Below are 64,958 nucleotides of genomic sequence, written 5' to 3'. Positions count from 1 at the left end.
CTTTCTGGAAGTCCAGGTACACTACATACACTGACTCTCCCTTGTCCATTTTCATAGATACATCTTCAAAAAACTCCAGAAGATTAGTCAAGCATGATTTTCCCTTCATAAATCCATGCTGACTCAGACTGATCCTTCTACTGCTATCCAAATGTGTCGTAATTTCCTCTTTTATAATTGACTCCAGCATCTTTCCCACCACTGACGTCAGGCTAACCAGTCTATAATTCCTTGTTTTCTCTCTCCCTCCTTTCTTAAAAAGTGGGACAACATTAGTCACCCTCCAATCAGCAGGAACTGTTCCTGAATCTATAGAACATTAGAAAATGATTACCAATGCATCCACGATTTCTAGAGCCACCTCTTTAAGTACCCTGGGATGCAGACCATCAGGTCCTGGGGACTTATCAGCCTTCAGACTCAACAGTCTATCTATCACCGTTTCATGCCTAATATAAATTTCCTTCAGTTCATCCTTAACCCTAGTTCCTTTGGCCACTATTACATCTGGGTGATTCTTTGTGTCTTCCCTAGTGAAGACAGATCCAAAGTACCTGTTCAACTCATCTGCCATTTCCTTGTTCCCCTTAATAAATTCACCCATTTCTGTCTTCAATGGCCCAATTTTGGTCTTAACTAATTTTTTTGCTATTCACATACCTAAAGAAGCTTTTACTATCCTCCTTTATTTTCTTGGCTAGTTTACCTTCGTACCTCATTTTTTCTTGGCGTATTGCCTTTTTTGTTATCTTCGGTTGCTCTTTAAAAGCTTCCCAGTCCTCCGGTTTCCCACTCATCTTTGCTATGTTATACTTCTTCTGTTTTATTTTTGTACTGCCCTTAACTTCCCTCGTCAGCCACGGCCACCCCTTACTCCCCTTAGGATCTTTCTTCCTCTTTGGAATGAACCGATCCTGCACCTTCTGCATTATTCCCAGAAATACCTGCCATTTTTGTTCCACTGTCTTCCCTGCTAGGGTATTGTTCCATTGAACTTTGGCCAGCTCCTCCCTCATAGCTCCATAGTTCCCTTTGTTCAACTGTAATACTGACACATCCGATTTTCCCTTCTCCTTCTCAAATTGTAGGTTAAAACATATCATATTATGGTCACTACCTCCTAATGGTTCCTTTACCTCGAGGTCCCTGATCAAAACACTAAATCTAGAATTGCCTTCTTCCTGGTGGGCTCCAGTACAAGCTGTTCTAAGAATCCATCTCTGAGGCACTCCACAAACTCCCTTCCTTGGGGTCCAGTACCATTCTGATTCTCCCAGTCTACCTGCATGTTGAAATCCCCCATGACAACTGTATCATTACCTTTGTGACATGCCAATTTTAACTCTTCATTCAACTTACACCCTACATCCAGACTGCTGTTTGGGGGCCTGTAGATAACTCCCATTAGGGTCTTTCTACCCTTAGAATTTCTCAGTTCTATCCATACTGACTCTACATCCCCAGATTCTATATCCCCCCTCGCAAGGGTTTGAATATCATTCCTCACCAACAGAGCCACCCCATCCCCTCTTCCAGTCAGTCTGTCCTTTCGATAAGATGTATATCCTTGAATATTCATTTCCCCAGGCCCTGACCACTTGAAGCCATGTCTCTGTTATTCCCACAACAACGTACTTGCCAATTTCCAACTGAGTCTCAAGCTCATCTACTTTATTCCTTATACTTCGTGCATTCATATATAATACTTCTAATTCGGTACTCCCCTCTCCTTTCATATAAATTCCCATTTCACTTGGCCATACTGTATGATGTCTTCTTGAGCTTTCTACTCCATTGATTCTGTTGTCCTTTTTAACTTTTCTTATTTTCACTTTCCCTTAACTCCATCCTTATATTTCCAGTTCATCCCCTCCCCCCCCCCCCCCCCACTACTTAGTTTAAACACGTGTGTTGCAGTGGCAAACCTGTCTGCCAGAATGCTGGTCCCCCGCCTATTAAGATGCAACCCGTCCCTTTTGTACAATTCATCCCTACCCCAAAACAGATCCCAGTGGTCCAAGAATATAAATCCTTGCTTCCTGCACCAGTTCCTCAGCCACACACTCAGATCCATTATCTCCCTGTTCCCGCCCTCTCCAGCACGAGGAACTGGAAGCAAACCAGAGATAACCACCCTGGAAGTCCTGCTTTTCAGCCTTCTTCCGAGTTCTCTGAAGTCCCGCTGCAGAATGTCCTTCCTCTTCTTCCCAATGTCATTTGCGCCAACATGCACTATCACTTCTGGCTGTTCACTTTCACCCTTGAGGATTCCCTGCAATCGGTCTGTGATGTCCTGGATCCTAGCACCAGGGAGGCAACACACCATCCTTAAATCTCGCCTGTTGCCGCAGAAACCCCTTTTCGTACCTCTCACTATGGAGATGGGCTGTCTGGCAGTGACAAAAAGATGGGCTGTCTGGCAGTGCGGGTCATTGGGCTGGGGGGGTCCATTCCATGTTCTAGCTCAATAAATTAAAGTCCATTTACTATACTTGGGCCTGCTTCGCAGGTTCCTCTCAATCCCTTTGTAAACTTTAGATAACTACAGTGGCAACATCACCATCCAAATCATTGATGTACTTGACAAATGACATTGGACCCAGCAACAATCCCTAGGACACACCATTGGTTATAGGCTCCCAATTTAAAAATCCACCCTCCGTCTCCTACCACCAAAGCCATTGTGGATGCGCCCTGGACCCCATGTAACCTCATCTTCAGGACCTTGTCAAAAGCCTTGCTGAATTCCACTGCCCTGCCCTCATTAATCCTCTTTGTTACCTCTTCAAAAAACTCAAATTTGTGAGATACGATTTCCCATACACAAAGCCATTTGGGCTATCCCCTAATCACTTCTTGGAACCCCCTCCAGTAACTTTCACACCACAGCCTGTTGTTACAGCCCTTCATAAATAAAGGCATATTAGCAATCCTCCTGTTACTTCGCCAGTGGCTAATGATGACAGCTACCTTTGCCAGGACCTCTGCGATTTAAGGGTTTAGGCCAGGGGAAAAGGCAGGCAGGTGGAAATGAGCCCATGGTCAGATCACTCATGATCTAACTGAATGGTGGAGCACTTTGATGGGCCAGATGGACGACTCCTGCTCTCATTTCTTACGTTCTCTACCTTCCCTCCAATTTCTGAGGATACACTTACTCAAGTTCTATGAACTTGTCCACATTAACGTCCTTTAGGATGCCAACATCTCCTCTTTTGTAATGAGGATATGTTCCAAGATATCACTGTTCCCTTCCTTGAATTCCCAAACTTTCGTGACCCTCTCTACAGTAAATATAGTTAACAAATAGTTATTTACGATTTCACCCATCTTGTGTGGCTCTACACATAGACAACATTTAATAAGGCCAGCAGTGTACACAGTACTCCAGTTGAAGGTCTGACCAATGTCCTATATAACTGAAACCTAACCTTCCTACCTCTGATTAAATTTCCCTGATAGTAAACAACACCACTTTCTACAAGCTGCACCTGCATTGTCAGCCTTCTGTGAATCTTACACTGGGAGTCACAGATCACTCAACCCCCTACAATTTCTCATCTGTTAGATAAATCCACGGCCCTACATCCCAGATCATCAGTTCATCCAGAGTCAATCCCTTGCCCTACCTCACCTATCAAACTCCCCAAAACACCCGCTGCCCCTCTCTGGACCCTGTCCTATTCCCAGGTCACTCCCCGCCCCCAATTTATCCACTGATTGTCTGCTGTAGTGGGGAACTCCACCCCTACCCTCCAACCTCTGTACATGGGGGAAATGGGTTTCAATTCACAGAGCACTATGGAAAGAGGGAACAGGTTTCACTTAATCCAGCGGGGACCAGTGTTCTCAGGAACCAGGTATTGAGGGTTCTAGATATGGCTTTTCAGTTCAGTGGTGGGGAGGAAAGGAGGCTTCTGAAGTTTATAAAGTTTAAAAGAGAAAGTGATGGTTTGGTGTAGTAAAATGGGTAACTGTAGTCATAGTGGGGAGACATGGTACAGAGCAAAGTTGTAGGATTTTACCTGAATAAAAGGAAACAGGTATGATTTTATTACAGTGACAGAGATCCAATTGCAATGAGTCTAAAGCTGAGAATCAAATGTCCAGGAAACTTTAACTCTCACCTTACTGCCCTATTGTCCTGTTTATTATTTATTGTAATGCCTGCACTGTTCTGTGCACTTTATGCAGTCCTGGGTAGGTCTGTAGTCTAGTGTAGTTGTTTTTTTTCTCTGTGTTGTTTTTTTTTACGTAGTTCAGTCTAGTTTTTGTACTGTGTCATGTAACACCATGGTCCTGAAAAGTGTTGTCTCATGACTTGACTTGACTAGACAGAGCCAGGGGAGCAGGAAGTTGCAGCAGAGCCCAGATACCAACGAAAGGCTAAATGCAGGAGAAAGGAGCTGCAGAGCTCAGCAAATCAAATTGAACCCGCTGAGCTGAAGCAACAGGAAGGGGAAGGAAACATTTTTGAAAACTGGTTCCGCTTCTGGGACTAGAGTGTGTTAACTTGGTTTATTGTAGTCAGGTATCAAGGTACAATGTTTTGCATGGAATTCAGACAGACAATCTTTTCACATCAGTACACTGAGACAGTGTAATGGAAAACTGTAACAGAGTGCAGAATAAAGTGTGACATTTACAGAGGAAGTGCAGTGCAGGCAGACAACAAGGTTTAAGGGCCATGAGGAGATATAATGTGTCCATCTTGTCAAACTGGGGAACTATTCAATCATCTTATAACTGTCCTTGAGCCTGGTGGTGTGTGCTTTCTAATCTTTGCATCTTCTGCCCAGTGGGAAGGGGGTAAGAAGAGATAATGTCCAGGGTAGTGAGAGTGTAGACTGAGTTTATGGAGGGAGGCTAGTTTCTGTGAAGTGTTCAGCCGTGTGCACAACCCTCTGCAGTTTCTCACAGCAGTGCAGTAACCAGGAAGTGAGAAGGGTGTGTAGTAAGGACAATACAGCAACCAGAAGGATTTAATTGATACAAGGTCTATACAAAGCTAATGGACTAGCAATAGTGGAGCCTGAAGTTGTGGAGAGTATGTCAGTGTGTTGAGAAACCAATAAACTACTGTACAGTATATTAGGGTTAGTACTGTTTACCAACAAAGCACTTATTAGTGATCTGGTAGTTAAGGACCTTTACGAAACAGTGATGTTCAAAGTCCGAGAATTCATGATGCGTGGAAACAGGGTTTATGGCCCAACGCATCCATGAACACCAAGCTATTTACCTGAGTTAGTCCCACCTGCCTGTGTTTGGCCCACATCCTTCTAAACCTGTTCAAGTGTCTTTTAAATGCCGAAGTTGGACCCAGCTCTACCACTTCCACTGGTAGTTCATTCTATTTACCCACCACTGGGCACCGGTCCCAAGAGGAATGCCCCAATGTTAAGATGATTTAAATGCTGGGCCATATAGATCAGAAAAGCTGGGACCAGGGGCAAGGGTTGGGCCATTTCTACTTGCTGCTCCACAACGTTTCTTCTGCTCTGCACTGAACTGAGGCTGAGGCCGTGGGCCTACTCCGGCAGTGACGTTTACTCCACTATTTGATGAACTGAGGCTGAGGCCGTGGGCCTACTCCAGCAGTTCCAGGCTCGGTGACGTTTACTCCACTATTTGATGAACTGAGGTTGAGGCCGTGGGCCTACTCCGGCAGTTCCCAGCTCAGTGACGTTTACTCCACTATTTGATGACCAAGGCTGAGGCCGTGGGCCTACTCTGGCAGTTCCAGGCTCAGTGACGTTTACTCCACTATTTGATTACCGAGGCTGAGGCCGTGGGCCTACTCCGGCAGTTCCAGGCTCGTTGACGTTTACTCCACTATTTGATGAACTGAGGCTGAGGTTGTGGGCCTGCTCTGGCAGTTCCAGGCTCAGTGACGTTTACTCCACTATTTGATTACCGAGGCTGAGGCCGTGGGCCTGCTCCGGCAGTTCCAGTCTCAGTGATGTTTACTCCACTATTTGATGACCAAGGCTGAGGCTGAGGCTGAGGCCGTGGGCCTACCCCGGCAGTTCCAGTCTCAGTGTTGTTTACTCCACTATTTGATTACCGAGGCTGAGGCTGTGGGCCTGCCCCGGCAATTCCAGTCTCAGTGATGTTTACTCCACTATTTGATGACCAAGGCTGAGGCTGAGGCCGTGGGCCTGCTCCAGCAGTTCCAGTCTCAGTGATGTTTACTCCACTATTTGATGACCAAGGCTGAGGCCGTGGGCCTGCTCCGGCAGTTCCAGTCTCAGTTATGTTTACTCCACTATTTGATGACCAAGGATGAGGCCGTGGGCCTGCTCCAGCAGTTCCAGGCTTAGTGATGTTTACTCCACTATTTGATGACCAAGGCCAAAGCCATGGGCCTGCTCCGGCAGTTCCAGTCTCAGTTATGTTTACTCCACTATTTGATGACCAAGGCTGAGGCCGTGGGCCTGCTCCGGCAGTTCCAGGCTCAGTGACGTTTACTCCACTATTTGATGACCAAGGCTGAAGCCGTGGGCCTACTCCAGCAGTTCCAGTATCAGTGATGTTTACTCCACTATTTGATGACCAAGGCTGAGGCTGTGGGCCTGCTCCAGCTGTTCTCAGGCTTTCATTCCAAATGCTATTTGCTTACTTTTATTGTTTGTACAATTTGTTTTTTTTTTCTCTCTCTGAACATTGGGTGTTTGTTGGACCTTTTTTAAAAATGGGGTCTTTAAGGTTTGTCTATAAGGAAACAAGGTTGTATAATGTATATGTACTTTGAACCATTGTGTGATAAAACTTGCCTCTCAGATCTCTTTTAAATCTTTCCCCTCTCACCCTTAAACCTGTGGACTTCCCTTCCTTGTGGAAAAGACTATGGCCATTCCCCTCATCTACACAGTACCTCTCATTGTTTTATATGATAACTCTTCAGCCTCCTATATTCCAGGGATAAAAGTCCCTCCAGATCTCCTTATAATTCAAACCCTCCAGTCCTGGTAACATCCCTTTTCACACTCTCTTCAGTTTAAGGTCACCTTTCTATAACAGGGTGACCAGACCTTGCCAACATCATGCTAACATGACAACTCCTGACCAGAAGACCAGCATGTCGATGCATTCTTCATCTACAAGTCCCTCTGTTCTACAACACTCCCCACAGCCTTACCATTGTCCTGTCCTGGTTGGTCTCTCAAAAATGCAATACCTCACATTTTTCTAAATTCATTCCATCAGCCCACAGACCCAGCTGATTAAGATCCCATCATAATCTTAGATAACCTTCTTCACTGTCCACACCACCAGCAACTTCAGTGCCATCCACAAACTGACTAACCACTCACCTACATTCTCATCCAAATCTTTAAAATACATGACAAACAAAAGTGAATCCAGCATCAATCCCTGTGACTCTCCAGCCTCCAGTCTGAAAAAGCCTCTTCCACCACCAAATCCATTTTGTATCCAATTGGCTACTTTGCCCTGGATCCAATGTGACCTAACCTTATGGACCAACTAACCAAACTAGCTTGCTAAAGTTCACATACACTATGTCTACCACCTTGCCCTCAACAACCTTCTTAGCAACCTCTTAAAAAAAACTCAACCAAATTTGTAAGATGTCATTTCAGACAAAGTCGTGCTGACACCTTAGCAGTACATGGATATCAGATCACTGGAAAAATGAAACTCGAGAGTTAGCAATGGCAGACAAAGAAATGGCAGAAGAACTTAAGCATTTTGCATCAGTCTTCACCGTGGAAGACACAAAGAGTATGCCAGAAATTTGAGCGTGTCAAGGGACAGCAGTGAATGCATTTGCTTTTTTACTAAGGAAAAGGTGCTTGGGAAGCTGGAAGGTGTGAAGACAGAAAAGTCACCTGGATCAGGTGGACTACACCCAGGTTCTGAAAGAGATTGTGGACTCATTAGTAATGATCTTTCAAGAATCACTAAATTATGGAATGGTTCCAGATGGCTGGAAAGTTGCAAATGTACCTCCACTCTTTAAGAAAGGAGAAAGGCAGAAGAAATTAAATTATAGGCTGGTTAGCTTGAATTCAGTGGTTTGGAAGACGTTGGAGTCCGTTATTAAGGATGGCATTTCAGGGCACTTAGAAGCACATGATAAAATAGGCCAAAGTCAAAATAGCTTCCTTAAGGGGAAATCTTGCCTGTTAAATCTGTTGGTATTCTTTGAGGAAATAACAAGCAAAAGAGATAAAGGAGAATCAGTGGATGTGGCGTGCTTGGATTTTCAGAAAGCCTTTGACAAGATGCCTCACAAGAGGATGCTTAACAAGAGCCCTTGGCATTACAGGAAAGATACTAGTGTGGATAGAAGATTGACTGACTAACAGGAGGCAAAGACTGGGAATAAAGAGGGGCTGGCAGTGACTAGTGGTGTACCACAGGGGGTAGTATTGGGACCACTTTTTTCACGTTATCTGTTAACAATTTGATGGAACAGATGGCCCTGTGTCAAGTTTGTAGATGAGGCGAAGACAGATGGAAGGGTAGGTAGTGTTGAGGAAACAGGGAGTCTGCAGAAGGACTTGGGCAGATTGGGAGAATGGGCAAAGAAATGACAGATGTAATATAGTGTAGTATATAGTACTGTCATGGACTTTGGTATAAGGAATAAAGGAATAGACTATTTTCTATATGAGGGCAAAATTCAAAAATCAGAGGTGCAAAGGGACTTGGGAGTCCTCGTGCAAGATTCCCTAAAGGGTAACTTACGGGTTAAGACAGTAGTAAGGAAGGCAACTACATTGTTAGCATTCATTTCAAGAAGACTAGAATATAAAAGCAAGGATGTAACGCTGAGGCTTTATAAGGCATTGGTCAGTCCACACTAGTATTGTGTGCAATTTTGGGCCTCTTATCCAAGAAAAGATGTACTGGCATTGAAGAAGGTCCAGAGGAGGTTCATGAGAATGATTCTGGGAATGAAAGGACTCAAGTATGAGGAGCATTTGATGCCTCTGGGCCTGTACTTACTGAAATTTAGAAGAATGAGAGGGAATCTGAAACATCAAATATTGATAGATCCTAGGTACACTGGATGTGGAGAGGATGTTTCGTATAGGGAGTGAGTCTAGGACCAGAGAGCACAGCCTCAGAATTGGGGACATCTATTTAAAGAATTAGGAATTTCTTTAGCCAGAGGGTAGTGAATCGATGGAATTCATTGCCACAGACATTGAGTAAATTTAAAGCAGAGATTGATAGGTTCTTGATTTAGGCATCATAGGTTAAGGGGAGATGGCAGGAGAATGGGGTTGAGAGTGATAATGTATCAGCCATGACAGATTGGTGGAGCAGACTCAATGGGTTGAATGTTCTTATGTTTTATGGTCTTATGAAAAAATATCACAGTAAACCAGCAATTGCTAACTTTTGATGATTAAAACTTAGCTTGCAAATAACATACTTCTCTTCAAGGTTCGAGGCAGCAACAGGAAAAACTGGGTCAGCCTTGTCTCTTAAGATGGCAGAAAATCAAAGGAACAGGCTGACACAAAAGGCACTGAAGCTGATCAATGGTTAAGCTAAGAATTCAGCAGAGGACCATGGTACAGATAAGGAAAAGGAAAGTGCAATACAGCTCACTAGAAACATTTAAAAATGTTTCCCAGGGTTACCCTTTCTCCAAAAGTAGAAAAGATAAATAAAAGTAAATGTGAGACAGAGAAGTTCTATCGGGGACTGGGTAGTGAGGAAGACTTTTGGCATGCTTTCCTTCATCGGTCAAGGCACTGATGACAGGGAATTGGGAAATCAGGTTACAGTTGTACAAGTCATCAGTGAGACTGCATTCTGAATGCTGTGTGCTGCTCTAGTTGATCAGCTGTTGTAAGGATTATAAGGTTTAACTTTCAAAAATGCATCACTGCATAACATGGTGGAGTCAAATTCAGTCACTTCATTTAAGAGACAGTCAAACAGACAACAAATATAGAAGGATACAGATGTAATACAGGCAAGTGATTCTCTGCTTTTGGTCACACAACCTGTTCTCTCTAAACCATGCCCCCAACCACCATTTCCATTTCTTTACTCTCACTACCCTTTTCTCCAAGTGCACATTATCCACATTCTCCACTTACTGGGAACCTAAAGTTCCCATCTGCCTACCCTCACCTATCTATGACCATCTGTACCCTTCCCTCCCTACCTGATCCATTTGCCAATAAGCCCCTCCTCTGCTGGATCCACTGATCCCCTACCAGCTTTTGATCACTTCTTTGTACTGGCTATCTCGACTCCATCTTTCAATCCAGATGAAGGGTCTTGACGCCAACCGCCAACTGTCAGTTTTCTTCCATAGATGCTGCCTGAACTGCAGTACTCCTCCAGCATTTTGTGTTGCTCCAGGTTCCACCTTCTGCAGTCTTGTATCTCCAAATCAAAAAGTTCCATTCTTTCTCTACATTGTATGGCATTGATAATCACATCTCACCTTCTCTAATCATTAACTCTCTCTCTCCAAACCAGTGACCCATCAACACTGTTTCACACCACATTCTTCGACCTTGTTGGACGTTGGAACCAGCTCAAGACTGAACCCTGCTTCCATCTTTCTGTTTTGGTCTGTGCCTCATTTATCCAATCCGACCCTATCTCCACCACGTGCACTACATAGCCCAGCTTTTGACCCACTAATCCAACTTATACTGTCACCCACAGACCCTGGTTCAGTCCACATCCTTATCCTCCTCCATTGCCCCTTCCCACCTCTCCATCCCCTTACCTCCCTATGCTCCTCCTGAATACACCCAATCTTCCTTTTCCCTCTCGCTAATGGCCCACCCCCCTTCCAAACACATCCCTCCTAGCCTCAATCCCTCCACATCCAAAGCCTCTCTCCTCCATCACCTTTCCCCTTCCTTATCTCCTTCAGCCACCCCAAACCAAATGTATCCTCTTCCTTCCTTTCACCCTTGCTCTCTGCACCCTCTTGCCCTTGCTATGTCAGGTATCTGTCCCATACTCTCTTCCCTTCTTCTCTCTGCATCCATCCACCCACCTCCTTCACTCCCTCCAAATGTTCCCTTGTACTGTCCTCTCCACTCCTGGCAATCTATTAGTCTTATTATTCCAGCCTCTCAATAACTGACTCATCCTTCATGTGCCCCCACTCCTTGCTGTTGCCCCTCCCTTTGCACCCACTGTCAGGAGAGAGAGGAGGGGGAAAGAGAGAGGGAGGAGGGGGAAAGAGAGAGGGAGGAAGGGGGAAGAGAGGGGGGGGAGAGAGAGAGGAGGGAGAGAGAGAGAGGAGGAGAGGGAGAGAGGAAGAGGGAGAGAGGAGGAGAGGGAGAGAGAGGAGGAGGGAGAGGGAGAGGGAGAGAGAGGAGGAGGGAGGGAGAAGGGAGGAGGAAGAGGGAAAGACAGAGTGAGGAGGGAGGAGGAGAGAGAGGAGGAGGGTGAGAAAGAGAAGAGAGAGGAGAGAGGAGCAGAAGAAGGGAGAGGGGAGGAGGGAGAGGGAGGAGAGAGATGTGAAACTGAGGGGGTTCGGTAGGGTTTATATATAGAAAGTTAAATCCCCTGATATGTTACAGGCTGGGATTTGACCTAGTGACATTTATATATAGAATATCAGATCTTTGAAAATGGGTTGCAGGCTGGGATCTAATCCAAGGGTTCGGGGGTTTATATATAGACCAACAAACACCCTGGGATCTTGTTAAAGGCTGGAATCAAATCAAGGGGTTGGGGAAGGGAAATAAAGGGAAATGGAGATCTTTGTGAGTGGGTTACAAGCTGGTATCTAATGCAAGGGTTTGGGAGTTGAATTATATGTAGAATTATAGATTCCTGAGAGTGAGTTAAATGCTGGTGTCATAGCCAGGAGATACTCACCAATTAATCACGAGGTTTTCAGCAGAAACCTCAAAGAAGGCATTTGAGAGGCTTGTCTTCATCTGGGAGACAGAATAGAAAAGCTGGAACATCATGTTATCCTGATCAGACTACAGCTGGAGCACTGCATACAGTTCTGGTCACCGCTCTATAGTAAGGATGTGTGATTGCACTGGAAAGGGTACAAAGTTGGTTTGATAGAGTATCTGGATAAGTTATGTTTATTCTCCCTGGAGCAGAGGAATCTGTTATCAGGGTAAATTGTTAAAATCCTTTTCCAATGGTGGGGGTGCCCAAGACAAGAGGGCCAGGTTTAAGGTGGATATTCAAGAGGCTTTCTGCAAACCTCAGTTTTCTAGCACAGTAGCATGACTGTTCCAGAGTCAGAGTTGTTTGTGACAATGTTAAACATCTAACAAATATTCCTTTCTTGACATCTTGTTGTAAACAAGCAAGCAGTGAGATCTTGTTGGCCCATGTTTAATCAACAGAAAACAATGGAGTTATGTTAATTGGCCTGCATCAAGTCAGGCATCTACAGATAAATTGTTTGCATCTTTGTGACAGAGATCAAGGAAAGGTGTGGATTGCAGCCTTCCCTCCATAAACCAGACAGGGTTTACAAAGACACACCAGTGTCATACCTACTGTAGCCAAGAATGACTTTTAATCTCAATGTCCTATTTTATACCTTGAATTTTAATTCTGCAGATGCTGAGATAGGATTCAAATGGTTACTTTGGGATCAATATTCCAGAACTCTGGATCCACCATGTTGTTCCATACCTTTAGTAAATGGAGAAATTACCTGAGGTAGTTCCAATCTTAACCAAATACAAGGTGACCTGCAATTTCCAGCCAGGAAGAAAGATTGCGTGGCCAGAGGTGTGTGAGAACAGTCCAATATCTGGAACACACTCAGGGTGTAAGCTCTGCCATTGCAGACTCCAGGATAGAGCCAGGGAAAGCCTTGAAGATGGGGAGTGGGCAAATAGGCCAGACCTTTCACTTTGCCCTGTCCCATGACTCCTATCGAGAACAATGACATGATCCCAAGTCCTGAAGTGGGGGGGGGGGGGGGGGTTAAGTAGATGATCCCCTTGCTATAGTGAGACATTGATGGAACGGGCAGGAAGAGCTGAAGGTATTTATTGGCATTAGTGTTTGTCATAAAAAGTAGACAATCCGCAAGAGGAGCCAGCAGATGGCTCCCAAAATATCCATTGCTCACTCAAACATTAGCAGAGCTCTGGAGAGATGCAACACAATGAGCAAACTGAGAGATTCTCTCTTCCAACACTACGCCAAAGTCAGCAAACCACCCCCTCACACAAAGAACAAAACCAGCTGGCACAGGGGAACCCGGTTATCCATAACGTTAAATGTGCACACAGATTACAGACAACCCATGCTTTACTCAGACCTGATAGGAGGAGGGAAAAGGACCGAGAGGGTCAACAGAGCAGTGAGCAGTCTCAAGTGCACAGTCTGATGCCAGTGTGCAAGATTGTGCACTGTAGAACCACGGAAACAAACCTGTCTACCTCAGTACAGATCCACACACACGCACACCAATCCTTACTGGGTGATGGGTCCCACACAGCACACACTGACCCTTATTGGTGGGGGGAAGAATACACACATGCATGCTAACCCCTATTTGAGGATGGGTTCCCCCCCCCCCCACACATGGACCTTCACCAAAGGGGAAACCCCTCCCTCCCACACGCACGCTCACAGGTCATCCACACACACAGAACTGGCCCTCACAGGGGGACGGGTCCTCCATACACACACACCAACCCTCACTAGAAGACATGTCCCAGACACAGTCTGACCCTCAGTAGGGGTGGACCCAATGCATACACTGACCTTTACTGGGGTATGAGTCCGAAACACATTAACCCTGAGCTGCCAGCGGCTGTACCAGCCTGATGCTTTCATTGGCGCTCAGCCTCCGAGCGTTTATTCCGATTCCAGGCTGGAGTAAGAACCATTGGACAAAGAGTGGAGCCTTGGTCACAGTGAAGCAGCACTTCCCTCCCTACTCTGTCACACTGAGAGATACCCACCTCTTCTCTGCTCCCAGATCAGAGAGCAGAACCACTCAGCCAGTCAGGCAACATCTGTGCAATGACAGACTTCTGCAGAACGTGCTCTACACTCGTCGCTCCACAGGCGCTGCCTGACCTGCTGGGTGTTCTATTGTGACCTGGCCTCCCCTCAGATTTCCAGCATCTGTAGTCTGAGGTTCAGTCTCCCTTTGGACAGACCTATGCATGGTGTCTCATGATTAGCAGAATGATGTGATTTCTGGTGGTGTTGGCCAGATTGAGAGAAATAATTCTGGAACTGGGCTGGATGGATTGAATTACTGGGATCAGCAATATGAATGGGAGAAGCCCGAGACTGGATAGATTGTTAGAAGACCCCGGATTTGATGAATCCATAATTTGATGCCCCAAGATTGGCCGGACTGGAGGGAGGCATCCCAGTTTTGGCTGCACCTGTGGGAACAGTCTTAGGACAGCCTAAATTGATGGGAAAATCCCAGGTTTGGCTGGTCTGGTGGGGGAGTGGAGGGCACCAGAATTGGCCAGACCAGTAGGAGTCCAGGGCCGGCCGGACCGGTTGGTGAAGCACCAGTATTGGATGAATTGTTGGGAGCAGCACCAGGATTAGCCAATCCAGTGGGAGATGCCCTGGGATTGGTTGGACCATTAGGGAAAGCCCCAGGATTTGCCAGACCTTTGGGAGAAGTTCCAGGACTGTCCAGACCAGAGCAAGGAGATCTGGGATTGGACAGATGGATGAGGGAGACAGCCGCAGGGTTAGTGTGTCTTGGAGTGGCGCTGAGCTCTCCTCTGGGCAGCCATTTCCATTATCTCGATGCCCCCAAATAGCCGCTCCTGCAGAATGAAAAAGATGACTACACTGGAGAAGTACCAGCGTGCTAATGTGTAGGACCAGAGCAGCATCATGGCGCCAAGCACAAATGCCGTCCAGTACACCACCGAGAATAGCTTGATGAGGAAGACCCTTCCCTGGGATTTGCAGGGGGGGATGTGGACATGTGGTTGCACAGGCCTCCAGCTCTGGCTCAGGCTTAGATCCTGGCCCTGGTACTGCCCCGAGACCCGCCTCCGGCCCTCAAACCACACCCGCCCCCGAGCCAGCAGTCTATTCCAGCCCTGGACCCATCTGCGCCTAAGACTCTGGCCTTCCTCCTGGGCTGTAATTGGCCCCAGTTCCCTCGAAAGGCTCAGATCCTGTCCTTGACTCAGACTCAAGTCGCGGCCTTGTTCTGGGCTCCAGTCCTGCTCCTGATCCAGTCCCGGGTTCTGGTCCTCCCCCTCATCAGGACTCAAGTCCTGCCCTGGGTCCAGGCTGTGGAAAGAGCGGTCTCCCTGATAGAAGGTGCGTAGAAGCCGTTCCTTGTCGAGCCAGCGGAGTCGGCACCATTCCTGTAGCCCCTCCAGGGTGATGGGCAGCTGTGCTGCTGGGTAGCGCTTGATGTGGAAATGGATTTCCTTGGGAAAGTTGCCGTTGAACAGGTCCCGCTCAGACTGTGGGATGTTGTAGGGATATGCCACTGTCACGTCATGGATCGCATCCACATTGGAGCCTAGGGTAGAGTACGGACAGGGTCACTGGGACAGTACTGAGGGAGTGTCACACCGAGGGAGGGACGGTACTGAGGGAGTGTCACACCGTGGGAGGGACGGTACTGAGGGAGTGTCACACCGTGGGAGGGACGGTACTGAGGGAGCATCACGCCGAGGGAGGGACAGTACTGAGGGAGCATCACACCGAGGGAGGGACGGTACTGAGGGAGCATCACACCGAGGGAGGGATGGTACTGAGGGAGCATCACACCGAGGGAGGGACAGTACTGAGGGAGCATCACACCGAGGGAGGGACAGTACTGAGGGAGCATCACACCGAGGGAGGGACGGTACTGAGGGAGCATCACACCGAGGGAGGGATGGTACTGAGGGAGCATCACACCGTGGAAGGGATGGTACTGAGGGAGCGTCACACCGTGGGAGGGACAATACTGGAAGGGCCACAATTTTGGAAGGGTGGTACTCAAGGAAGGACTACACTGTTGGGAGTGGCAGTTCTGAAGGAAGGGCCACACTTTGGGGCAGACGGTGGAGTGTGAGCTCTCAGAAAAAGCTTGATTTATTTTGGGATTAAACCGAGGAATTTTGGAGCAGCTCGGTTGCACCCCGGGAGGGTCAGCGCTGGAGTTTCATTGCACAGACTTTCCAGTCTCTCTGGAGCAGTCTATATTTCTCTTTTTTCAGAACTGCTCTTGGAAAGACTGATAAGTGGTGTGACTGAGTTAATATCATCAGTGGGGTGTTTGGTTTCTGACTGCTTGGGGCTTTAACATGATGGGATGCAGTTCAAAAATGGTGGGATCTAGTAGCTAGGTAGCTTCTGCCGAAAGAACTCCTGGAGAGCCAGCATCTTTCAGACTGATAGTTCTACAGAACTTAGTGCAATCCAATATCACACACACCCGAGAACGATGAGCAATTAGCTATCTTTGGGTGAGGTAAGAACATCGTTGGGATTGGCAAGAGGCACCTAAAGTACGTTTTCTACCTACAGTCTGCTACAGAGGTGTCCTTGACCCTGAGTGTGGGGGGGGGGGGGGGGAGGGGGGTGGTGGGTGGTAAAAGTGAAAGGAGTCTTCCTGCCACCAGAGTCAGTGACAGGTCCCGCACAAAAGGTGATGGTCTATAATGTGCACCTTCACCTCTGTGAAGCAGGTCTGTTCCCTCGCCTCAGTCTCTGGGTGAAATGAGGTCGTTGGTCATCTGTATACCACCCAAACCTGAGGGAGGTTGTTTTAGGCATGCATTTACCCTCCACTGTGAGGTATTCCTGGAGATAAAAGGTTGGGGCAATATTGAGGTGTACTTTCATGTGTAGCACAGGCGGGATGGGTTGGACGATAGGTCAGCTGCGGTGTCATACCTGTAATGACTTATGGCACGACTATAACAATTGTCCTAAACGCCAGGCCGCTAACTCCAGTGGTGGCACAGGAAGGCACCACAGGGCCTCCCCCCACCATACCCTGTTGCTCCTGCCCCCATTACCCCTCCTGACTTTGTGGCAGTGGGTGGTGGGTACAACTGCAGCACGATCGGTGAGGAGGGGTGGGTTCAGGAAGGCAAAGAGGAAGGAGGAACAGGCCTCCCTGCTGCAGAAGGAGCCAGGGGCTTCCCTTAGACCCAGTTTGCAGCGCATGGATATCTCTGTGGCTCAGCCAGGGCCTGAAGAAGCCACAAGGGAGAATGTGGTGCTGAAGAGTGTTCTTCCGAAAAGTGAGTAAACAGACTTCCCCACGTGCGAGCAGGAGGCGCATGTCCTCTAAATCCACAGATAGGGAACTGACTCAGGGAAGATTTATCTGCACGCTCAGGACACGCCTCCCTGGAGCAGAAGGATGATCCCATCGCTCAGGGACTCGCTCTCTGCCGGGGCGGTGGTCCCTGAGCTTGCAGCGTCTGGTATGAGGGGTTGTCTAAGGAGGCCTATCCATCCTCAGGTGGAGTAGAGTGGTTGGAGTGTGTGTCTGCCATGAAGGGGATTAACGTGGTGAACTTGTGGCAGGGGGTGTCACCTGTGGGGGGTAGTCTCTCGGACTGTAGCCTCCATAGAAGCAAAGGTCCTTTCTGAATGTTGTCGGGCCCCAGGACTTCTGGGTCAGTGTCCACCCCGAAGCAGCAGAGTGCCAGGGTTTCGATAAGTGGTGAGCCAGAGGCCAGGCCTGACTCGCCCCAGGGGGAGCAGTGTCTCCCCCCCCACCCCCCAGCACTGGTCCTGAGGCTGCTGCTATGTCTGCAGTGGGGCCACTCAACAAGGTTGTTTCCAGTAATGGGGTGAGCATGTGGGAACGGGACAGAGAGGATAAAGATGACCTGGGATGCAGTGACAGGGCAAGGAGAACTGAAGCCAAGATGGTGCAGGAACTCGTCCCCGGAACTGAGTCTCAGACTGTTACTGTGGAGGATATTCGGGTGTTCTTAGCTGACGCTCGGCACAGAGAGCATAAAGCACGATGAGCTGCTAACCAATAGACGGACCGGCTATCTGTCCACACCGCTGTTAAAAAGAAAGGGAAGCAGCTCCTGAAACCCACTAGGGTCCATGGGCACAGGGCAAGGAGACCTGCTCCCTCCCACTAGCCAGGTCATTGGCAAGAAGATGCAGCACAATCACTAAGGTCTCAATAGTGAGTATTAATATCAATGATTATCGCAGGTTCCATTGTCTCTTGGCACTGAGGGAACGGAGATATGCGGTGAGCTTGCTGCAGGAAACCCACACCATTCAGGGAGAAATACGAGTCCAACTGGCTCCTGGATTAGCGTGGAAGGGCCTACATCAGACACCTCGGCAGGGTGGCCGTACTGTTGGCCCCAAATCTCAAGGTGAAAGTAAACAAGCTCTAGCCAGGCCGCCTGCTCCATCTCACTGTGTGCTTAGATGTTGCGACACAACTTCCTCACCGGGGGCACAGCGCTCAGAAGTGTACGTAGCTCCTGGAGTCAAGTGACAGCATAAACGCTATGCAAGTACTGCCGAGCTTTTACCAGCACCTTCCACGAGTCTGGGGTGGAAGGGATAATGCTGTGACAGTGTCACTACAGGAAGGGTAATGCTGAGGGAGTGTCACTACAGGAAGGATAATGCTGAGGGAGTGTCACTACAGGAAGGATAATGCTGTGACAGTGTCACTACAGGAAGGATAATGCTGAGGGAGTGTCACTACAGGAAGGGTAATGCTGAGGGAGTGTCACTACAGGAAGGGTAATGCTGTGACAGTGTCACTACAGGAAGGGTAATGCTGAGGGAGTGTCACTACAGGAAGGGTAATGCTGAGGGAGTGTCACTACAGGAAGGATAATGCTGAGGGAGTGTCACAACAGGAGTAGTAATGCTGTGACAGTGTCACTACAGGAAGGGTAATGCTGGGGGAGTGTCACTACAGGAAGGATAATGCTGAGGGAGTGTCACTACAGGAAGGATAATGCTGAGGGAGTGTCACTACAGGAAGGATAATGCTGAGGGAGTGTCACTACAGGAAGGATAATGCTGTGGGAGTGTCACTACAGGAAGGATAATGCTGAGGGAGTGTCACTACAGGAAGGATAATGCTGTGACAGTGTCACTACAGGAAGGATAATGCTGAGGGAGTGTCACTACAGGAAGGATAATGCTGAGGGAGTGTCACTACAGGAAGGGTAATGCTGAGGGAGTGTCACTACAGGAAGGGTAATGCTGAGGGAGTGTCACTACAGGAAGGGTAATGCTGAGGGAATGTCACTACAGGAAGGATAATGCTGAGGGAGTGTCACTACAGGAAGGGTAATGCTGAGGGAGTGTCACTACAGGAAGGGTAATGCTGAGGGAGTGTCACTACAGGAAGGGTAATGCTGAGGGAATGTCACTACAGGAAGGATAATGCTGAGGGAGTGTCACTACAGGAAGGATAATGCTGAGGGAGTGTCACTACAGGAAGGGTAATGCTGAGGGAGTGTCACTACAGGAAGGGTAATGCTGAGGGAGTGTCACTACAGGAAGGATAATGCTGAGGGAGTGTCACTACAGGAAGGGTAATGCTGAGGGAATGTCACTACAGGAAGGGTAATGCTGAGGGAGTGTCACTACAGGAAGGATAATGCTGAGGGAGTGTCACTACAGGAAGGGTAATGCTGAGGGAATGTCACTACAGGAAGGGTAATGCTGAGGGAATGTCACTACAGGAAGGATAATGCTGAGGGAATGTCACTACAGGAAGGGTAATGCTGAGGGAGTGTCACTACAGGAAGGGTAATGCTGAGGGAGTGTCACTACAGGAAGGGTAATGCTGAGGGAATGTCACTACAGGAAGGATAATGCTGAGGGAGTGTCACTACAGGAAGGGTAATGCTGAGGGAGTGTCACTACAGGAAGGGTAATGCTGTGACAGTGTCACTACAGGAAGGATAATGCTGAGGGAGTGTCACTACAGGAAGGATAATGCTGTGACAGTGTCACTATAGGAAGGATAATGCTGAGGGAGTGTCACTACAGGAAGGATAATGCTGAGGGAGTGTCACTACAGGAAGGATAATGCTGAGGGAGTGTCACTACAGGAAGGGTAATGCTGAGGGAGTGTCACTACAGGAAGGGTAATGCTGAGGGAGTGTCACTACAGGAAGGGTAATGCTGAGGGAGTGTCACTACAGGAAGGGTAATGCTGAGGGAGTGTCACTACAGGAAGGATAATGCTGAGGGAGTGTCACTACAGGAAGGGTAATGCTGAGGGAATGTCACTACAGGAAGGGTAATGCTGAGGGAGTGTCACTACAGGAAGGATAATGCTGAGGGAGTGTCACTACAGGAAGGGTAATGCTGAGGGAATGTCACTACAGGAAGGGTAATGCTGAGGGAGTGTCACTACAGGAAGGATAATGCTGAGGGAGTGTCACTACAGGAAGGGTAATGCTGAGGGAATGTCACTACAGGAAGGGTAATGCTGAGGGAATGTCACTACAGGAAGGATAATGCTGAGGGAATGTCACTACAGGAAGGGTAATGCTGAGGGAGTGTCACTACAGGAAGGGTAATGCTGAGGGAGTGTCACTACAGGAAGGGTAATGCTGAGGGAATGTCACTACAGGAAGGATAATGCTGAGGGAGTGTCACTACAGGAAGGGTAATGCTGAGGGAGTGTCACTACAGGAAGGGTAATGCTGTGACAGTGTCACTACAGGAAGGATAATGCTGAGGGAGTGTCACTACAGGAAGGATAATGCTGTGACAGTGTCACTATAGGAAGGATAATGCTGAGGGAGTGTCACTACAGGAAGGATAATGCTGAGGGAGTGTCACTACAGGAAGGATAATGCTGAGGGAGTGTCACTACAGGAAGGGTAATGCTGAGGGAGTGTCACTACAGGAAGGGTAATGCTGAGGGAGTGTCACTACAGGAAGGGTAATGCTGAGGGAGTGTCACTACAGGAAGGGTAATGCTGAGGGAGTGTCACTACAGGAAGGATAATGCTGAGGGAGTGTCACTACAGGAAGGGTAATGCTGAGGGAATGTCACTACAGGAAGGGTAATGCTGAGGGAGTGTCACTACAGGAAGGATAATGCTGAGGGAGTGTCACTACAGGAAGGGTAATGCTGAGGGAATGTCACTACAGGAAGGGTAATGCTGAGGGAATGTCACTACAGGAAGGATAATGCTGAGGGAATGTCACTACAGGAAGGGTAATGCTGAGGGAGTGTCACTACAGGAAGGGTAATGCTGAGGGAGTGTCACTACAGGAAGGATAATGCTGTGACAGTGTCACTATAGGAAGGATAATGCTGAGGGAGTGTCACTACAGGAAGGATAATGCTGAGGGAGTGTCACTACAGGAAGGGTAATGCTGAGGGAGTATCACTACAGGAAGGGTAATGCTGAGGGAGTGTCACTACAGGAAGGATAATGCTGAGGGAGTGTCACTACAGGAAGGGTAATGCTGAGGGAATGTCACTACAGGAAGGGTAATGCTGAGGGAGTGTCACTACAGGAAGGGTAATGCTGAGGGAGTGTCACTACAGGAAGGGTAATGCTGAGGGAGTGTCACTACAGGAAGGGTAATGCTGGGGGAGTGTCACTACAGGAAGGGTAATGCTGAGGGAGTGTCACTACAGGAAGGGTAATGCTGAGGGAGTGTCACTACAGGAAGGATAATGCTGTGACAGTGTCACTACAGGAAGGGTAATGCTGAGGGAGTGTCACTACAGGAAGGATAATGCTGAGGGAGTGTCACTACAGGAAGGGTAATGCTGAGGGAGTGTCACTACAGGAAGGGTAATGCTGAGGGAGTGTCACTACAGGAAGGATAATGCTGAGGGAGTGTCACTACAGGAAGGATAATGCTGAGGGAGTGTCACTACAGGAAGGATAATGCTGAGGTAGTGTCACTACAGGAGTAGTAATGCTGTGACAGTGTCACTACAGGAAGGGTAATGCTGGTGGAGTGTCACTACAGGAAGGGTAATGCTGGGGGAGTGTCACTACAGGAAGGGTAATGCTGGGGGAGTGTCACTACAGGAAGGGTAATGCTGTGACAGTGTCACTACAGGAAGGGTAATGCTGGGGGAGTGTCACTACAGGAAGGATAATGCTGTGACAGTGTCACTACAGGAAGGGTAATGCTGGGGGAATGTCACTACAGGAAGGGTAATGCTGTGACAGTGTCACTACAGGAAGGGTAATGCTGGGGGAGTGTCACTACAGGAAGGGTAATGCTGGGGGAGTGTCACTACAGGAAGGATAATGCTGAGGGAGTGTCACTACAGGAGTAGTAATGCTGTGACAGTGTCACTACAGGAAGGGTAATGCTGGGGGAGTGTCACTACAGGAACGGTAATGCTGGGGGAGTGTCACTACAGGAAGGATAATGCTGAGGGAGTGTCACTACAGGAAGGATAATGCTGAGGGAGTGTCACTACAGGAGTAGTAATGCTGTGACAGTGTCACTACAGGAAGGGTAATGCTGGGGGAGTGTCACTACAGGAAGGGTAATGCTGGGGGAGTGTCACTATAGGAAGGGTAATGCTGAGGGAGTGTCACTACAGGAAGGGTAATGCTGGGGGAGTGTCACTACAGGAAGGATAATGCTGATGGAGTGTCACTACAGGAAGGATAATGCTGAGGGAGTGTCACTACAGGAAGGGTAATGCTGAGGGAGTGACACTACAGGAAGGGTAATGCTGAGGGAGTGTCACTACAGGAAGGATAATGCTGAGGGAATGTCACTACAGGAAGGGTAATGCTGAGGGAGTGTCACTACAGGAAGGGTAATGCTGAGGGAGTGTCACTACAGGAAGGATAATGCTGAGGGAGTGTCACTACAGGAAGGATAATGCTGAGGGAGTGTCACTACAGGAAGGATAATGCTGAGGGAGTGTCACTACAGGAAGGGTAATGCTGAGGGAGTGTCACTACAGGAAGGATAATGCTGAGGGAGTGTCACTACAGGAAAGATAATGCTGAGGGAGTGTCACTACAGGAAGGGTAATGCTGAGGGAGTGTCACTACAGGAAGGGTAATGCTGAGGGAGTGTCACTACAGGAAGGGTAATGCTGAGGGAGTGTCACTACAGGAAGGATAATGCTGAGGGAGTGTCACTACAGGAAGGATAATGCTGAGGGAGTGTCACTACAGGAAGGATAATGCTGAGGGAGTGTCACTACAGGAAGGGTAATGCTGAGGGAGTGTCACTACAGGAAGGGTAATGCTGAGGGAGTGTCACTACAGGAAGGGTAATGCTGAGGGAGTGTCACTACAGGAAGGGTAATGCTGAGGGAGTGTCACTACAGGAAGGATAATGCTGAGGGAGTGTCACAACAGGAGTAGTAATGCTGTGACAGTGTCACTACAGGAAGGGTAATGCTGGGGGAGTGTCACTACAGGAAGGATAATGCTGAGGGAGTGTCACTACAGGAAGGATAATGCTGAGGGAGTGTCACTACAGGAAGGATAATGCTGAGGGAGTGTCACTACAGGAAGGGTAATGCTGAGGGAGTGTCACTACAGGAAGGGTAATGCTGAGGGAGTGTCACTACAGGAAGGGTAATGCTGAGGGAATGTCACTACAGGAAGGATAATGCTGAGGGAGTTTCACTACAGGAAGGGTAATGCTGAGGGAGTGTCACTACAGGAAGGGTAATGCTGAGGGAGTGTCACTACAGGAAGGGTAATGCTGAGGGAGTGTCACTACAGGAAGGATAATGCTGAGGGAGTGTCACTACAGGAAGGGTAATGCTGAGGGAATGTCACTACAGGAAGGGTAATGCTGAGGGAGTGTCACTACAGGAAGGATAATGCTGAGGGAGTGTCACTACAGGAAGGGTAATGCTGAGGGAATGTCACTACAGGAAGGGTAATGCTGAGGGAATGTCACTACAGGAAGGGTAATGCTGAGGGAATGTCACTACAGGAAGGGTAATGCTGAGGGAGTGTCACTACAGGAAGGGTAATGCTGAGGGAGTGTCACTACAGGAAGGATAATGCTGAGGGAGTGTCACTACAGGAAGGATAATGCTGTGACAGTGTCACTACAGGAAGGATAATGCTGAGGGAGTGTCACTACAGGAAGGATAATGCTGAGGGAGTGTCACTACAGGAAGGGTAATGCTGAGGGAGTGTCACTACAGGAAGGGTAATGCTGAGGGAGTGTCACTACAGGAAGGGTAATGCTGAGGGAGTGCCACTACAGGAAGGGTAATGCTGAGGGAGTGTCACTACAGGAAGGGTAATGCTGTGACAGTGTCACTACAGGAAGGGTAATGCTGAGGGAGTGTCACTACAGGAAGGGTAATGCTGAGGGAGTGTCACTACAGGAAGGATAATGCTGAGGGAGTGTCACTACAGGAAGGGTAATGCTGAGGGAATGTCACTACAGGAAGGGTAATGCTGAGGGAGTGTCACTACAGGAAGGGTAATGCTGAGGGAGTGTCACTACAGGAAGGGTAATGCTGAGGGAGTGTCACTACAGGAAGGGTAATGCTGGGGGAGTGTCACTACAGGAAGGATAATGCTGGGGGAGTGTCACTACAGGAAGGGTAATGCTGTGACAGTGTCACTACAGGAAGGGTAATGCTGGGGGAGTGTCACTACAGGAAGGATAATGCTGTGACAGTGTCACTACAGGAAGGGTAATGCTGGGGGAATGTCACTACAGGAAGGATAATGCTGTGACAGTGTCACTACAGGAAGGGTAATGCTGGGGGAGTGTCACTACAGGAAGGGTAATGCTGGGGGAGTGTCACTACAGGAAGGATAATGATGAGGGAGTGTCACTACAGGAAGGATAATGCTGAGGGAGTGTCACTACAGGAGTAGTAATGCTGTGACAGTGTCACTACAGGAAGGGTAATGCTGGGGGAGTGTCACTACAGGAAGGGTAATGCTGGGGGAGTGTCACTACAGGAAGGGTAATGCTGAGGGAGTGTCACTACAGGAAGGGTAATGCTGGGGGAGTGTCACTACAGGAAGGATAATGCTGAGGGAATGTCACTACAGGAAGGGTAATGCTGAGGGAGTGTCACTACAGGAAGGGTAATGCTGAGGGAGTGTCACTACAGGAAGGATAATGCTGAGGGAGTGTCACTACAGGAAGGATAATGCTGAGGGATTGTCACTACAGGAAGGATAATGCTGAGGGAGTGTCACTACAGGAAGGGTAATGCTGAGGGAGTGTCACTACAGGAAGGATAATGCTGAGGGAGTGTCACTACAGGAAAGATAATGCTGAGGGAGTGTCACTACAGGAAGGGTAATGCTGAGGGAGTGTCACTACAGGAAGGGTAATGCTGAGGGAATGTCACTACAGGAAGGGTAATGCTGAGGGAGTGTCACTACAGGAAGGGTAATGCTGAGGGAGTGTCACTACAGGAAGGATAATGCTGAGGGAGTGTCACTACAGGAAGGATAATGCTGAGGGAGTGTCACTACAGGAAGGATAATGCTGAGGGAGTGTCACTACAGGAAGGGTAATGCTGAGGGAGTGTCACTACAGGAAGGGTAATGCTGAGGGAGTGTCACTACAGGAAGGGTAATGCTGAGGGAGTGTCACTACAGGAAGGGTAATGCTGAGGGAGTGTCACTACAGGAAGGATAATGCTGAGGGAGTGTCACTACAGGAAGGATAATGCTGAGGGAATGTCACTACAGGAAGGGTAATGCTGAGGGAGTGTCACTACAGGAAGGGTAATGCTGAGGGAATGTCACTACAGGAAGGGTAATGCTGAGGGAGTGTCACTACAGGAAGGGTAATGCTGAGGGAATGTCACTACAGGAAGGGTAATGCTGAGGGAGTGTCACTACAGGAAGGATAATGCTGAGGGAATGTCACTACAGGAAGGGTAATGCTGAGGGAGTGTCACTACAGGAAGGATAATGCTGAGGGAATGTCACTACAGGAAGGGTAATGCTGAGGGAGTGTCACTACAGGAAGGGTAATGCTGAGGGAATGTCACTACAGGAAGGGTAATGCTGAGGGAGTGTCACTACAGGAAGGGTAATGCTGAGGGAATGTCACTACAGGAAGGGTAATGCTGAGGGAGTGTCACTACAGGAAGGATAATGCTGAGGGAGTGTCACTACAGGAAGGGTAATGCTGAGGGAATGTCACTACAGGAAGGATAATGCTGAGGGAGTGTCACTACAGGAAGGATAATGCTGAGGGAGTGTCACTACAGGAAGGGTAATGCTGAGGGAATGTCACTACAGGAAGGATAATGCTGAGGGAGTGTCACTACAGGAAGGGTAATGCTGAGGGTGTGTCACTACAGGAAGGGTAATGCTGAGGGAGTGTCACTACAGGAAGGATAATGCTGAGGGAGTGTCACTACAGGAAGGATAATGCTGAGGGAGTGTCACTACAGGAAGGATAATGCTGAGGGAGTGTCACTACAGGAAGGGTAATGCTGAGGGAATGTCACTACAGGAAGGGTAATGCTGAGGGAATGTCACTACAGGAAGGGTAATGCTGAGGGAGTGTCACGACAGGAAGGGTAATGCTGAGGGAATGTCACTACAGGAAGGATAATGCTGAGGGAGTGTCACTACAGGAAGGGTAATGCTGAGGGAGTGTCACTACAGGAAGGGTAATGCTGAGGGAGTGTCACTACAGGAAGGGTAATGCTGAGGGAATGTCACTACAGGAAGGGTAATGCTGAGGGAGTGTCACTACAGGAAGGATAATGCTGAGGGAGTGTCACTACAGGAAGGATAATGCTGAGGGAGTGTCACTACAGGAAGGGTAATGCTGTGACAGTGTCACTACAGGAGTAGTAATGCTGTGACAGTGTCACTACAGGAAGGGTAATGCTGAGGGAATTTCACTACAGGAAGGATAATGCTGAGGGAGTGTCACTACAGGAAGGGTAATGCTGAGGGAGGGTCACTACAGGAAAGATAATGCTGAGGGAGTGTCACTACAGGAAGGGTAATGCTGGGGGAGTGTCACTACAGGAAGGGTAATGCTGGGGGAGTGTCACTACAGGAAGGGTAATGCTGGGGGAGTGTCACTACAGGAAGGGTAATGCTGGGGGAGTGTCACTACAGGAAGGGTAATGCTGGGGGAGTGTCACTACAGGAAGGATAATGCTGAGGGAGTGTCACTACAGGAAGGATAATGCTGAGGGAGTGTCACTACAGGAAGGGTAATGCTGAGGGAGTGTCACTACAGGAAGGGTAATGCTGATGGAGTGTCACTACAGGAAGGGTAATGCTGAGGGAATGTCACTACAGGAAGGATAATGCTGAGGGAGTGTCACTACAGGATAGATAATGCTGAGGGAGTGTCACTACAGGAAGGGTAATGCTGAGGGAGTGTCACTACAGGAAGGGTAATGCTGTGACAGTGTCACTACAGGAAGGGTAATGCTGAGGGAGTGTCACTACAGGAAGGGTAATGCTGAGGGAGTGTCACTACAGGAAGGGTAATGCTGAGGGAGTGTCACTACAGGAAGGATAATGCTGTGACAGTGTCACTACAGGAAGGATAATGCTGAGGGAGTGTCACTACAGGAAGGGTAATGCTGAGGGAGTGTCACTACAGGAAGGGTAATGCTGAGGGAGTGTCACTACAGGAAGGATAATGCTGAGGGAGTGTCACTACAGGAAGGATAATGCTGAGGGAGTGTCACTACAGGAAGGGTAATGCTGAGGGAGTGTCACTACAGGAAGGGTAATGCTGAGGGAGTGTCACTACAGGAAGGGTAATGCTGAGGGAGTGTCACTACAGGAAGGATAATGCTGAGGGAGTGTCACTACAGGAAGGATAATGCTGAGGGAGTGTCACTACAGGAAGGGTAATGCTGAGGGAGTGTCACTACAGGAAGGGTAATGCTGAGGGAATGTCACTACAGGAAGGGTAATGCTGAGGGAGTGTCACTACAGGAAGGGTAATGCTGAGGGAATGTCACTACAGGAAGGGTAATGCTGAGGGTGTGTCACTACAGGAAGGATAATGCTGAGGGAGTGTCACTACAGGAAGGGTAATGCTGAGGGAATGTCACTACAGGAAGGATAATGCTGAGGGAGTGTCACTACAGGAAGGATAATGCTGAGGGAGTGTCACTACAGGAAGGGTAATGCTGTGACAGTGTCACTACAGGAGTAGTAATGCTGTGACAGTGTCACTACAGGAAGGGTAATGCTGAGGGAATTTCACTACAGGAAGGATAATGCTGAGGGAGTGTCACTACAGGAAGGGTAATGCTGAGGGAGGGTCACTACAGGAAAGATAATGCTGAGGGAGTGTCACTACAGGAAGGGTAATGCTGGGGGAGTGTCACTACAGGAAGGGTAATGCTGGGGGAGTGTCACTACAGGAAGGGTAATGCTGGGGGAGTGTCACTACAGGAAGGGTAATGCTGGGGGAGTGTCACTACAGGAAGGGTAATGCTGGGGGAGTGTCACTACAGGAAGGATAATGCTGAGGGAGTGTCACTACAGGAAGGATAATGCTGAGGGAGTGTCACTACAGGAAGGGTAATGCTGAGGGAGTGTCACTACAGGAAGGGTAATGCTGATGGAGTGTCACTACAGGAAGGGTAATGCTGAGGGAATGTCACTACAGGAAGGATAATGCTGAGGGAGTGTCACTACAGGATAGATAATGCTGAGGGAGTGTCACTACAGGAAGGGTAATGCTGAGGGAGTGTCACTACAGGAAGGGTAATGCTGTGACAGTGTCACTACAGGAAGGGTAATGCTGAGGGAGTGTCACTACAGGAAGGGTAATGCTGAGGGAGTGTCACTACAGGAAGGGTAATGCTGAGGGAGTGTCACTACAGGAAGGATAATGCTGTGACAGTGTCACTACAGGAAGGATAATGCTGAGGGAGTGTCACTACAGGAAGGGTAATGCTGAGGGAGTGTCACTACAGGAAGGGTAATGCTGAGGGAGTGTCACTACAAGAAGGATAATGCTGAGGGAGTGTCACTACAGGAAGGATAATGCTGAGGGAGTGTCACTACAGGAAGGGTAATGCTGAGGGAGTGTCACTACAGGAAGGGTAATGCTGAGGGAGTGTCACTACAGGAAGGGTAATGCTGAGGGAGTGTCACTACAGGAAGGATAATGCTGAGGGAGTGTCACTACAGGAAGGATAATGCTGAGGGAGTGTCACTACAGGAAGGGTAATGCTGAGGGAGTGTCACTACAGGAAGGGTAATGCTGAGGGAATGTCACTACAGGAAGGGTAATGCTGAGGGAGTGTCACTACAGGAAGGGTAATGCTGAGGGAATGTCACTACAGGAAGGGTAATGCTGAGGGAGTGTCACTACAGGAAGGATAATGCTGAGGGAGTGTCACTACAGGAAGGGTAATGCTGAGGGAATGTCACTACAGGAAGGATAATGCTGAGGGAGTGTCACTACAGGAAGGATAATGCTGAGGGAGTGTCACTACAGGAAGGGTAATGCTGAGGGAATGTCACTACAGGAAGGATAATGCTGAGGGAGTGTCACTACAGGAAGGGTAATGCTGAGGGAGTGTCACTACAGGAAGGATAATGCTGAGGGAGTGTCACTACAGGAAGGATAATGCTGAGGGAGTGTCACTACAGGAAGGATAATGCTGAGGGAGTGTCACTACAGGAAGGATAATGCTGAGGGAGTGTCACTACAGGAAGGGTAATGCTGAGGGAATGTCACTACAGGAAGGGTAATGCTGAGGGAATGTCACTACAGGAAGGGTAATGCTGAGGGAGTGTCACTACAGGAAGGGTAATGCTGAGGGAATGTCACTACAGGAAGGGTAATGCTGAGGGAGTGTCACTACAGGAAGGGTAATGCTGAGGGAGTGTCACTACAGGAAGGGTAATGCTGAGGGAGTGTCACTACAGGAAGGGTAATGCTGAGGGAATGTCACTACAGGAAGGGTAATGCTGAGGGAGTGTCACTACAGGAAGGATAATGCTGAGGGAGTGTCACTACAGGAAGGATAATGCTGAGGGAGTGTCACTACAGGAAGGGTAATGCTGTGACAGTGTCACTACAGGAGTAGTAATGCTGTGACAGTGTCACTACAGGAAGGGTAATGCTGAGGGAATTTCACTACAGGAAGGATAATGCTGAGGGAGTGTCACTACAGGAAGGGTAATGCTGAGGGAGGGTCACTACAGGAAGGATAATGCTGAGGGAGTGTCACTACAGGAAGGGTAATGCTGAGGGAGTGTCTCTACAGGAAGGGTAATGCTGAGGGAGTGTCACTACAGGAAGGATAATGCTGTGACAGTGTCACTACAGGAAGGATAATGCTGAGGGAGAGTCACTACAGGAAGGATAATGCTGTGACAGTGTCACTACAGGAAGGGTAATGCTGAGGGAGTGTCACTACAGGAAGGGTAATGCTGAGGGAGTGTCACTACAGGAAGGGTAATGCTGAGGGAATGTCACTACAGGAAGGGTAATGCTGAGGGAGTGTCACTACAGGAAGGGTAATGCTGAGGGAGTGTCACTACAGGAAGGATAATGCTGTGACAGTGTCACTACAGGAAGGGTAATGCTGAGGGAATGTCACTACAGGAAGGATAATGCTGAGGGAGTGTCACTACAGGAAGGGTAATGCTGAGGGAGTGTCACTACAGGAAGGATAATGCTGTGACAGTGTCACTACATGAAGGGTAATGCTGAGGGAATGTCACTACAGGAAGGGTAATGCTGAGGGAGTGTCACTACAGGAAGGATAATGCTGTGACAGTGTCACTACAGGAAGGGTATTGCTGAGGGAGTGTCACTACAGGAAGGGTAATGCTGAGGGAGTGTCACTACAGGAAGGATAATGCTGTGACAGTGTCACTACAGGAAGGGTAATGCTGAGGGAGTGTCACTACAGGAAGGATAATGCTGAGGGAGTGTCACTACAGGAAGGATAATGCTGAGGGAGTGTCACTACAGGAAGGATAATGCTGGGGGAGTGTCACTACAGGAAGGATAATGCTGAGGGAGTGTCACTACAGGAAGGGTAATGCTGAGGGAGTGTCACTACAGGAAGGATAATGCTGTGACAGTGTCACTACAGGAAGGGTAATGCTGAGGGAATGTCACTACAGGAAGGATAATGCTGGGGGAGTGTCACTACAGGAAGGGTAATGCTGTGACAGTGTCACTACAGGAAGGATAATGCTGAGGGAGTGTCACTACAGGAAGGGTAATGCTGAGGGAGTGTCACTACAGGAAGGGTAATGCTGAGGGAGTGTCACTACAGGAAGGATAATGCTGAGGGAGTGTCACTACAGGAAGGATAATGCTGAGGGAGTGTCACTACAGGAAGGGTAATGCTGTGACAGTGTCACTACAGGAAGGATAATGCTGAGGGAGTGTCACTACAGGAAGGATAATGCTGTGACAGTGTCACTACAGGAAGGATAATGCTGGGGGAGTGTCACTACAGGAAGGGTAATGCTGGGGGAGTGTCACTACAGGAAGGGTAATGCTGTGACAGTGTCACTACAGGAAGGATAATGCTGAGGGAGTGTCACTACAGGAAGGATAATGCTGTGACAGTGTCGCTACAGGAAGGATAATGCTGAGGGAGTGTCACTACAGGAAGGGTAATGCTGGGGGAGTGTCACTACAGGAAGGGTAATGCTGTGACAGTGTCACTACAGGAAGGATAATGCTGAGGGAGTGTCACTACAGGAAGGATAATGCTGTGACAGTGTCACTACAGGAAGGATAATGCTGAGGGAGTGTCACTACAGGAAGGATAATGCTGAGGGAGTGTCACTACAGGAAGGGTAATGCTGTGACAGTGTCACTACAGGAAGGGTAATGCTGAGGGAGTGTCACTACAGGAAGGATAATGCTGTGACAGTGTCACTACAGGAAGGATAATGCTGGGGGAGTGTCACTACAGGAAGGATAATGCTGAGGGAGTGTCACTACAGGAAGGATAATGCTGAGGGAGTGTCACTACAGGAAGGATAATGCTGTGACAGTGTCACTACAGGAAGGATAATGCTGAGGGAGTGTCACTACAGGAAGGATAATGCTGAGGGAGTGTCACTACAGGAAGGGTAATGCTGAGGGAGTGTCACTACAGGAAGGGTAATGCTGAGGGAGTGTCACTACAGGAAGGATAATGCTGAGGGAGTGTCACTACAGGAAGGATAATGCTGAGGGAGTGTCACTACAGGAAGGATAATGCTGAGGGAATGTCACTACAGGAAGGATAATGCTGAGGGAGTGTCACTACAGGAAGGATAATGCTGAGGGAGTGTCACTACAGGAAGGGTAATGCTGAGGGAGTGTCACTACAGGAAGGGTAATGCTGTGACAGTGTCACTACAGGAAGGGTAATGCTGAGGGAGTGTCACTACAGGAAGGATAATGCTGAGGGAGTGTCACTACAGGAAGGGTAATGCTGAGGGAGTGTCACTACAGGAAGGATAATGCTGAGGGAATGTCACTACAGGAAGGATAATGCTGTGACAGTGTCACTACAGGAAGGATAATGCTGAGGGAGTGTCACTACAGGATAGATAATGCTGAGGGAGTGTCACTACAGGAAGGGTAATGCTGAGGGAGTGTCACTACAGGAAGGGTAATGCTGAGGGAGTGTCACTACAGGAAGGGTAATGCTGAGGGAGTGTCACTACAGGAAGGGTAATGCTGTGACAGTGTCACTACAGGAAGGGTAATGCTGAGGTTGTGTCACTACAGGAAGGATAATGCTGAGGGAGTGTCACTACAGGAAGGGTAATGCTGAGGGAGTGTCACTACAGGAAGGATAATGCTGAGGGAATGTCACTACAGGAAGGATAATGCTGTGACAGTGTCACTACAGGAAGGATAATGCTGAGGGAGTGTCACTACAGGATAGATAATGCTGAGGGAGTGTCACTACAGGAAGGGTAATGCTGAGGGAGTGTCACTACAGGAAGGGTAATGCTGTGACAGTGTCACTACAGGAAGGGTAATGCTGAGGGAGTGTCACTACAGGAAGGGTAATGCTGAGGGAGTGTCACTACAGGAAGGGTAATGCTGAGGGAGTGTCACTACAGGAAGGATAATGCTGTGACAGTGTCACTACAGGAAGGATAATGCTGAGGGAGTGTCACTACAGGAAGGGTAATGCTGAGGGAGTGTCACTACAGGAAGGGTAATGCTGAGGGAGTGTCACTACAGGAAGGATAATGCTGAGGGAGTGTCACTACAGGAAGGATAATGCTGAGGGAGTGTCACTACAGGAAGGGTAATGCTGAGGGAGTGTCACTACAGGAAGGGTAATGCTGAGGGAGTGTCACTACAGGAAGGGTAATGCTGAGGGAGTGTCACTACAGGAAGGGTAATGCTGAGGGAGTGTCACTACAGGAAGGGTAATGCTGAGGGAGTGTCACTACAGGAAGGGTAATGCTGAGGGAGTGTCACTACAGGAAGGGTAATGCTGAGGGAATGTCACTACAGGAAGGGTAATGCTGAGGGAGTGTCACTACAGGAAGGGTAATGCTGAGGGAATGTCACTACAGGAAGGGTAATGCTGAGGGAGTGTCACTACAGGAAGGATAATGCTGAGGGAGTGTCACTACAGGAAGGGTAATGCTGAGGGAATGTCACTACAGGAAGGATAATGCTGAGGGAGTGTCACTACAGGAAGGGTAATGCTGAGGGAGTGTCACTACAGGAAGGGTAATGCTGAGGGAATGTCACTACAGGAAGGATAATGCTGAGGGAGTGTCACTACAGGAAGGGTAATGCTGAGGGAATGTCACTACAGGAAGGGTAATGCTGAGGGAGTGTCACTACAGGAAGGGTAATGCTGAGGGAGTGTCACTACAGGAAGGGTAATGCTGAGGGAGTGTCACTACAGGAAGGGTAATGCTGAGGGAATGTCACTACAGGAAGGGTAATGCTGAGGGAGTGTCACTACAGGAAGGATAATGCTGAGGGAGTGTTACTACAGGAAGGATAATGCTGAGGGAGTGTCACTACAGGAAGGGTAATGCTGTGACAGTGTCACTACAGGAGTAGTAATGCTGTGACAGTGTCACTACAGGAAGGGTAATGCTGAGGGAATTTCACTACAGGAAGGATAATGCTGAGGGAGTGTCACTACAGGAAGGGTAATGCTGAGGGAGGGTCACTACAGGAAGGATAATGCTGAGGGAGTGTCACTACAGGAAGGGTAATGCTGAGGGAGTGTCTCTACAGGAAGGGTAATGCTGAGGGAGTGTCACTACAGGAAGGATAATGCTGTGACAGTGTCACTACAGGAAGGATAATGCTGAGGGAGAGTCACTACAGGAAGGATAATGCTGTGACAGTGTCACTACAGGAAGGGTAATGCTGAGGGAGTGTCACTACAGGAAGGGTAATGCTGAGGGAGTGTCACTACAGGAAGGGTAATGCTGAGGGAATGTCACTACAGGAAGGGTAATGCTGAGGGAGTGTCACTACAGGAAGGGTAATGCTGAGGGAGTGTCACTACAGGAAGGATAATGCTGTGACAGTGTCACTACAGGAAGGGTAATGCTGAGGGAATGTCACTACAGGAAGGATAATGCTGAGGGAGTGTCACTACAGGAAGGGTAATGCTGAGGGAATGTCACTACAGGAAGGGTAATGCTGAGGGAGTGTCACTACAGGAAGGATAATGCTGTGACAGTGTCACTACATGAAGGGTAATGCTGAGGGAATGTCACTACAGGAAGGGTAATGCTGAGCGAGTGTCACTACAGGAAGGATAATGCTGTGACAGTGTCACTACAGGAAGGGTATTGCTGAGGGAGTGTCACTACAGGAAGGGTAATGCTGAGGGAGTGTCACTACAGGAAGGATAATGCTGTGACAGTGTCACTACAGGAAGGGTAATGCTGAGGGAGTGTCACTACAGGAAGGATAATGCTGAGGGAGTGTCACTACAGGAAGGATAATGCTGAGGGAGTGTCACTACAGGAAGGATAATGCTGGGGGAGTGTCACTACAGGAAGGATAATGCTGAGGGAGTGTCACTACAGGAAGGGTAATGCTGAGGGAGTGTCACTACAGGAAGGGTAATGCTGAGGGAATGTCACTACAGGAAGGGTAATGCTGAGGGAGTGTCACTACAGGAAGGGTAATGCTGAGGGAGTGTCACTACAGGAAGGGTAATGCTGAGGGAGTGTCACTACAGGAAGGGTAATGCTGAGGGAATGTCACTACAGGAAGGGTAATGCTGAGGGAGTGTCACTACAGGAAGGATAATGCTGAGGGAGTGTCACTACAGGAAGGATAATGCTGAGGGAGTGTCACTACAGGAAGGGTAATGCTGTGACAGTGTCACTACAGGAGTAGTAATGCTGTGACAGTGTCACTACAGGAAGGGTAATGCTGAGGGAATTTCACTACAGGAAGGATAATGCTGAGGGAGTGTCACTACAGGAAGGGTAATGCTGAGGGAGGGTCACTACAGGAAGGATAATGCTGAGGGAGTGTCACTACAGGAAGGGTAATGCTGAGCGAGTGTCTCTACAGGAAGGGTAATGCTGAGGGAGTGTCACTACAGGAAGGATAATGCTGTGACAGTGTCACTACAGGAAGGATAATGCTGAGGGAGAGTCTCTACAGGAAGGATAATGCTGTGACAGTGTCACTACAGGAAGGGTAATGCTGAGGGAGTGTCACTACAGGAAGGGTAATGCTGAGGGAGTGTCACTACAGGAAGGGTAATGCTGAGGGAATGTCACTACAGGAAGGGTAATGCTGAGGGAGTGTCACTACAGGAAGGGTAATGCTGAGGGAGTGTCACTACAGGAAGGATAATGCTGTGACAGTGTCACTACAGGAAGGGTAATGCTGAGGGAATGTCACTACAGGAAGGATAATGCTGAGGGAGTGTCACTACAGGAAGGGTAATGCTGAGGGAATGTCACTACAGGAAAGGTAATGCTGAGGGAGTGTCACTACAGGAAGGATAATGCTGTGACAGTGTCACTACATGAAGGGTAATGCTGAGGGAATGTCACTACAGGAAGGGTAATGCTGAGGGAGTGTCACTACAGGAAGGATAATGCTGTGACAGTGTCACTACAGGAAGGGTATTGCTGAGGGAGTGTCACTACAGGAAGGGTAATGCTGAGGGAGTGTCACTACAGGAAGGATAATGCTGTGACAGTGTCACTACAGGAAGGGTAATGCTGAGGGAGTGTCACTACAGGAAGGATAATGCTGAGGGAGTGTCACTACAGGAAGGATAATGCTGAGGGAGTGTCACTACAGGAAGGATAATGCTGGGGGAGTGTCACTACAGGAAGGATAATGCTGAGGGAGTGTCACTACAGGAAGGGTAATGCTGAGGGAGTGTCACTACAGGAAGGATAATGCTGTGACAGTGTCACTACAGGAAGGGTAATGCTGAGGGAATGTCACTACAGGAAGGATAATGCTGGGGGAGTGTCACTACAGGAAGGGTAATGCTGTGACAGTGTCACTACAGGAAGGATGATGCTGAGGGAGTGTCACTACAGGAAGGGTAATGCTGAGGGAGTGTCACTACAGGAAGGATAATGCTGAGGGAGTGTCACTACAGGAAGGATAATGCTGAGGGAGTGTCACTACAGGAAGGGTAATGCTGTGACAGTGTCACTACAGGAAGGATAATGCTGAGGGAGTGTCACTACAGGAAGGATAATGCTGTGACAGTGTCACTACAGGAAGGATAATGCTGGGGGAGTGTCACTACAGGAAGGGTAATGCTGGGGGAGTGTCACTACAGGAAGGGTAATGCTGTGACAGTGTCACTACAGGAAGGATAATGCTGAGGGAGTGTCACTACAGGAAGGATAATGCTGTGACAGTGTCGCTACAGGAAGGATAATGCTGAGGGAGTGTCACTACAGGAAGGGTAATGCTGGGGGAGTGTCACTACAGGAAGGGTAATGCTGTGACAGTGTCACTACAGGAAGGATAATGCTGAGGGAGTGTCACTACAGGAAGGATAATGCTGTGACAGTGTCACTACAGGAAGGATAATGCTGAGGGAGTGTCACTACAGGAAGGATAATGCTGAGGGAGTGTCACTACAGGAAGGGTAATGCTGTGACAGTGTCACTACAGGAAGGGTAATGCTGAGGGAGTGTCACTACAGGAAGGGTAATGCTGAGGGAATGTCACTACAGGAAGGGTAATGCTGAGGGAGTGTCACTACAGGAAGGATAATGCTGTGACAGTGTCACTACATGAAGGGTAATGCTGAGGGAATGTCACTACAGGAAGGGTAATGCTGAGGGAGTGTCACTACAGGAAGGATAATGCTGTGACAGTGTCACTACAGGAAGGGTATTGCTGAGGGAGTGTCACTACAGGAAGGGTAATGCTGAGGGAGTGTCACTACAGGAAGGATAATGCTGTGACAGTGTCACTACAGGAAGGGTAATGCTGAGGGAATGTCACTACAGGAAGGGTAATGCTGAGGGAGTGTCACTACAGGAAGGGTAATGCTGAGGGAATGTCACTACAGGAAGGGTAATGCTGAGGGAGTGTCACTACAGGAAGGATAATGCTGAGGGAGTGTCACTACAGGAAGGGTAATGCTGAGGGAATGTCACTACAGGAAGGATAATGCTGAGGGAGTGTCACTACAGGAAGGGTAATGCTGAGGGAGTGTCACTACAGGAAGGGTAATGCTGAGGGAATGTCACTACAGGAAGGATAATGCTGAGGGAGTGTCACTACAGGAAGGGTAATGCTGAGGGAATGTCACTACAGGAAGGGTAATGCTGAGGGAGTGTCACTACAGGAAGGGTAATGCTGAGGGAGTGTCACTACAGGAAGGGTAATGCTGAGGGAGTGTCACTACAGGAAGGGTAATGCTGAGGGAATGTCACTACAGGAAGGGTAATGCTGAGGGAGTGTCACTACAGGAAGGATAATGCTGAGGGAGTGTTACTACAGGAAGGATAATGCTGAGGGAGTGTCACTACAGGAAGGGTAATGCTGTGACAGTGTCACTACAGGAGTAGTAATGCTGTGACAGTGTCACTACAGGAAGGGTAATGCTGAGGGAATTTCACTACAGGAAGGATAATGCTGAGGGAGTGTCACTACAGGAAGGGTAATGCTGAGGGAGGGTCACTACAGGAAGGATAATGCTGAGGGAGTGTCACTACAGGAAGGGTAATGCTGAGGGAGTGTCTCTACAGGAAGGGTAATGCTGAGGGAGTGTCACTACAGGAAGGATAATGCTGTGACAGTGTCACTACAGGAAGGATAATGCTGAGGGAGAGTCACTACAGGAAGGATAATGCTGTGACAGTGTCACTACAGGAAGGGTAATGCTGAGGGAGTGTCACTACAGGAAGGGTAATGCTGAGGGAGTGTCACTACAGGAAGGGTAATGCTGAGGGAATGTCACTACAGGAAGGGTAATGCTGAGGGAGTGTCACTACAGGAAGGGTAATGCTGAGGGAGTGTCACTACAGGAAGGATAATGCTGTGACAGTGTCACTACAGGAAGGGTAATGCTGAGGGAATGTCACTACAGGAAGGATAATGCTGAGCGAGTGTCACTACAGGAAGGATAATGCTGTGACAGTGTCACTACAGGAAGGGTATTGCTGAGGGAGTGTCACTACAGGAAGGGTAATGCTGAGGGAGTGTCACTACAGGAAGGATAATGCTGTGACAGTGTCACTACAGGAAGGGTAATGCTGAGGGAGTGTCACTACAGGAAGGATAATGCTGAGGGAGTGTCACTACAGGAAGGATAATGCTGAGGGAGTGTCACTACAGGAAGGATAATGCTGGGGGAGTGTCACTACAGGAAGGATAATGCTGAGGGAGTGTCACTACAGGAAGGGTAATGCTGAGGGAGTGTCACTACAGGAAGGGTAATGCTGAGGGAATGTCACTACAGGAAGGGTAATGCTGAGGGAGTGTCACTACAGGAAGGGTAATGCTGAGGGAGTGTCACTACAGGAAGGGTAATGCTGAGGGAGTGTCACTACAGGAAGGGTAATGCTGAGGGAATGTCACTACAGGAAGGGTAATGCTGAGGGAGTGTCACTACAGGAAGGATAATGCTGAGGGAGTGTCACTACAGGAAGGATAATGCTGAGGGAGTGTCACTACAGGAAGGGTAATGCTGTGACAGTGTCACTACAGGAGTAGTAATGCTGTGACAGTGTCACTACAGGAAGGGTAATGCTGAGGGAATTTCACTACAGGAAGGATAATGCTGAGGGAGTGTCACTACAGGAAGGGTAATGCTGAGGGAGGGTCACTACAGGAAGGATAATGCTGAGGGAGTGTCACTACAGGAAGGGTAATGCTGAGCGAGTGTCTCTACAGGAAGGGTAATGCTGAGGGAGTGTCACTACAGGAAGGATAATGCTGTGACAGTGTCACTACAGGAAGGATAATGCTGAGGGAGAGTCACTACAGGAAGGATAATGCTGTGACAGTGTCACTACAGGAAGGGTAATGCTGAGGGAGTGTCACTACAGGAAGGGTAATGCTGAGGGAGTGTCACTACAGGAAGGGTAATGCTGAGGGAATGTCACTACAGGAAGGGTAATGCTGAGGGAGTGTCACTACAGGAAGGGTAATGCTGAGGGAGTGTCACTACAGGAAGGATAATGCTGTGACAGTGTCACTACAGGAAGGGTAATGCTGAGGGAATGTCACTACAGGAAGGATAATGCTGAGGGAGTGTCACTACAGGAAGGGTAATGCTGAGGGAATGTCACTACAGGAAAGGTAATGCTGAGGGAGTGTCACTACAGGAAGGATAATGCTGTGACAGTGTCACTACATGAAGGGTAATGCTGAGGGAATGTCACTACAGGAAGGGTAATGCTGAGGGAGTGTCACTACAGGAAGGATAATGCTGTGACAGTGTCACTACAGGAAGGGTATTGCTGAGGGAGTGTCACTACAGGAAGGGTAATGCTGAGGGAGTGTCACTACAGGAAGGATAATGCTGTGACAGTGTCACTACAGGAAGGGTAATGCTGAGGGAGTGTCACTACAGGAAGGATAATGCTGAGGGAGTGTCACTACAGGAAGGATAATGCTGAGGGAGTGTCACTACAGGAAGGATAATGCTGGGGGAGTGTCACTACAGGAAGGATAATGCTGAGGGAGTGTCACTACAGGAAGGGTAATGCTGAGGGAGTGTCACTACAGGAAGGATAATGCTGTGACAGTGTCACTACAGGAAGGGTAATGCTGAGGGAATGTCACTACAGGAAGGATAATGCTGGGGGAGTGTCACTACAGGAAGGGTAATGCTGTGACAGTGTCACTACAGGAAGGATGATGCTGAGGGAGTGTCACTACAGGAAGGGTAATGCTGAGGGAGTGTCACTACAGGAAGGATAATGCTGAGGGAGTGTCACTACAGGAAGGATAATGCTGAGGGAGTGTCACTACAGGAAGGGTAATGCTGTGACAGTGTCACTACAGGAAGGATAATGCTGAGGGAGTGTCACTACAGGAAGGATAATGCTGTGACAGTGTCACTACAGGAAGGATAATGCTGGGGGAGTGTCACTACAGGAAGGGTAATGCTGGGGGAGTGTCACTACAGGAAGGGTAATGCTGTGACAGTGTCACTACAGGAAGGATAATGCTGAGGGAGTGTCACTACAGGAAGGATAATGCTGTGACAGTGTCGCTACAGGAAGGATAATGCTGAGGGAGTGTCACTACAGGAAGGGTAATGCTGGGGGAGTGTCACTACAGGAAGGGTAATGCTGTGACAGTGTCACTACAGGAAGGATAATGCTGAGGGAGTGTCACTACAGGAAGGATAATGCTGTGACAGTGTCACTACAGGAAGGATAATGCTGAGGGAGTGTCACTACAGGAAGGATAATGCTGAGGGAGTGTCACTACAGGAAGGGTAATGCTGTGACAGTGTCACTACAGGAAGGGTAATGCTGAGGGAGTGTCACTACAGGAAGGGTAATGCTGAGGGAATGTCACTACAGGAAGGGTAATGCTGAGGGAGTGTCACTACAGGAAGGATAATGCTGTGACAGTGTCACTACATGAAGGGTAATGCTGAGGGAATGTCACTACAGGAAGGGTAATGCTGAGGGAGTGTCACTACAGGAAGGATAATGCTGTGACAGTGTCACTACAGGAAGGGTATTGCTGAGGGAGTGTCACTACAGGAAGGGTAATGCTGAGGGAGTGTCACTACAGGAAGGATAATGCTGTGACAGTGTCACTACAGGAAGGGTAATGCTGAGGGAGTGTCACTACAGGAAGGATAATGCTGAGGGAGTGTCACTACAGGAAGGATAATGCTGAGGGAGTGTCACTACAGGAAGGATAATGCTGGGGGAGTGTCACTACAGGAAGGATAATGCTGAGGGAGTGTCACTACAGGAAGGGTAATGCTGAGGGAGTGTCACTACAGGAAGGGTAATGCTGAGGGAATGTCACTACAGGAAGGGTAATGCTGAGGGAGTGTCACTACAGGAAGGGTAATGCTGAGGGAGTGTCACTACAGGAAGGGTAATGCTGAGGGAGTGTCACTACAGGAAGGGTAATGCTGAGGGAATGTCACTACAGGAAGGGTAATGCTGAGGGAGTGTCACTACAGGAAGGATAATGCTGAGGGAGTGTCACTACAGGAAGGATAATGCTGAGGGAGTGTCACTACAGGAAGGGTAATGCTGTGACAGTGTCACTACAGGAGTAGTAATGCTGTGACAGTGTCACTACAGGAAGGGTAATGCTGAGGGAATTTCACTACAGGAAGGATAATGCTGAGGGAGTGTCACTACAGGAAGGGTAATGCTGAGGGAGGGTCACTACAGGAAGGATAATGCTGAGGGAGTGTCACTACAGGAAGGGTAATGCTGAGCGAGTGTCTCTACAGGAAGGGTAATGCTGAGGGAGTGTCACTACAGGAAGGATAATGCTGTGACAGTGTCACTACAGGAAGGATAATGCTGAGGGAGAGTCACTACAGGAAGGATAATGCTGTGACAGTGTCACTACAGGAAGGGTAATGCTGAGGGAGTGTCACTACAGGAAGGGTAATGCTGAGGGAGTGTCACTACAGGAAGGGTAATGCTGAGGGAATGTCACTACAGGAAGGGTAATGCTGAGGGAGTGTCACTACAGGAAGGGTAATGCTGAGGGAGTGTCACTACAGGAAGGATAATGCTGTGACAGTGTCACTACAGGAAGGGTAATGCTGAGGGAATGTCACTACAGGAAGGATAATGCTGAGGGAGTGTCACTACAGGAAGGGTAATGCTGAGGGAATGTCACTACAGGAAGGGTAATGCTGAGGGAGTGTCACTACAGGAAGGATAATGCTGTGACAGTGTCACTACATGAAGGGTAATGCTGAGGGAATGTCACTACAGGAAGGGTAATGCTGAGGGAGTGTCACTACAGGAAGGATAATGCTGTGACAGTGTCACTACAGGAAGGGTATTGCTGAGGGAGTGTCACTACAGGAAGGGTAATGCTGAGGGAGTGTCACTACAGGAAGGATAATGCTGTGACAGTGTCACTACAGGAAGGGTAATGCTGAGGGAGTGTCACTACAGGAAGGATAATGCTGAGGGAGTGTCACTACAGGAAGGATAATGCTGAGGGAGTGTCACTACAGGAAGGATAATGCTGGGGGAGTGTCACTACAGGAAGGATAATGCTGAGGGAGTGTCACTACAGGAAGGGTAATGCTGAGGGAGTGTCACTACAGGAAGGATAATGCTGTGACAGTGTCACTACAGGAAGGGTAATGCTGAGGGAATGTCACTACAGGAAGGATAATGCTGGGGGAGTGTCACTACAGGAAGGGTAATGCTGTGACAGTGTCACTACAGGAAGGATAATGCTGAGGGAGTGTCACTACAGGAAGGGTAATGCTGAGGGAGTGTCACTACAGGAAGGGTAATGCTGAGGGAGTGTCACTACAGGAAGGATAATGCTGAGGGAGTGTCACTACAGGAAGGATAATGCTGAGGGAGTGTCACTACAGGAAGGGTAATGCTGTGACAGTGTCACTACAGGAAGGATAATGCTGAGGGAGTGTCACTACAGGAAGGATAATGCTGTGACAGTGTCACTACAGGAAGGATAATGCTGGGGGAGTGTCACTACAGGAAGGGTAATGCTGGGGGAGTGTCACTACAGGAAGGGTAATGCTGTGACAGTGTCACTACAGGAAGGATAATGCTGAGGGAGTGTCACTACAGGAAGGATAATGCTGTGACAGTGTCGCTACAGGAAGGATAATGCTGAGGGAGTGTCACTACAGGAAGGGTAATGCTGAGGGAGTGTCACTACAGGAAGGATAATGCTGTGACAGTGTCACTACAGGAAGGATAATGCTGAGGGAGTGTCACTACAGGAAGGATAATGCTGAGGGAGTGTCACTACAGGAAGGGTAATGCTGTGACAGTGTCACTACAGGAAGGGTAATGCTGAGGGAGTGTCACTACAGGAAGGATAATGCTGTGACAGTGTCACTACAGGAAGGATAATGCTGGGGGAGTGTCACTACAGGAAGGATAATGCTGGGGGAGTGTCACTACAGGAAGGATAATGCTGTGACAGTGTCACTACAGGAAGGATAATGCTGAGGGAGTGTCACTACAGGAAGGATAATGCTGAGGGAGTGTCACTACAGGAAGGGTAATGCTGAGGGAGTGTCACTACAGGAAGGGTAATGCTGAGGGAGTGTCACTACAGGAAGGATAATGCTGAGGGAGTGTCACTACAGGAAGGATAATGCTGAGGGAATGTCACTACAGGAAGGGTAATGCTGAGGGAATGTCACTACAGGAAGGGTAATGCTGAGGGAGTGTCACTACAGGAAGGGTAATGCTGAGGGAGTGTCACTACAGGAAGGGTAATGCTGTGACAGTGTCACTACAGGAAGGGTAATGCTGAGGGAGTGTCACTACAGGAAGGATAATGCTGAGGGAGTGTCACTACAGGAAGGGTAATGCTGAGGGAGTGTCACTACAGGAAGGATAATGCTGAGGGAATGTCACTACAGGAAGGATAATGCTGTGACAGTGTCACTACAGGAAGGATAATGCTGAGGGAGTGTCACTACAGGAAGGATAATGCTGAGGGAGTGTCACTACAGGAAGGATAATGCTGAGGGAATGTCACTACAGGAAGGATAATGCTGAGGGAGTGTCACTACAGGAAGGATAATGCTGAGGGAGTGTCACTACAGGAAGGATAATGCTGAGGGAATGTCACTACAGGAAGGATAATGCTGAGGGAGTGTCACTACAGGAAGGGTAATGCTGAGGGAGTGTCACTACAGGAAGGGTAATGCTGTGACAGTGTCACTACAGGAAGGGTAATGCTGAGGGAGTGTCACTACAGGAAGGGTAATGCTGAGGGAGTGTCACTACAGGAAGGATAATGCTGAGGGAGTGTCACTACAGGAAGGGTAATGCTGAGGGAGTGTCACTACAGGAAGGGTAATGCTGAGGGAGTGTCACTACAGGAAGGGTAATGCTGAGGGAGTGTCACTACAGGAAGGGTAATGCTGGGGGAGTGTCACTACAGGAAGGATAATGCTGAGGGAGTGTCACTACAGGAAGGGTAATGCTGAGGGAGTGTCACTACAGGAAGGGTAATGCTGAGGGAGTGTCACTACAGGAAGGGTAATGCTGAGGGAGTGTCACTACAGGAATGGTAATGCTGAGGCAGAGCCACACACTAGGAGTGAGGAAAGGGAGGAAGGCAGGGAAGGAGGTAGGTGGATGGGTGGGTTGGAGAAGGGATATGGGGAAGAGGGTAGGCAGGATGGTAAGGTGAGTCAGGGAGATGTATGGGTGGAATAGGGAGGGGAGATGGGGGAAACAGGGAGGGAGATACAGGACGGATTGGAAGTAAGGCACGGAAGAGGCTGAGGGATGGTGTATGGGAGGAGTTGTTGGGAGTTGGGGAGAAGCAGATGACAGGCAGGGGCAGGGAGGGGAGGAGGGGTTGGGAAGGAGCAGGTGCAGAAAGGCCAGCTTACCTTTGCGCAACTGGTTGACGATGTAGGCAAAGCCCGTTGTGCGGGGATGGAGGACGTACTCATACTTGGGGAAACCCCGTGACTCGGCAAACTCATCGCTCCGCCCCTTGGTGGTAGCTGTGGGGAGAAGTAGCTGCACTGTCATTCCTGGGAGACCAGAACCACTCAGCCCAGCACAAGACTCCCACCGTTCTAGACTGGTGATCCAGACTCTATAAGAAGTCCAGGTATAAACTTCACTAGGTTGTCATGAGAACAAAAAGGCAAATTCTTGTGAAGTTAAGAGACACTCAGATGCACGTTAGTTGTGGCAGGGTTTGCAGGCCATTTCTTCCTATGCAATGAAACCTAACAGTATAAATGAGTGATGATTCACTCCCTGATGAACTTGCATGCTTTGAAAGGGAGAATAACACTATGCCTATGCTCTATCTCAGAGGCCAATGTTATGAACATTGTTACAGAGGTTGAACCCTCGCAAGGCACCAGACCCAAGGGTGCATGTGTCCAGGTACTGAAAATCTGTGCCAACTAGCTGGTTGAAGTGCTTCAAGGACATCTTCAGCCTCTCAATGCTGCAGTCGGTCATTCCCATCTGCTTCAAAAAGGCATCAATCATACCAGTGCCCAAGAACAGGCTGAACTGCCTCATTGACTCTGGTCCCGTAGCACTCATCTACTGTGTTGAATTGCTTTGGGAGGTTGGTCATGGCTAGGATTAACTCCTGCCTGAACGAGGGCTGAACCTGTGGCATTTTGACTACTGACACAACAGGTCTACAGTGAATGTAATCTCACTAGCCGTACACTGGGCTTTGAAGCAAGAGCAAAACATACGTCAGTCTGCTGTTTATCAATTACAGCTCAGCTGTCAATACCAACGTCTCCTCACTCCTAATCAAGAGGCTTCAATACTTGGGCCTCTGCAACTGAATCCTTGTCTTCTCATCAGGAAACCAGTCAGTGAAGATCAGTGATAATAACTCCTCCTCACTGGCATCAACACAGGAACACCTCAAAGATACGTGCTTATCCGTCTGCTCTGCTCTATCTATGCTCGTGACTGAGTGGCTAGGCACACTTCAAATGCCATCTATAAATTACTGATGACACCATTGTTGTTGGCAGAATCTCAGATAACGATGGGGAGACATAGAGGAGTGAGACAGATCAGCTGGTTGAGTGATGTTGCCACAACAATCTTACACCAATGAACTGATATTAGACTTCAGAAAGAGCAAGGTGAGAGAATGCACAAATCCTCATAGAGGGGTCATAGAGGGAAAAGGTGAACAGCTTCAAGTTCCTGTCAATATATTGGAATATCTATCTTGGGACTAGCACATTGATGCAATTGTAATAAAGGCACGCCACTGGCTATACTTCATTAGGAGTTTGAAAAGATTTTGAATGTCAACAAAGTCACTTGCAAATTTCTCCAAACCCATTGAGGAGAGCATTCTGACTGGGTGCATCACTATCTGGTAAGAAGGCTCCAATGAACAGGATTGAAGGAAGTTGCAGAGGGTTCTTGACTCAGTCAACTCCATCACAGGCACCCACCCAAGGACATCTTTAAGAGGTGATATCTGAAGCAGGCAGTGTCCATCATGAAGGTCCATCACACCCTTTTCTTGTCACTATCATTGGAGAGGAGGTGCAGAACCCTGAGGACCCACACTCAACATTTTAAGAACAGCGTCTTCCCCTCTGCCATCAGATTTTAGAATCTCTTTGGCACTATTTATTTCTCTAATTTATAGTAATGTTTCTGTCTTGCACTGTACTTCTGCTGTAAAACAACAAATTTCACAGCATATGTCTGTGATAATAAACCTGATTCTGATTCTGTAGTCCCTCAACTCCCTTTTAAATCTTTCACCTCTCACCATAAATATATGCCCCCCAAAGCTTTGGATTCCCAAGTGACCCCAGCTCCTCTCCTCAAATCATATTATCTATTTCCCTTAAATCCCCTATCCCCTTCTCACTTATTCCTTAGCCCACTAGTGGGGGTAGTGGTGCCGGAGAGGGGAAAGGGGCAGACCCCAGTTTGGGGACCCAGATTGAGGAAGCAGGGTCCTGGATTGGTGTAGTGACACCAAAGGAGGGGAAGGTAAGTCCTTGGGAAAAGCAGGGTGCCATGTTTGAGGGGTGGGGGCAGAACCATACACTCACCTGTCAGGTCGGTGCCCTCAGGAAACATGAGCAGCTGCAGGGGCTGCTGGATGTCACATAGGTGGTCCAGCATAAGCTGGAGGTGCTCTCGGTCCCGCTCCCACTTCCTCTCAATGAAGATGAATGCTGCCACCTGCATGGCCCAGCCTGTAAGGAGAGGAAGGCTCAGTGAGTATTGGACACTTGTCAATAGGCAAGGACTGAAGGGGAGGGTGACTGGGGGAGTAGGGATAGTTGAGACAGAGGGGGAAGGGGAAGTCAGGAATGGGGGCCATGTAGGGCAGAGCCAGAGAGCATGGGGAGAGGGACGAGGCTAGAGACAGAAATCGTAGGGCAGAGGTCCCAGGGGCAGGGACAGAAGGAGGAAAGAGGTTGTCGGGGATGGGCTAGGACAGAGGCGGAAGGTGAGGGGTTCTGGGAGGTAGGGATATTAGGGATGAAGGGGGAAGGGTGTCAGGGATGGAAGGAGAAAGGACAGGGAGACAGGGAAGGCAGAGGCAGACAGCAGAAGTCTCAGGGGCAAGGATGGTGGGGATAGAAAGGGCAGGAATGTCAGGGAAAATGGAAGGGGAGTGCAGGGCAGGGACAGAAGGGAAAGAGGAGGGCAGGACTATGTGGGAGAGGGAGAGGAGGTTTAAGGTTGGAAGGTGGGGGTGAGGAGTCAAGAGCAGGAGAGGAGAGTAACTCTGGGACAAACTCTGTTCTCCCATTGATAGACATCAACAATTGTTATCTGACCCACAAATAAACCTAGTATTTGACATTCCCACACTGAGGAAAAGACATAAGTCAGTGATAATACACCTGATCCTGAATTTTACAAACTTCTATTCGATCTCCCCTAAGCCTCTGATGCTTCAGAAAAATATAATCTGAATTTGTCCAACCTTTCCTTGTGGTTAGTTCTCTCTAATCTACCTCTGCAGCTTCTCCAAAGCATTCACATCCTTCCTATAACGCAATGATCAAAATTACATTCAGCACTCCAAATGTGGCCAAACCACAGTTTTATATAGGTGTATCAAGACTTCTTGACTCGTGTAGCCAACACTCTGACTGATGAAGGCAAGGTTGCAATACACCTTCTTTACAACACTCTCTCGTGTTGCCATTTCAAGGAGATATGGGCTTGCACCCCAAGATCTCTGTACTTTCCAAAATGTAAGAACAGCTACAACTATTCAGTTCTTGAAACATTCCTTGTGAATGCTGCTTGCATATACGATGCCAAAGAAACATAGAAAACCTACAGCACAACACAGGTCCTTCAGCCCACAATGCTGTGCCAAACATGTACTTATTTTAGAAACTTCTGTCACCTGCCCTGTCTCATTCTCTAATAGCAGATCAAGTATTGCACACTTTCTCATTGGGACCTCTACATATTGATTAAGGAAACTTCCCTAAACACATTTGACAAATTCTTTTAAAGTACTGAGTCCCAGTCATTATGCGGAAAGTTAAAATCACCTACTATCACAACCTTACGTTTCTTGCAATCTCTCTCCAAATTTGCTCCTCTAAATCCCGTGGTTCCATTAAAGTGGTCATAACTTTCTTATTCCTCAGTTCTACCAATAAAGCTTCACTGGACAAATTCTCCAGACTGTTCTGACTGAGCACTGCTGTGACATTTTCCCTGACTAGTGACGCCAGCCCTCTCCCTTTAATGCCTCCCACTCTATCGTCTAAAACAACGGAACTCCATAACATTGAACTGCCAGTCCTGCCCCTCCTGTGAACAAGTTTCACTAATGTCTACAATGTCATAATTCCACATGCTGCTCCATGCCCTAAATTATCCACCTTTCCTATTTCCTCCCTGTCCTTCTGTAGCCTCCCTACTTCCTCAAAGCTACATGCTCATTATCTATGTTTGTATAATCTGCAAACTTTGCAACAAAGCCATCAATCAAATCATTAACATACAAAGTAAAGAGAATAGGTCCCAACACAGACCCCTGTGGAACATCATTAGCCAACCAGGAAAAGTTCCTTTTAGTCCCACTCTTTGCTTCCTGCCATTTGTCCACTACTTTTATCCATGCTACAATCTTCCAGGTAATACCATGGGCTTGTAGCTTGTTAAGCAGACTCACGTGCTGGTCTTTAAACAATTCTCACGTCAGATGTGGACTTACCCACCAATAGCTGCTCCTAACCTACTTTCCCTGTTCTTGCCCAACACCACTGGAATTAGCATTCCCCAATTTATCAACTTTCCTCAAGGACCAGTCTTATGCATAACTCATTCTTCCTGATTTTGGCACTCAGCCCAACAACTATATTTAAACCCATCTGCTTGGCCTTCCTGGTGGATACTAAACAAAATATAAAATTTCCATTTCCTCACTGTTGCTTGTTATCTCTGGAGTTTAGTAGGAAAGGGAATGACTTTGCTGAAACATACAATATTGTTATGGGGCTTAACGGGGCTGGGAATTCCCCTGACTAGGCTGTACAGAGCAATGGGTTATAACCTCAAAATAAGGGGACAGCCGTTCAGGCCCAAGATGAAAAGAGAATTCTTTACACAGGGATGGTGAATGGTCAGAATTCTCCACTACAGATGGCTGTGGAGGTTGCCCCCTTAATGCCCTTTAGTTGTCTGGCATACACTTATACCCATTCTTGAACAAGGATGCCAACTTAATGCCTCCCCTGGCACTCCCAGACAGAAAGGAGGGATATTGCAGCAGCTTTTACCTCTGGATGAGGGGATTCTGCCCTTACTACCCTTTAGGGCAATGAATTCTAAAGCCCTCTATGTTTTTCTTAACTCCACACTAAACCTTCTAATCTACTCATCTACACTGCCCTAGTTATAAACTCCTGGTGAATGGAAACATTCTTCTCCATTCTCTTAAAGCCTTTTGTTTACACCACAGAGTCTTCCATGCAGCCTCACTGGTTCCTAGGATCCCTCAACCCCATCCAACCCAGAGTCCTCATTTCTCAGACTCCCCCAGAGAAAAGGTCCTCTGGCCCACAATGATGTGGCGAACTACTGTAGATTCCGGTGTTTAAGCCGAGAATTTGGTCCTAAAATTAGGGGGTCAGCTTATACAGAGGGTGCCAACATTGAAAAAATGAATACACGGAAGACAGGTTGTATTTATTGGCTGTTTTTGAGTCAAATTCGTTCCACTGTCGACGCATGAATTCTTTGAATGGTTTGTTTAAACTCACATCTAGTGGCTGGTGCACAGACGTCAAACCACTGGGAATGACTGCAATGTCTGTATTTTCAGCTTTCAGTGCTGCTTTTGTCTCACCTGACAAGTGCACTTTGAACATGTCCCAGACAAGTAGTGACTTTTCCTTCCCGAAACCTTTGGGACGTCGTTGCCGCACCTCTTTAACCTACTTCAAGAAACCGGCAGCGTTCTTGAACGTAAACAGCACCCCGCGGGAATTTTCTGAGCAATCTTTGTTTTTTGTCCCAACACAAGATCATGTCTATTCATAAATCCAGTGCACCAACTTCGCGTAGCTTTGAAATTTTTGCTGTTTTCCGTCCCATTTCAACGCTTGAACTGGAATCGTTTCTCTGGTAACAATGTATCCAGACAATCGCTGGTGATCACCCACTCTAAAACTTTATCTTCCAGTTCTGGCCACTGGCATGTTTTCCTGTGGTTTGCACATTTCACCTTTGACATTTCCCTCAGCCTCTGCTTTTCTCCACTCTCTCATTTGTTTCTCATTTACACTAAACTTCTTAGCAGCTGCAGAATTATTCGTTCCTTTAGCAAAATCAACAACCTTCAGCTTGAAGCCAGCATCATATCGTATTCATTTTAATCTTTTGTACATGGTGGTTGCAAACTCAATACTGAGTACATGTACTGATCCCACCACCCCATGTTATGTTTTAACAAGATTACAATGGGCGCTAAATGGTTTCATGGGGGTTACATTTCTGAGGATTCTTTTCCATTGGAAACCTAATCCAAAATTTCTCTCCCTGATTTATTTGTTAAGAATTCACTTATAACGCTCTACAATGTGTAGGACTGTTTTCTTAATAGGTACTCGTTCACAAATTTCCAGGTTCCGGATCCAGTAAAGCTGAGTACCGGCATGTGAGATCTTGTGATCTTTTCTGGTTAAATCAAAAACCTCTACAAAAGGGGTCGTCTTATACAAAGGTAACATGAAAAAGTCACTTTTTTAACCTCGAAAATTGGGGGGGGGGGGGACGGGGACGGTTTATACTCCAGAATAGACGGTAATTAAACTAGTAATTGTGCCTAATTGAACTAATCCCATCTGCTTACACAATGTTCATATCCCTCTATTTTCTGCACATTCATGTGCCTATCTGTTAAATGTCTCTGTTATATCTGTCTCCACTACCACCTGGCACTACATTCCAGGTGCCCACTACTCTCCATATAAGAACACTTGCCCTGTACATCTCCTTTCAACATATCCCTTCCTAATTTAAATGCATACCCTTTAGTATTAGACATTTCTACCTTGGAGAAAAGATACCAGCTGTCTATTCTATCTATGTCTCTCATAAACTTCCACCACATCTCTCAGCCTCAGATGCTCGAGAGAAAGCAACTCAAATTTGTACAATCTCTCCTTATTCCTTATATACTCTTACAAGAATATGTATTAGTACATACTCTTGAATCCAGGCAACATCCTTCTGCACTATCTCCAAAGCCTTCACTTCCTTCCTATAATGGGGTGACCAGAATTGAATGCAATACTGCAGATGCAGCCAAACCAGAGATTTAAAAAACTGCAAGTAACTTCCTGACCCTTGCACTCAGTGCTATGACTAATGAAAGGAAGCTTCTCACATGCCTTCTTTACCTGCTATCAAGGAGCCACGGACTTAGACCACAAGATCTCTCTGTACATTAGTGTTGTTAAATATCCTGCCAATAATTGTGTACTGTCCCTTTACATTTGACATTACAAAGTGCAACACTTCATACTTGGCGGTTAAACTCCATCTGCCATTTCTCTGCCAGCAATAATGGGCACTAACCAAAGCCTGGAATGGATTTAAGGGAGGACTTCAAGCAGATCTTTTCCATTCTGAGGTAGCTGTAACGGAGCAGACAGTTCCACAGGTACATCCAGTCTAGACGAGTCCGGTGGTTCATAATGATGACACTGCGTTCACCCGGAATAAAACCGTCTCCAGTGATCACCACCCGGACACCCAGCACCAACTCCAACATGGCCTGCCAAGAGACAATACAGTTCATCAGGAAGGAGCATGGCACCGAGAGCCCAGAGCCCTGCACACTGCCACACCAGGATGCTGAGTAGTTAGGAGAGGAAGAGACAGACTGGGGTTCAGGGATGGGGACAGAAGTGTTCTGAAGTAGTTGACAGGAACTAGGGAAGGGGGTAGCTAAGGGAGGAGGGAGATCAGAAACTACTGGAGACTGGATGAGGACTTGTTGAAGGTGTGGCGCAAAGGAAAGGGGAGGGAGGGAGGAGAAACAGTGTTTAACTATATAAACATGCTGAAAGGGTCAACAAGCTGGAGTGGGGCTGAAAGATACAGGTGGAGACCGGTCAGCGTAAACAGCGGAGACGGATGGTTCTGGGATTGAGAGCTGGTGAATAAGCTTGAAGAAAAGAGCAGGGAAGGATGATTATGGAGGGGAGATTCGGGAAATTCTGCTAACCCACCTGACACTAAGGCAGGACCCCACAATGGGCAGCACAAACTGAAACTTACCACGGGGAGGGTGAACCAGATGGCCACTACGCGGTCAGTTATCCATCGATACCAGGGCACAGACACCAACATGACTGGGAGTAGTGGGCTCAGCATAAAGACACTGCCAAACAGGCTACTGAAGAACAGCAAAAGCAGAATGAGGGTCCCCTTCAGAGACAGCATCCTGGGAAAGGAGAAAAGTGCTGGTCAGGAACACTGGTTTGACACTAATTTTATTTAGAGATACGTCGCTGAACAGGCCCTTCCAGCCCAGCAACCCACACATTAAACCACAGTACAGGTCTTTCTTTGTACAGCTAGAGAAAGGGATCCATTACTGGTGGGGGGGGGGGGGGGGGGATATTATAACACAGGCTACTGTACTGGTGGGGGGGCGGGTCTATCACTTTATGGTATAGTACGTTTGTGGATGGGTCTGTGACTGTATACACAGGGGTAGAGTACTATTGGGGATGGGTCTGTCACTGTTCAACACCAGTGCAAATGGGTTTGTCACTTTATAATAGTACGGTACAATATTGGTGGGGAAGGGAAAGTCATTGTACAACAATGGGATATATTATCGGTGAGGATTGTATAACACTGATGTACAGTACCTGTGAGGCTGGGTCTGTCATTGTACAACACTGCAGCACAGTATTTGTGATATGGTACCAGTGGGGCTGGGTCTGTCACTATATAACACTGAGATACAGTACAGATGGGGACAGGTCTGTCACTGTACAACACTGAGATACAGTACAGGGGGGCCGAGTCTATCTCTATGTAACACAGAAACACAGAAAACCTACAGCACAATACAGGCCCTTTGGCCCACTAAGTTGTGCCAAACATGTCCCTACTTTAGAAATTACTAGGCTTACCTATGGCCTTCTATTTTACTAAGCTCCATATACCTATCTAAAAGTCTCTTAAAAGACCCTATCATATCCGCCTCCACCACCGTTGCTTGCAGCCCTTTCCACGCACTCACCACTCCCTGACTAAAAAACTTACCCCTGGCATCTCCTCTGTACCTACTCCCCAGCACCTTAAGCCTGTGTCCTCTTGTGGCAACCATTTCGGCCCTGGGAAAAAGCCTCTAACTATCTACACGATCAAGGCCTCTCATCATTTTGTACAACTCTATCAGGTCACCTCTCATTCTCCTTCGCTCCAAGGAGAAAAGGCCGAGTTCACTCAACCTATTCTCATAAGCCGTGCCCCCCAATCCAGGCAACATCCTTGTAAATCTCCTCTGCACCCTTTCAATGCCATCCACATCCTTCCTATCGTGAGGCGACCAGAACTGAGCACAGTATTCCAAGTGGGGTCTGACCAGGGTGCTATATAGCTGCAACATTACCTCTTGGCTCCTAAATTCAATTACATGATTGATGTAGGCCAATACACCATATGCCTTCTTAACCACAGAGTCAATCTGCGCAGCTGCTTTGAGTATCCTATGGACTCGGACCTCAAGGTCCCTCGGATCCTCCACATTGCCAAGAATTTTACCATTAATACTACATTCTGCCATCATATTTGACCTACCAAAATGAAGCAGCTCACACTTATCTGGGTAGAACTCCACCTGCCACTTCTCAGCCCAGTTTTGCATCCTATCAATGTCCCGCTGTAACCTCTGACAGCCCTCCACACTATTCACACCTCCAACCTTTGTGTCATCAGCAAATTTACCATCCCTCCACTTCTTCATCCAGGTCATTTATAAAAATCACGAAGAGAAGGGGTCCCAGAACAGATCCCTGAGGCACACCACTGGTGACTGACCTCCATGCAGAATATGACCCGTCTACAACCACTCCTTACCTTCTGTGGGCGAACCAGTTCTGGATCCACGGGATATAATACTAGTGGGGACTGGTCTGTCACTGTACAACATTGGGACACAGTATAGGTATAGTCAGGTCTGCAACTATATCACACTTCTTTCAGGTATTGAATCAGCTCCCCCTGTGAAAACTCACACTTTATCTCCTCCACTCCTGTCCCTGATGGTGAACCCTAGACCCCAACACTTGGTGCACAAACGCACTTTCCACCAGTCCTGTTTGCATGCCCTCTGCTCTCCTTCCATCTCCATTCCTTCCCTCTGCCTGCACCTCTCATTTCTTTACCACCTCTGCTTTTTACTGAATGCCTCCCTTGTGAAATACTGCCAGTTTCCCACTAGCATTCCCTCTCCTCAGCCACTTGTTGTGTGCTGCAAAGACTGTTCAGCCCGCACTCCGGTCACACTAACCACCCTTCTGTGCACATGTTCTGTTCTCAACCCGGCTGCCAGTGTCAGAGCTGGCTCGTAGAGCAGCTGGGATCTCCCAGGAGTTCAGCAGCAACAATACAGGTCTCTGCACAGACTGCAGCAGCCACTCTGGGGAGGGGCAGCAAAGTGCCAAACAGTAAATGCTGGAAAAATACAGCAGTATTCTGAGCACAGAAAATTATTCATGTATCGTGTCTAGGACCCTTTATCAGAACTGAAGAAAAGACTAATGAAGTTACAAAGAATGTTAGGGAGAGATGGATTGGACAAAGGAAGTTTCTCTGTAGGGTGAAACCGGGGTTCTTGCTTCACTGTTGAATCCCTTACCTCTACTCTCCCCTGCCCTCCTCCTGGACAAAACAACAGAGCTTCCCAGTGCTTTCATTTCACCCGACCAACCTCCACATTCAACAGATCATTCCCCACAATTTCTTCCACTTTTGCAGAGGTCACACCACTAGACATTTCCTCCCCTCCCCTCCCCTCTCCTTTCAGCATCTAACAGGGTCTATTTCCTTCACACCTCCCTGGTCTACTCTTATGTTTCCACCTTCCTTATGGTATTTTTGCCTACAAATGCAGGCAATGCAATACTGCCCTTCCTACCTCCTGGGAACACAAACACTCTCTCCAAGTGAGGCTGAGATTCATTTGCAGCAAGGCTCAAGGACCAGAAGCTCATCTTTTGCCTGGGCATGTGACAGCCTTCTGGAGTCAGTATGAAACGTTAAAACTAAGTCTCGTTCTCTGAGTGAGATTGGCAATTCTGCTGTACACTACCCATCTGTGATATTGGCAGTTACCCATGCATTAGAAATACCCACCCTGGGATATTTTTCAACTTTTTCTTTTCTCTGTGCTCTACTCTCTAGTAATTTAGTAACTCTGTTGATACACATGGGGGATCTTGAGATCCAAGTGCGTAGCTCCCTGAAAGTGATTGCTCAGCTTGATGCAGTGGCAAAGGTGGCATAAGCCATGTTTGCCCTTATTAGTTGAGGCATCAATTTCAAGGGGAGGTAGGCTATGTTGTAGCTTTATAAAACTGGTTAGGCTACATCTGGAGTACTTTGATCAACACTTGTCACCCCATAAAAGGAAGGCTTTGAAGAGGATACCAGAGGATGCTGCCTGGTTCAGAGGGTGTGTGCTATAAGGAGGAAGTGGACAAACTTGGGTTATTTTCTCTGGAACAGCCGAGACCAAAGGGAGAACTAATGGAAGTTTATAAAATAATGAGAGGCATTAATAGACGGCCATACTAGAGAACATGCATTTAAATTTAAGGTGAAAGTGGATGTGCAGGGCAAGTGTTTTTACACAGACAGTAGTGGGTGTCTGGAATCGGCTGCCAGGTGTGGTGGTGGTGGCAGAGGCATTGAAAAAGTTCTTTGAGAGGCACAAGAACAGTGTGTAGGAGGGAGATTAGTTTAGTTTGGTATTTAATTACTAGTTCAGCACATCATGGGCTGAAGGACCTGTTCAGTGTTCTATTACTAAATTATCTCTACAACCCTAGCCTCATCCTATCAGAGATGATCAGCCTGCCCCACCAGCCACATGGTCTTCAGTCCCTGTTCCTCCCTTCTCACATCCCAGATCCTTTTGATTTGAGGATTACTGTCCCTTGCCCTTCTTTGAGGATAAGACCATAAGCTATAGAAAGCCGTTCAGCCTGTCGAGTCTGTTGCACCATTCAATCTTGGCTGATTTTTCAATCCATTCTCCTTCCTTCTTCCCATAACATTTAACCCCCTTCTCAATAAGGAGCCCATCAATCTTGGCCTTAAGTAAGCCCAAATAACTTGTGTTCTGAACTTGATGCTAACAGTGTGGCCTACTCTACACAGAGTAAACAAATATAGAAAGTGTTTTGCAGAACTCCCTAACTTTCCTGCTCCCTGACACTTTAATCCTTTATCCAGTTCCCAGTGTGATTTACCAGTCTGTGGCCTCCTGTACTGTCACTGTGAGGTCCTACATCAGATGGAAAAACAACTCCTCACATTCTAACCTCAATACAACACTGAATTCTGCAGTTTTAGGTAACCAACCTTGTACCTATTATTTCTGCCATTGTTTTGTTCTCTCTCCTGTTGGTTAATGCCTCCCCTCACACACCTTTAGTTGTTCACCAAACTAACCGACCTTCTCTGAGGCAGCTGCAAAGTTCAACTTTTCCTGCAACAGCCCTTCAAACACGTTTCTGTTTGCTTGCCCCAATACTTCTATAACTTTTCATCTCTGATCGCACACCTGACTCTCTCCACAGATGCCACCTAACCTGCCAAGTATTCGCAGCGTTCTCTGTCAAGTTGGAAATTGGTTATAATGGGAAACAAGGTCAAATATTGAAACCCCCCCCCCCCCCACCACACATCTTCTCACCTGCAGTTGTGCCCAGTCCAGCTCTTTCGGCTCCAATCCACAAGTCCACTGCTTTCTTTCCAATCCAGCAGATAGCAGGTCCCCTCCCTCCAGCCCAACGACACAAGTTAGTCTGCAGGAACCCTGGACTATCAAATCCTCCTGCTCCTGCCCACCTGTCAGTCACTGGCTTTCCGTTCCACTCATTTCCAGTGATTCATCTCCTCACACTCCGCTTCCCTCGCTCCCAGGGACTCCACATCCCCCTCGCTTCATTCCCAGAGATGATCCCCTCCTCTGCTTTCACTCCCAGGTCTCTTTACACTCCCCTCACTCCCGGGTCTCCTCACACTCCCCTCCCTCCCGATGATTCTGACCCTCCCTTCACTCCCAGGTCTCCTCACACACCCCTTCCTCCCTCCCTCCCTCCCGGTGATTCTGCCCCTCCGCTCACTCCCGGGTCTCCTCACACACCCCTCCCTCCCTCCCTCCCAGTGATTCTGCCCCTCCGCTCACTCCCGGGTCTCCTTACACTCCCAATTACTCACCTCACTCCCAGGGTCCCACAAGCTTTCCCTCTCACTCCTGATATTCCCTCCCCGTCGCCTCTGCTCACTCCTGCCCTGCCTCCCTTTGCTCGTCTTCTCTCGCTGGGCCACTCGTTCAGGCTTCGACTTGGGGCGGAAGCTGCGCGCGGGGTTGCGCCGCCGCCAAAAGCGACCGTGCGGAAACGAGTCTCGGTACCAGCGGTCCGGGGGAAGGGAGAAAGCAATGCAACGCTCCCTCGGTACCTTCACTCCTCCAGTGCTGTGTTGTCTCAGCGCACTCCCTTAGTGCCGTTCTCCAGCAGAGATGCTCCTCCAACGATGCTACACTCCCTCCTATTACTTTTATTTTTATGTATTATCCATAATAGCATTTTATCTCCCATCCCTACTTAACCTTGAAATGCTTCCTTGACCTGCTGCTGGTAGCGAAGGAGTTGAAGGATTCAAACAGCGTCGATGATCTAGTTGCAAGTCTGAGTAGTGTGTGGGTACGAGGGAACCTCCAGATGATGCATCTCCTGTCCTTATCCTTCTCAGTAGGAGAGTTACTGAGTTTGAGAGGTGCTGTTGGAGTGGACTGAGCAACATGTCACCCCACCGCTGCCTCCTGAAGGTAACGTCTTTCATCAAAGGCCATTCGATCTTCTTGCCGCTACCATCGGGCAAAAGGTATAGAAGTTACAACTCTAATCGTGACCTCCGTGTAGCAACACTGTGACTCCACACTAAAATTGATTTGTTTTTGTTCTGTTCTTGTGAGTGTATGATGTACACTATGATACCGTTAAAACTAAGTTCATTGCACTTATGTATAGACGTGCAATGAACTGCACGTGGCAACCAGGAGGGCTCTACAATGAGCAGTTAAAACTGCCCAACATAGCATCAGCCTACCCCCACATAGACACAGAAAGATGTCAGAAAAGGGACAGTAACATCATGAAGGCTCCCATTAGTGAGAAGGCTACACCAGGACCACCAGTCTCAAAGACAGTTACTTTCCCCAAGCAGTATGGCTAATTGACACCACCACCAACGCCATCAACCATTTATTTTCTGTCAGTCATCTTAGAAACAGCCTAGAATCATTTATGGAAATACAATCTATGTATAAGCTACATTATGTATTTATATTTGTGTTTTTATTATTATGTTCCTTTTGTGTATTTGGTGCCACATCAGATCCAGAGTAACAGTCATGTCATTCTCCTTACAGTTTAAACAATCTTGAATGCACATGTGACAAAGTCAACGTTGAGTAACTGCTGTGCATTTTGTAGATAGTGCATGTGTACCAGTGGTGACACAGAGAGGCCAGCGGTAAGACTGTTGAAGGAGTGTTGTTGTGGATCAGTGGTGGCAAGTATGGACCAACTTTTCTCAATTATTTATCTCAACAAATTACACAGACATGCAAAGGTCACAGGTCTGGCTCCAAAACTGCCAGTGTCTTACCAGATACCCCAGCCTCTGCAGTCAGATTGTCCAAAGGGCTGTGTTTTCCTGTACATCTCCCAGCCTTGTGAAGCAGAGTAGTTCCTGTTCTTGTGTTACAGGTGTGCCTGCCAAGGCAAGCCCCTATTGGCCAGCCCTCAACACCCCTTGAACAAAGTGTCATTGACAATTTGGGGCAGGCCTGGAGTTGCAGACACTTCCCCTCATGAACCAGGTGGAATTTTAACCCTAATGCTCACATCCTGCTCTCTACCATGGAGGCTCACCCAAGTGAAGCCCCATGGCTGTTGCAGTGGGATACACACTTAGCCTATGTCTCAGCAGCAGGTCACTGGGGTAAATTGGGGGGGGGGGGGGAAGAGATGTATCCAGGGCAGTGAATGTTTGCATTGTCATTCTCATAGGAAACAAGCAGCAAAACTGTTGAGCAAGTGCAGTCACAAGTCAATGACGGCTAGCATGGACTGATGTTCTTTGTTTATTAAATTATTCTCAACACATTACACAGAGGCTATTGAGAGGACACAGTAATTATCCATCCTCCTCCCCATCCCCCCATGCAGTGGTGTCCAAGAGCTGTATGGACTGCCTTAGACAGACCTGTTACAACCCCACCCTGCCACCCTCAAGCCTGCCCCCACCCATCCCATCCCATCGGGCAGATTTACAAGCTCAGACAAGCTGACACCCAGCATGTCACAGGCAGCAAGAAAAATATACTAAAAAAAACTTAAATAGAAGAACTGGGAGCAATACAGAGCCAAGACTGCCTACTGTAACGCTGCAAGTTTACACAGTGTGTGCACAGAGACATTACAACACAACGTCAGGCTGGATGCCAAGCTGACACTGTACACAAAGAAGGATAACTGCTTTTTAAATAAAAAGTATTTCTTCTGTCAAGCAAGGAAACAGAAGAGAAAGGGCCATGAAAAGAGTGGGTTCCTTCAGGAAGCATCAGAGGGAACGTGCTCTTCAAAACCTTCACTCTCCCGCACCAGGGCTCTCTCCAGGATCACTCGACCCTCCTTGTAGCGCTGACTGTCCTCTGTTGCAAACTCGTAGATCCAGCCCAGCTTACTGTTGCAGTTCTTGCAGCTGACATCTCTCACCATGTGTCGTCCAGTGAGCATCACCCGGTCCTGCACCTCACTGTACTGCAGATTCACCACCTGCTCGAGACAGGACAATCAATGGGACACTGTACTCACCCCCTGGGGCACCGAATGAGGGCACAGTCACCCACACCCACCTGAACGACAACCAGGGGCAGATAGACCCCACCGCGTGCTGGGACGACGGCCGTGGGCAGATGGACCCCACCCTCCTCACCACCTGACCCACCCCACCTACCGTCCCACCCACACTGACCCTCCTTGTGACACCCTCACTTACCGTCCCACCCCGTGACACCCACCTCACCTGACCCACCCACACTGACCCTCCCCCAGACACCCACCTCACCTACCGTCCCACCCACACTGTCCCTCCCTGTGACACCCACCTCACCTACTGTCCCACCCACACTGACCCTCCCCCAGACACCCACCTCACCTACCGTCCCACCCACACTGACCCTCCCCCAGAACCCACCTCACCTACCATCCCACCCACACTGACCCTCCCCCAGACACCCACCTCACCTACCGTCCCACCCACACTGTCCCTCCCTGTGACACCCACCTCACCTACTGTCCCACCCACACTGACCCTCCCCCAGACACCCACCTCACCTACCGTCCCACCCACACTGACCCTCCCCCAGACACCCACCTCACCTACCATCCCACCCACACTGACCCTCCCCCAGACACCCACCTCACCTACCGTCCCACCCACACTGACCCTCCCCCAGACACCCACCTCACCTACCGTCCCACCCACACTGACCCTCCCCCAGACACCCACCTCACCTACCGTCCCACCCACACTGACCCTCCCCCAGACACCCACCTCACCTACCATCCCACCCACACTGTCCCTCCCTGTGACACCCACCTCACCTACCGTCCCACCCACACTGACCCTCCCCCAGACACCCACCTTACCTACCATCCCACCCACACTGTCCCTCCCTGTGACACCCACCTCACCTACTGTCCCACCCACACTGTCCCTCCCTGTGACACCCACCTCACCTACCGTCCCACCCACACTGACCCTCACCTACCATCCCACTCACTGTCCCTCCCTGTGACACCCACCTCATCTACGGACCCAGACACTGCCCTCACCCACACTCCTGTAACAACAGTGCCAGGGGGGTGGGGGGGGGGGGTAGTAAACAGCCTTTTGCCAGCTCACCTTGTTGAAGAGGAAGGCTCGCCCTGTAGCACCGGTGAAGCGTGTGGAGATGAGCTCGGAGCGATTGGTCAGGATGGTATCACAGTTGGCACAGGAGAAGAGGCGGGTGCCTCCAATGTGGTCCAAGAAAATTCTGCCCATGATTCCAGCAATTTGGTCAGTATCCTCGTGGGGCCTGCGAAGTCACAGCTCGGGTCAGTGGTAGGGTTCTCACGCTAATCAATAACCCATCCCACCTTCAGCCTCAAAACATCAATCTTCCTACACTTCCTGCTCCTGGTGCAGAGCAAAAGCAGCTAAACGCTACTCCCTTTCTCTCACCCCACATTCTGCCTGACCAGATGCCACCTAATGTAACTCCGATAATTGTTCGCCTAGCAATGCTCCTGTGAGACTGCCTGAGATGTATGTCAGGGGAAGGGCATGGTCAGGCACAGGTCATCCTTTTAGCAGAAAGACAGCAGCAATGTCAGACAGCCAAGAAATTCCACACTCAGATCCGGAGGCTTTCAAGGGAACTAGAGGGTGAGGGAAGGGAAAGCAGTTACTCAGCATCACAAAAAGCAGGAAACCATACCCAAACACCAGCAACACAGACTGAACAACACACACCAACCACACTTACAGCCCTACGTCGATTTCAAAACATCAGGGATAGAGGCAAAGAGAATCCACACCTCCCCCCCCCCAACACAGTTTTAGAAATATACACCACGTAAACAGACCACTCAGTCCAAATTGACCTCTCCAAACAATTGCATATTCTTCCTATATCTCAGTGACCAGAAATACACAGTAGTTTTTACAAGGGTTTTACAAAGTTGGACTACAACATCTCAACTTCTGTATTCAATTAGTGAAAACTACAGCAAAGGCAAAGGGCGTTCAGCTCCCTTGGTTAAGAGCGGTAACTCGAATGCCTTCATAACTGTGTTGCTTCCATCAACAGGCTTTCTTGAAAAGGGGAACCATGTTTATTGTCCTACAATTACTTAAAAATCTCAGAGCCCCAAATTTTTTTCCTTGCCTTCTATGGTAGTTTGGGATAAATTCCATCAGCTCCTGAAGATTTATAGACTTTTCAACATGACAAGGCATTGAGTATATAATTTACCGATGCCTACACTAGCCGCTTATACCCTTCACTAAATTCACCAACTACAGTCCACGGTCCTTTCCAAATACCATTGAGACTTCAGCTGTTCCTTCAGGCTACATTCACAAACAGCCTTTCTTGTCTCTAAAGACTCCTACTTTTACCTGATTGTTACTCTGCTGTAAATATACTTTTGGGATTACGTTAATCGCGTTTGCAAGTGAATTCTCCTGATAGAGACACCACCCTCCAGCCCTTCCCAAGGCCTCGGACCCTCCTTAATCCTCATCTCAAAGCCAGTAAACTGAATACCCATCCCCCAGCCAGGCCTCTCCCCAAGATTTATAAACATAACCCTAACCCCAAGACCCTGCCCCGCCAAATATACCCCTACTCCCCCCCCCCACACATCCTGCCCTATCTATTCGCTGACCTAACCCCTTCCTCAGACCTGTGTTCCTCGGCCTTGCCCTCCCCCACTACGCTACCCCGGTCGCCCCCGGGCCTGCAGCGTCCCCGACGCGGGCCCGGACTCTCCCACTACCCTCACTCCCGGTTCAGCCGCACTCACCGAGCACCTCTCCCGGGCCGGACTGAATCCGATGTCACCACGACGACACAGCACAACACACGTGACCGGATGGGGCAGAGCTTTTGAGTGACAGAGGGGGCAGGGAATGTGTAGGGGACGGGCTGAGAAGTGTCCCTCCGAGACGAGGAAGGGGCGGGTGGTTGAGCGTCTTTGTCGAAGTGACGGAGAGAATGGGCAACCTACACAAAATACTGAAGCAACTCAGCAAATTGGAATAAACTGTCGACGGTTTGGGGCGAGATTCATCAGCAGCTGAGTCACAGGGTAACAGGACGGGGTTTGTCTGAATGACAGAGCAGGCTTGTCCGAGTGACGGACAATGGGCATTTTACGGAACTATAAGTTTATCTACATCACATACTCAGGGTACACACATTCAATACTTACACGAAATACAGATACTATATACTCAGATTAGAATATCGTTACTATCATCTATAAAACAGTCAATACCCTGGGGTTTGTCTGAGTGATATGTCGGGGGTGTTATTGAAGACCCCGCCCATTCCATGGAACTTTGTAAACTTTCCACAGAGGAGCCTGGATTGACCAGTGGAGAAATGAGATCAAAACATTATGGGCCTGAATGGCCTCGTCACTGCTATACTATTCGATGTTCATAGTTAAGAGTGATCACAATGTGGTTGAGTTTCAGGTTTGGAGGAGAAGAGCTCAAACTAATGTCTAAATAAAGCTATTTACAGTGGCATGAGGATTGTGTGGGAGTTAAGGTGAAACAGTAGCCGCTGAGAGTGAAGAGATATTCCATAAATCTTTGCAAAGGAACATCCCAGTGAGGCACTATGGTTCTCCCAAAAGGAATGCCATCTGACTGAAATAAACAACAGTGTTGTGAGCCAGGGGGTTTGGAAACCAGCAAAGGATGACCAAAGAATTTCTATCAATCGCTATCACTAACATATGTAGACAAACCATCTTCCACCAAGATAAAAACAGGAAGGGAAGGGAAGTATGCATAACGATCGTGACTGGAAGTTAATAATGGAAACTAGATTTATTATTCAGATTGGTTTTCACAGCTCAAGACAATAAAACCAAAGGGATTGAATGATAGAAATTGGAGGTGTTAGGGTGCAATCTTGGTCACTAAGCTTCTTCACCCTGAGAATAATCAGAGAAAGTGGTTGAGGCAGGTACATTGAAATGACACTTGGACAGGTACATTGACAGGAAAGGTTTAGAGGGATATGGGCCAAACACAGAAAAAGGAATAGGTTAGGCTTCAGTCAAGTCTTTATGCTGTATGACTCTTGAAGAAAATGTGGAAAGCTAGTGGTTGACATCATGGGATCTTCTGGATCTTGCTGCAGAGGTGATGGGTATTGCTGGCTGTTACCTAACAACTCTCTAGTTTTTTCCAGAGGAATGGAAAGTCACAAACAGAACACCACTTCTGAAGAAGAGAGTTGGAGAAAGTAAGAAACTAAAAACTATTATCCATTATTGAGAAAATGTTGGAACCTGTCATTAAAGAGTTAACCGCCAGCCATTTTGAGTATCATAAGGCAATCAAGTAGAGTCAGTATGGTTTCATGCAACAGTCTGACAAATTAGCTAGGTTACT

The 64,958-nt window shown here is 48.3% G+C and overlaps 2 protein-coding genes across 4 annotated transcripts; both read right to left on the bottom strand.

Annotated features, from left to right (window-relative positions):
• Nucleotides 1-12,971: 12,971 nt before the first annotated feature.
• On the bottom strand, nucleotides 12,972-58,075 carry lclat1 (lysocardiolipin acyltransferase 1). Of its 2 annotated transcripts, none has more exons than XM_059982526.1 (6): nucleotides 57,927-58,075; nucleotides 52,743-52,908; nucleotides 52,038-52,236; nucleotides 47,030-47,176; nucleotides 44,852-44,968; nucleotides 12,972-15,463 (listed from the first exon to the last, which is right to left on the bottom strand). In XM_059982526.1, exons 2-6 carry the CDS (start codon nucleotides 52,905-52,907, stop codon nucleotides 14,670-14,672), a joined length of 1,422 nt encoding a protein of 473 aa, XP_059838509.1. In that variant the 5' UTR covers nucleotide 52,908; nucleotides 57,927-58,075; the 3' UTR covers nucleotides 12,972-14,669. The 2 variants fall into 2 exon arrangements, with proteins under 2 accessions (XP_059838509.1, XP_059838508.1); XM_059982525.1 differs by lacking the exon at nucleotides 57,927-58,075 and adding an exon at nucleotides 57,400-57,773.
• A 1,768-nt stretch (nucleotides 58,076-59,843) lies between these two features.
• ypel5 (yippee-like 5) lies at nucleotides 59,844-63,764 on the bottom strand. 2 transcript variants are annotated; one of them, XM_059982524.1, is made up of 3 exons: nucleotides 63,353-63,764; nucleotides 61,686-61,860; nucleotides 59,844-60,553 (listed from the first exon to the last, which is right to left on the bottom strand). In XM_059982524.1, the coding sequence occupies exons 2-3, from the start codon at nucleotides 61,824-61,826 to the stop codon at nucleotides 60,329-60,331; spliced, it is 366 nt and encodes a 121-aa protein (XP_059838507.1). In that variant the 5' UTR covers nucleotides 61,827-61,860; nucleotides 63,353-63,764; the 3' UTR covers nucleotides 59,844-60,328. The 2 variants fall into 2 exon arrangements, with proteins under 2 accessions (XP_059838507.1, XP_059838506.1); XM_059982523.1 differs by lacking the exon at nucleotides 63,353-63,764 and adding an exon at nucleotides 62,713-63,114.
• Between the last annotated feature and the right edge of the window lie 1,194 nt (nucleotides 63,765-64,958).

This window comes from Hypanus sabinus, chromosome 10 (assembly GCF_030144855.1).
Source record: "Hypanus sabinus isolate sHypSab1 chromosome 10, sHypSab1.hap1, whole genome shotgun sequence".
Classification (NCBI taxonomy): domain Eukaryota; kingdom Metazoa; phylum Chordata; class Chondrichthyes; order Myliobatiformes; family Dasyatidae; genus Hypanus; species Hypanus sabinus.
Note: the sequence above shows the minus strand (reverse complement) of the source record. Positions and strands in the feature narration are given on the sequence as shown.

What these genes read in the sequence shown, in the direction of transcription:
- ypel5 (XM_059982523.1), bottom strand. Translation starts at nt 62,783, where the DNA reads ATGCCTTGTCATGTTGAAAAGTCTATAAATCTTCAGGAGCTGATGGAA. An exon ending in ATCCCAAACTACCATAGAAG is followed by an intron (nt 61,861 to 62,712) that starts GCAAGGAAAAAA and finishes GTGACTTCGCAG; the next exon opens with GCCCCACGAGGATACTGACC. An exon ending in GAGCCTTCCTCTTCAACAAG is followed by an intron (nt 60,554 to 61,685) that starts GTGAGCTGGCAA and finishes TGTCTCGAGCAG; the next exon opens with GTGGTGAATCTGCAGTACAG.
- lclat1 (XM_059982526.1), bottom strand. Translation starts at nt 52,907, where the DNA reads ATGCTGTCTCTGAAGGGGACCCTCATTCTGCTTTTGCTGTTCTTCAGT. An exon ending in TGAGGGCACCGACCTGACAG is followed by an intron (nt 44,969 to 47,029) that starts GTGAGTGTATGG and finishes TTCTCCCCACAG; the next exon opens with CTACCACCAAGGGGCGGAGC. An exon ending in CGTCAACCAGTTGCGCAAAG is followed by an intron (nt 15,464 to 44,851) that starts GTAAGCTGGCCT and finishes ACTCTACCCTAG; the next exon opens with GCTCCAATGTGGATGCGATC.